The following is a 62796-nucleotide window of genomic DNA, read 5'->3' on the forward strand; positions in this document are numbered from 1 at the left end:
GGCATGGGTTGCAGTTGCGGGGAGTTGTTGCACACACTCCATTATTGCCACACGGTCGAGCGGGACAACTTAATTTCCGACTAGATTTCAATAATAACAACAACGGCAGCAGCAGAAGCAGCAGCAACTCTGCAACTTGCAGAGGCAGCAACATCAGCAATGAATTTTAAAATATTCATAAATGAATGCAAAAAGAGTTTGTCGGGTGCTAATGGGATAAGGTGGGGTTCTCTCTGGTAGAGTTCCCCCCGGTTCCCCAATGCCCCCCTCCGTCGCACTTATTGAGGTTGAAGGTTTACATGGCGGGCGGTGTGCTGATGTTGCTGCTGGAGTTGCACTAATTGCTGGCGGGCAAAGTGGGTGAAATCAATGGCAACTGGCGGAGGCAACAAAGCCATCGCATCCATCGCATCCATCGCATGCAAAACGCTCTAGTTCCTCGCACAGTCCACTTTTCGCCCACCTTTCTCTCGCTTTCTCCGGCTTTTCACCCGCTTTTCCCGTAATGTTGCTGTTGTCGCTGTCAGTTGTAATCAACGTTCAAGTCACACCCCATCCACTCGCCAGCAACTATCGAGCTTAAACTAATAGGTCTTATAAAATATCAATTAATAAATTTAATAATTTATGCAACCAATGCGCATTTCGTGTTACAAAATTCTTGTTTAACTAGTGTGAATATTTTTAGTAATTTATGTTTACAACTTTGCCAGTGTGGTGCTATTTTGTTGACCCCCGCTGTTTGGCCATCTGCGGCAATTAGAAAATGTTAGCGACTTAGAAATGCGTGGCGCCTGGCTAAATGGACGTTAATGGCCAGCTGCTGGCAACCAACTAATAGCAAAATGGCAAATACAACGGCAACATTGGCGGCAATAATAAAATTATCGCCGAAAGGGGAAAAGGAGCCCGGCTCCCTTTATGAATTGCTCATACGCCCAGGTGGACACGGAAAACGGAAACTGCCACGTGGACAGGGGGAGGGTTTAATGGCGGAAGGGCGGAGGGAAGTGCGGAAGGAAGGGAGGTAGGGAGGTAGGGAGGCGTGGTGCGCGGTAGGCACATTAAAATGAAATTGCAAATTAAACATCAAAGTCACTTGGCGGACAGAGAGCAGGGAGTGTACTAGTATAGTGAAATGAGTTCATAATCGGATTTGACGACTTGTGAAATGGTCTTAAATGCGTCAGTGTTCAGTGGCGTTCAGTCCGATGGAATTATAATCATTAGAGCAACGGTCGAGCAAAAAACAAAAAACAAAAAACAAGGGTCGCGATAGTTACCCGACTAACAGATACCCCGTACGCAGCTGGTGTCAGCATTTGTCTGGCATTTCGATAGAAGTTGGGACAAGAACACTAATAAAATGTAAATAAATTACACAAAAATTCCAAATATGTGGATTTTGATTGTATTTATTTGATGCTATTTCTAGTTTCCTAGGCAAAGGATTCTCCAGCGGACAACAGCTTAATCGCATTTCAGCTGCTTCCGATGCCACCGCCAATAAACATTGAAAACAGGCGTCGACAACTTGCATTTGGGCAATCTGGCTAAAATATCCACCTAGCGAAGCGGATTCTTCAAAACTCGGAAAACTGAAAACGGGAAAACTGAACCCGGGAAAAGTGAACATGGGAAAAGTGAAAAGTGGCTGGGGGAAAACGGAACGGAGTCTGACGCTGTCAGCTCCTCGGTGGTGGTCACAGTGCCCAAAGGAGGAATACATAGTGCCTGCCACCCGTAACTCCCAAAACTGTTGGCTCTGCGGCTTTTGCCGGCGGTTGACTGACGCGTATGCGTTATTAAATCTGCATGTGTGTGCGTGTGCGTACTCGCATCCTCGCATATGCATGTGTATGTGTGTCTCTATGCCGTGTTTTGCGCCAGTGTGCGTGTGTGCTGACAGCAATTTGCGTATCAATATGGGCACATAATGCTTCGAAAATGATTTCCAAAATTTGCATTTAAATTAAAAATTATATTTGCAACACAAACAGATGGACGAACGGACGGACAGACGGACAGACGGACGGAGGCCATGAGGCGTAGGCATTTCATTCAGGCGCTAGCTGCTGCTGCTACAACGCTCCTCACCGCAAAAACGTCAAAAAATGCAAATTTAGCAAATTTTAACAAAAATTGTTGCTTTTAGTTGTTTCAACGCTGCTGCCGATAGAAATGCGTTGTGCATACGCAACGTGTGCCGCCACAAAATGGACGTGCACACCCACACACACACACCTACACGCACTCACACACACGCATACGCACACTCACTGGAACACACATACACATGCAGTTGACAGCATCCGCTGGCCAAAATTTGCGGCTTTCGTAGCTTCTGTTTTTGATTAGGCAACCAACAACACGACAATACCAAACACACACGGTCTCATATGTGGCAGGAATTTTAGGTGCCAAGGGATACTATCTATATGCTCAACTCGTAGGAATCACAGGGGATACCCAATGAGTTCCTTTACACAAGGTTTGGTAAGTAGTACGAACAATGAATGTATCCCCAGAACGTAAGATATAGAATAAACTTATAGTACAGTACTTAAAAAGGAATCCTATGAGATTAAGTGCCATATAAGTCGTAGTATCTGCAGTATCTTGCGGATGAGCCCCCTAAATGGAGTTCATTAACTTGATTTTCGAGCGTTTGTATGGCCATATCCTTTCTTACCCCCTCCCCCCTTAACTTAACCCCCTTTCCGCTTTGGGGAAAACACTCACACTCATGCGAGGCCTTTGCATTCCGATATTCCGACGGCGGGACGCAATTCCTCAGTTTGCAATGGCGGGCATTTGTAATGTGCGACAATGCGACGATGCAGCGATAGGAAAACAATGGGAGCAGAGGCCAAAAGGAATCCAGAGGCCACAGCAATCCATGAGCAACTTGGGCTGCTGCACTGGGCGAAAGAAGTGGTTCCTCTAGCATTTAATGAATTAAACATGAAGTTGCCTCAAATAGTCATTCCTAAGTTAAATGAATATATATGTTTGCAACCTTGCATTATTTTCATTTGGGTTTGCAAATATAAATATGCAAATATTGCACGATTTCTTCTAACAGTGTAGCAGCAGCAGGGGTTTGAGTTCGAGTTGGCATTGATGTTGCTCTTGTGGGTTTAAATGGGAGTGGGTGGATGGGTGGATGGGTGGATGGGGGGTTTTCGTTGGACTCGAAGTGCTAGTGCCGGTGTGTGTCAAAACAAATTTCATTTCACATTCAATTAAATTAATTTTAACACCATTTGCAGTCGGGCAGCTGGCAGGGCAGCAGGACGATAGTCGGAGGAGGAAGTGCGAGGGACGAAGGACGAAGGACTCGACAGGACGCGCCAAGGGGTGAGCTGACCCCGCCGAAGATGCCAATGCCGATGCCGATGCCAATGACGACACAGCAGGATATTCAGGACTCACCGCTTGGCGCTGAGGAGCCAGGCCACAGGACGCAGTACACAGGACACAGGACACAGGACTCGGGACCCACGACCCACGACTCAGTAACCAGTGCCCAGTGGCCAGGAGCAAACACTCTGGGCCGAGAAGACCGCATGCCTTTGCCACGTTTTCCACATTTCTCCACTTTGCCGTTAATGGTTTTATCTTTTCCTTACTTTCCCCCCCCCAAACTCAACCAACCTGCATGTTCACCCCCTTAGATCGATCGAGAGAAAGCGAAGGCCCAGCAAACGAATTCGAACAGCGAGTTAATATAATTACAGAAATAAAGTCTGGAATTTTAATTAAAACACAACTTCATTTACAGCCGCAGACGACAGGAGGCCCATTCGAGTCGAGTAACGTCGAGTTCGGTTCAGTTTGAGTTCGTTTCAGTTCAGTTCAGTTCAGTTCTGGTTTAGGTCTGGTTTAGTTCTGGTTTGGTTCAGTGCAGGCACTACGATGCTATGATATGGGAGTGGGATATTAGGGACAGCAGGACGATAGGCGCCAGGACACCAACCAGAGCTCTCCAGGCTCCAAGGGCTCCAGTACTCTATGGTTCGTACACCTCTGACCTCATTTCTCATGGCTCAGTTATCAAGACACTCTAGCCTTAAAGAAGGTTGTATAAAACTATAGATTTTATAGTACTATAGCTATATTAACTTTACAATTACAATTTAGAAGGTTGTATACAACTATAGATTATTTAGTACTATAGCTATATTTCATCTACAATTACTATTTTTTGAGTCTGTTGAAATCTTTGATTAAATTCAATTATTAAATGGCTTAGTAGGGATAATATTCAGCTAAGCTCACATCGAAATATATATCCCATTTTATACAGTTATTGCTCTACTACTGAGTACCTCAAAGTCGAGGCCCTCGAGCAATCTTAATAGTTTATGGCGCGCAAATGGAGAATTGAGAATGCAGAATGGAGAAGGGGCAGCCGCATTTCAATTATGTTTTTACGGCTTAGAGTTAATTGAAAAGCAATTCGTACGCAAACAGCAATCGGCGGACAGTCGATTTTCCGGAGTGAAAATGAAAATGAAAATGAGTGGCCGACCGGGATCTTTTGGCCGCTTAAAAATTCATAGACAAATAACGCACAATAATATGTGTGCTTCGCCTATATAAATACGTGAACGAGTACACGAATACGAGTATATGTGCCAAAATGGTTTCTGTTTTTGTTTTTGTTTTTGTTTTTGTTTCTGGTTTTACTTGATGCTCGCTATTGACTTTGGCGATTTCAATTAAAGCACGTAATTGATTAACATTGAAGCGGGAATAAAAATGGAAATTATATTTACTTTTTATTATTGTCCACCCACCCAATCTCAGCCATAGTTTCGTTTGCCATAAGTTTCACTGGCAACGCATACACTTCCCTTTCAATTTATTTGCTTGCATCTCTAAAATGCTAGATATACTCGTATTGTTAGTGTGTAAACATTACTAATTTGAATGCTTTTTGACCCTGGCTTTCCTGCACTTAAGCCTATTTATTTGTGGAAAACATGTTGAAAAGAATACATAAAGTGTATTTAGTGCTTCGATTTATAGAAAGGCCTTTGTGTCAGATTCGATTTGTGTGTTGTCGAAACTTTAAATAACATTTTGCCATAAAGGAAAGGGAGCTGAATAAATTTTCCAATTGCGTTGATTTGTTATATTTGCTGTCGTTTCATTAATATGCGATAAGCATTATTGTTTCTGGGCAAATGGCACAGCGCATACAAGACTGTGCAACACATCGATGATTATTGCGGCATAATTGTTGCAAAACTTGAACTCTTTGACCAGTCCATCGGACAATCAGCCAAGGAATAAAGGATCCTGTCCTCATTTCCACACACACACACACACACATCTACACACCCTTCATCCGGACTTAACCCCACGCCTGCCACACGCCTCGTTTTCGACCCCTGGCTCGGATTTGCATAATAAATGAGACACAAAAGCCAAGCGGCTACTGTCACATGGCCAATGGGGGAAACTGGCCATGTGCCATCTATAATGATGATAATAATGATGCAAATGCACACACACACACACACTGCATACACACACACACCTCCAAAACAGGTGTAAAAGGTGTGGGGGCAATTGAAGTGAGAGTTGACTTGGACACGAATGCAAATGGGCGGCATATGCCAAAAGAGCACTGAGCGAAACCGGAGCCAACATGCTGGGTGTGTTTTTAAAACAGGGGGAAATTGTTGAAATTCGTCATATAAAATAGAGTGTTCCTAACTTTTAGACATCGTAGTAAGTGATTTTAGACTAGTGAGTTTGGCCCAACCTTTTCTCCAAGTGCAACAGCAGATGATGAGCTGTTGGAGGGGGTGGGAAGGGGGTTGAAAGCAGGGAGCGGGACAAATTGCAGGGGCAAAATGCAGGAGCAAAACAATATGCAAATTTTGTTGCATACTTTTCGGAGGCAGCGTGAAAATCATTGCAGCTAAGCAGACAGAAGGCCCCTCACCACCGCAATTTCGATCCAAAAACCCCAGACCAGAAAGTCAGACAGACAGACTACTCCAGTCAGCACAATCAAACGAAAACACAAATAGAGCGGGACGGGTTGTGAAGCAAGATAGAGATAGAGCCAACAGAGAGAGAGAGAGAGAGAGAGGGGAAAATAATGCCTTTCCGGTATCCAATAAACCGACTGCACTTGGACAGCCCGGATTTCCGCCTGAATCATTGATGAGCTATTAAAGTCATTTATATTTTGCTGTTTGTTGTTCATCCAACAACTTCAGCGCCATCTCTTCCCATCTCTATCGGCCCTGCTAATGGGCTCTCTTTCTCGCCACTGCCATCTCTCTCTCTCTCTCTCTCTTCATCTCTTTCACTTGCATTTGCCGGCTGGCTATACATAAACTTTTGTCACGTTTGTTCTCGGCACGTTGGCAAGTTAGTTCATTCGCTCGTTCGTTCATTCGTTCGATCGGCAAGAGGATAACTTTCATATTCATTAATACTCATTTGCACCCGGAGAAGCAATCGCTTCAACGGATATTGAACTGCAGCCACGACAACTGCACAGGGGTCAACTGCATCTACGTACTTATTTTATATAACCTAAAGAAGATATTAAAGATACCAGAAGTAACAAGTGCGCAGCATCACTATTTATTTGGTTGGGAAATTTAAACAGTTTTGCCACCTTTCTCATTATGTCAATACAATTATTCAGTTTCGAGATCTAGACGTCTCCTAAATGGCTCCAATTTAATGGCTCCATTTTAATGAGTCGCAAAACTTTGGGCGGAAAAGAAAACAGAGAAAGCCAAACAATTCAGTGGCGATTTCAATCCCCTGATTTTCCGAATGTGTTGCCATTGTAACTACAAGTTGCAGGAGGCCGGAAAAATGAGGGAGGGAGGTGTGTGGAAATGTAGGTTGGAAGTGGAAGTGGCAATTTCCACGACAACAACAGTTACACAGGCACAGTAAAGCCACGAGACTACGACGACGTTGATGGAAATGAAAAGATAATTTACCCGCATGTTTCAACATCATGGCCGGCCACGCCCACCCAAAATCCGCACGCCCAGACGGAGTATCTAGCTTTGAGTTTGCATCTGAATCGGAGTCGGATTGCAGCGCATCGCTTACTGAATCTGTATCTGAATCTGAATCTGAATCTGAATCCGAAGCCGAGTACACATCCAGGCGATAGGAACAGAAGCTTCTACCGCCATCAACATCATCATCATCATCATCTGCCCATCATCGTAATCATCCAAATCGTCTTCATCATGGCAGCCAATCCTCATTATGATCACCATCATCATCGAAATACCGATGGTGGTGGCCACTAATGCTAATGCCTGACTATCTGTCTATCCATCAGGCGGCCATGTTATGATGTAAATGCCCGGCTGCCAGCTCATCCTCTGCTTAACGCCGCTACACTGAAAGTAATACACACAAAGACTATAATAGATATCAAATTTTTGCAAAAACTCGTTTTCCTAATTTTACCTTCAAAAATATTAAGTTTTCTGAGAAGAACAAAAGGAAAAAATCGTCCAAATATGGAATGTTATACCTCGTACAAAGTAATTTCTGATATCTTCGCTGAACTAATAATCATAATAATAAAATAGAATAATAAAATAAAAAAAGAAAATGATAAAAATATGAATTTTATGTTAAAGGAAATAATGAATAATACTAAATACTAAATAATACTAAATATTAAATAATAATAAATACTAAATAATAATAAATACTAAATACTAAATAATACTAAATACTTAATACTAAATAATACCAAAATATTAGTGCCCTCCTCTGCGCTTCTCAAAAGTCCTACATAAGCAAACCACTTTTTCGATGTTTTTCAAAAAAAAAATACTAAATGTGAGTGAGTGGTGCAGTGATTTTTTGTGGCAGCAGAGGATATCAACAATGTGATCTCGACCTACTGGAGGAAGTGCCTGAGCTAGCTATTTACCAGGAGATACCACCAGCTCTCAGCTCCGACGTGGAAAGAGCTTGAGGAAAGGGTGAGTACCTGGGGAGAAATCGAGAGGGACGCTTAACTTTCTCACTTTTGGCTACTACTAAAAAGAAGAATTATATATTCATATAGTTAAAAATGGGAAGCCAATATTACAAATTTTAGCAAATGATAGCAAATAATATATTATTAAAAAAAGAAATGTCTACTTCGTGTTGTTTCCTGAGTGGAAAATGGCAGCAAATTAAATGTTTTCTTCACATTTTTCTTAATTTTTGGTGATGATTTTTAAATATTGGCCGAAAATCATTTTTCTTGTTTTTGCGACTATAAATATCAATATTTTGATCAGAACATTCGAAATATAGGTCCGAATATGGAATGTCATACCTCGTTGAGTTCGTAATTAAATTTCCAATCAAACTGTGTTTTCAGAAAAAATCCTTTTTTTTTCACATTTTTTGCAAATTTTGATGATGCAAAAACCCCTTGCAAAAAATGCGAAAATTTTACCAAAAATGAATTTTCTTAATATCTACCTTATAATGATATGGGTAGTTAGCACTGGCAATTAGCTTTACTAAACACATTTTCCCAAAGCTGTTTGACTATTTTTTGCCTAGTTTTGATTAATTACACCCCAGAGACTTGTATGTTCCGGCCAGGAATTTGCATCTAATTTTTCTCACTGCACTGATGATGATAATGGACCCGGCTGCAACCTCAATCCCGCTTCATTCCAGTTCAAATATGTCGCTTCCGTCTTGTCATTGGGTTTGCAGGCTGTAAGGCCGTAGGGCTGCTCCCGAACTGAAATTTGCGAGCAGGATATATGTACACACTCGTATACTGTGGGTGTATTACGGGGCGATATGGCGGACATGTCGGGAAGGTTGTATTGGGGAGTGGAAGTTGGAGATGGCACACGCACGGCCACAAATTTATTGTTCTTAAACATCTGAGAGCCCGGCTACGGGGGCTACTGGATACTGGCTACTGGCGCTCCTGCTATATTTGAATGCCAAGTTGCCAGTTGTCACAATGTGAGTGATATATAGCCAAAATGTCAAATGTCAGCGAAAGACATTATTACTGGCTAGTTGATCCGTCCTCGTCGCCACCACTGGCCGCCCTCCACACCGAGTTCCTGAGCTCCTCACTTGTGCATTTGTGTCTCCGTCTACGGATGCCGCCGTCTGCCAGGATAATCGATACGCACAAGTACACACACGCACACACACACACACACACACACACTCACATACGCTACTAACAGGATGGCACATTAAAGGATTGGAAGGGATAGCCAGGCATTTGGTTGAATCGCTGTTAAAGCGCAGAGCATAGAAGCGATCAACGGTGCGGATACTTAATATCGCGTAGGGCTGACAAACTATTCGCGCTTTAAGAAACTATTATTAAATGGCAGGCAGACAGCTTTGCTTTGATTCAATATGGGTTTAATTCAAGTTTTCTCTCTCTCTGAAAAATAGTCACCTTCTTAATTAAAGTCATTATTTGTCATTAAATTTAAACTACTAGATCAGTCACAGTATTCTTTGACACACTTATACCTTACTTACCTTTAGGAGCTATATTTTGATTGAATTGGACGCAAAAGCAAGCCCGGGTAGCACCAAACCCTAGCACCATGGAACGATTGCGCTCCTCCCAGAGCCGCGAAGTGCGCATCGGCAACTACAAGGTGGTGCGCAAGATCGGCTGCGGATCCTTTGGCGATATCTACCTGGGCATCTACATCCACAGCGGCGAGCGGGTGGCCATCAAGGTGGAGAGCAGCAAGGTGCGCCATCCGCAGCTGAACTACGAGAGGCGAATCTATCGCGCGTTAAGGGCCGCACCTGGATTGCCAAGGATTCGGTATTTCCACAAGGAGCAGCACTACCAGGCGATGGTGATGGATCTGCTGGGTCCATCGCTGGAGCGACTCTTTCAGTTCTGCGAGCGCGCCTTCACCATCAAGACCGTACTGCTGCTGGCCGAACAGATGCTGCGCCGGGTGGAGTACGTCCATAATCGGGGATTCCTGCATCGCGACATCAAGCCGGACAACTTCCTGATGGGCCTGGGCACCATGTCCAAGCAGGTGTACCTCATCGATTTCGGGCTGTCCAAGAAGTACCTGGACATAACCACCGGTGTGCATATACCATATCGCGAGGAGCGCTCCCTCACGGGCACCGCCCGTTACGCCTCCATTGGCGCCCATGCGGGCGTCGAATCCGCCCGCAGGGATGACATGGTGGCCGTTGGCTATGTGCTCATGTACTTCAATCGGGGCTCGCTGCCGTGGCAGGACCTGAAGGCGTCCACCAAGCAGCAGAAGTACGAGCGCATACACGAGAAGAAGATCTCGGTGAGCATTGAGGTCCTTTGCGAGGGATTTCCCTGCGAGTTCACCATGTACCTGAACTACTGCCGCGGCATGGGCTTCTACGATAAGCCCGACTACGATTTCATCTGCCGCATGTTCAGGATGCTGCGGAATGGACTCAATCTGCGGCCGGGTCTCATCTACGACTGGGACATGCTGATGATGAAGTTCCACAATACGCAGAAGAATCCTGGCATCGGAATGCGTGTATTTCCGCCCAAACAGAAGGAAGACGACGGCATCAGCGGCCAGCCGGTCATCAAGGATGAGAAGTGCAACTTCTGGCCATGAGAAATCTAGCTTCAAATTGTTTAAAATGTATAAATCGATAGCTGCACTAAATTGATAGGTTCTAAGCCTGAAACGAGTATTACAGGAATATGCTCGCTTAAATAGCACATTTATAAATTGCATGTGTGAATAATGAATTGCAGAAGTATAACGAAAAGTAAACTAAAGCAGTGAAATATAAATTGCGAGCACTTGTATGAAATTTAAGCAACCAATTTGCCCAAGTCCAACGTTTAAGCAAAGCCAAAGCTGCACTTGCTTTGATTACCAGATATGCATTTAAGCTGCGCCTTTATACCTTTATACCTTAAATATTTGAATATTTGCTTTCATAAGCAACGTTTAATTGGTGCAAAAATGAATATTTGTATTTTTAGTGCCATCTGCAACTGGAGCAACGAATGTCTTCGCCTCGTCCTAATCCCCAAAACATTGCAATTCCTTGCTTCCCTGCCCTCCATATGCATTCCCATGTAAATCGAATCGATGGGCTTCTTTTTTGCCCACACAAACTATCAACTGTTGCCCTTTGTTTACGCACCGACACAGGAAACAGTGGCAACAGTGGAAACAGTGGACACAGTGATTTGAGGAGTGGACGACACACAGATGGATAGCCAGCAAGTAAAAACGGAATCCCATTTTTGCTTCGACTCCGCAAACAGATGGTTCATACATATATACATACATACATTCATATGTACATACATACATACATACCACCCACGGCTAATAAAAGTGGTTCGGATTTTCCAATTCGAAAGAGGCGACAACGATGGGCCACGCCCACTGGCCAAAGATGGACCATGGAGGATGGTCGATGGTGGGAGATGAGTGGGTGAGTGAGTGAGTGGGTGGGTGGGTGGCATCCCGGCAAATAGAGCAATTTAAATTGGAACGTGATTATGCAAACGTTTGCACAGCTTAACTCAAGTGCCGCTCCGTGCCGCTCGGCCAGTTGGCCAGTTGCTGCTGCTCACACATGGCTAAGAGTGGTGCCGAGTGGCCAAGAGTGGTGCAGCCATCTACAGGCGGGGTTTGGAAACCCAACTCCCCCCCCCCCCAAAAAAAAAAGAGGAAACCATCCAGCGGCTGCATTACAAGTCTTAAATCAATTTTTAAGCCCAGCCGGCCAACGCACAAAAATCCATCTAAGTGCAGCATGTCTGGCTTACGCGCCAACCACTTAGGCTCCCAACATCACCGAAAGACACCAAGGGACACCGAAGGACACAAAAAGGACACCCAGGATATTGACCAGCAGGAACATCGTTTCCTCCGAAGACTAACAAATTAGCAAGTGCGGCATTGACCATTAACAAGAACTAGCTTTAAATTACTACCATTTGGTTAGTCAGCTATAACAATGCTTTCAAACTCACTGCAAACCAGTGATTATATTTAAGAAATATAGCAAAAAATAAATTAGTTTCCTAAGGCTGATGCATCCACTCCATCCAGCGTCTTAGGCGGCCATTTCCGCGCCGCGCCAGAAACTCGAGGATAAATATCCCAGTGGCCACGAGAAGCACCAGTGCGTGGATGCGGTACGCCCCGTTCATTATTCTCCTGGTGATCTTGGGCAGCAGTATGGGATCATTAGAAGCCAATTGCTGTTTGCCCTCGTACTGCATATACCGCCTCTCGATGTGGGCCATCACACCGGCGCTCAGCAGCTGTTTGATCTTGCGATCGACGGCTGGCCGCAGGAAGTATCGACGGGGAAAGTAGATGACCAGGTGGTACATGTAGATGGGCTGGCGCACAAAGGTCAGACAGCTGATGTTCCGGTGCTGGTGGTTCCAAAATGCCAGGTTGCTGATCAGCGAGATGGTGGTCAACCTCTCGCCCGGAGCCGCGCGCTGAACCCGCTCGAATCGGGCCGCAAAATCCAAAGGCTGACGGTTGGTGAGTTCCAACGGATAGAAGTCATGATAACCATTCGCCACCATGGTGTAGTTATCCCGGATCAAGCCACTCAGATCCTCCGGCAGCGGACGATGGCGCGAGAGGCGGAGTACATCGAAGAGTCGCGCCTGATAGGCACAACGCAGCACCAGGGTGAGCAGCATCCAGCTGGCGACCAAGTAGCGCAGGAATCCCCTGGCCGGCAGCCGTGGCTCCGGTATCGGATTGCCCACAATCACCACAAAGAGATTCTCCATGGGATGCCTCAAGCCCAAGCGGGATCTCAGCGCACAGGTGCTGAGCACGGCCAGCAGCAGGATGGCGATGATGACGCCCCACACTTTGCCGCGAAACGGCAGGATCAGCGGTCCAAAGCGGCCCAAATACCGATCCCTGCGCACCACCATCACAAAGTGGCTCTGGTGGTACACGGTGGACTTGGAGAACAGCGATCGCCTCTTATCCGAGCCACTCAATCCACCAATGGCTATGGACACCACGCCATCTGCCAGCTGCAAGTGACTTCATATACACTGACAGAAACTGATATATACTCTGTATACAAATTACCTGCTTGAAGCAGCCGGTAACGTTGCCCTCGCCGAAGATCTGGCTGGGTTCCTGGGGCATATACAGCTGGATGCGAAACCGCAGCACCTTGGCCAGCAGCTGCAGCAGATCCCAGTCGATGCCGGACAGATCCTCAGCCGGAATGGACTCATTGCCGCGTGGAGCTGGCTGATCCCTGTACCGCTTGTAGATCAAGTGCGGCGGCAGGTGGGTGGCGCTCACGTTGATCGGACAATCGCCCAAGTGGCCATTCCGCACCGGATACAAGTCCTTCATATGCCGTTGCGGCTCGCCGGTGATCCTGTCGAAGTGATTGATTTGCCGCACCGTAATGCCCGGTCTGCACTTGCCCTTGAAGAGCTTGTAGCTGTAGGTGGCCACCGTGCCGTCCTCCAGTTGCGCCAGCACCACCACATTGACGAACTGCATCTGCAGATTATAGCGCACAATCGATTCAACGGTCTGCTTAACAAACCGGCGACTCTGGATCTCCGACACCACCACGATGCAGAAGAACTCGCGCTCCAGCAGCTCGTCGGGAAAGCTTAAGCCCTGACCCCTGGAAATGCAATATAATATTTGGATTACTCAGAAATATAATATATATATTAAAGGCCCGAAGTTCGTTGTGTCTCACCTGAAAGTGGTGTGGTTGTTGGCCACCAGCAGTGTGTACTCCCAGGTGATCTCCTCCGCAGTGCCCTTGTGCAGCAGCACACTGAGTTCCGGCGCCAGGCTGGCCAGGATCTGGTCGACCAGCTGTCGCTGTCGATGGGTCAACTCCTCGGAACACTCCACACAGCTCTGGCGAACGACCAGCGTGTTGATCCGGTCAGCAATGTAGTTCCTGGTCAGATAACTTGAGGCATTCGCCAGGCGTCTGGTGTCGAGCTCCAGCTGCGGATTGCCCATCTGCGAGAGGAGCAGCCGTCGACCAGTGTCCTGTGCCCGCACCCAGGACCACATCCTAGCCGGAAACCCCAGCAGAAGGCAGCCACAGGATAGCCACAGCCACAGGATAGCGAGGCGCATGTTTGAATAACCGTTGGTGCAAAACAACGACAGGACTTTGGTCACTTTGGTCGCTGATGTCCAGGACGACGCGGTGCTAAATTAATTGGCGATAGCACTTGGCTGATATGATTAATTAATTGCAAAGACTCCCATATTGATTGACCATGTCCTTGCTAGAGTGAGAAAAATGTTGTTCTTTATGTGGAGGTATGTGGTATTAGCACAATAAAAAAACCAATAATCAACATTCGGGGTTTACAAATAAATCAGAAATATCAAAACATCATATAACTAAAGCTCAGGAAATTAGTCCTTTATCTTCTGATGTTTTTACTTGGCTCTTGCATGTTTATTACTTATATATAATTAGGCAATTTTCTGTTTAAATTCCCAGCATTTTATTAGATATAATACGATTCAAGAAGCCCAAGACCATGATGTCCTTTCCAGATAGCGTTCTCTCCAGCAAACTGCGAGCATCTGAGGCGCCAGGGACAGAAGCAGAAATTCACGACCAATTGGACGGGCTTTAAATTGAGTCAAGGCCACCCACTTGGCACCACCCGCTCGGCACCACCTCCAACCACTCCCAAACACCCCCAACCACCCCCTTCTACCATCTTGGCCATCAGTCATGAGCCATGAGCCGTGAGCCGTGCGCCGTGGCCAAAAGCGAAAGGCTGGGGCAGTGGCAATACAGAGCGCACTTCTTGGTAATTTAAGAAGCATTGCCGAGGCCACGACTTGACCAGAATGTGGTTCGGGGTCGGGGATCGGGAGTCGGGAGTCGGCCCTTTGGGTTCACTAGATGTTATTTTACAAGGACACGCGCACAATTTATAATAACGTCGTCTTCGTCTCGGGCTTTTCTTCGTCGTCTTCGTCTTTGGCTTTCTACTCCGAAAGATGCTTTTCCTTGGCCAAAAGGAAAACGCACCCACACACACACATACCCACGCACACTCACGGACTAAGTAAACCAAGCTTTGGGTGTCTGTGTGTGTGTGTGTGTGTTTGCAAACGAGAAAAATGAAGCGAAACAATTCCAAGTAAGCAAACAAAACTGATGGAAGATAATCTACTTGAAGCATACTTTAAGGCGTATCTAATGGTCCTTTTAATGTTTAAACACGCTTTCGTTCTCGACCAGCCACCACCCACTTCCGCCCACATCCACCCACCCTCCCTCCGCCCCTCGTAAATGCTTCTCGGTCAAACCAATGTCCCATGTTTATTTTATCCACATCATCAGCGCTCAAGTCTCCGGAGCAGGGTCCGAATCTGCGGCTGGCTTTTTCTCACAGTAGCCGGCCAATGTCACGTTCAGAGCGCCACCCACCTCCTCTTCCACCTCCTCCTCCTCCACCTTCCTTCTGGAAGGACACTGCCAGAAATTGGGACCAAGTCCTGTGTCATATACATTTTAATCATTAGTCTGCACGAACTAAGCGATTGTCAATCATCAAATTATTATTATTAGCTATAGGAAAAAAAATATTTTTTTACAGCCAAAATGTAGTAAAATATAAATGATCGCAAAATAAATATTCATTTCAATTAATAAATTAATTTAAGTATGTTGAACAAAGCTGGTCGTTATGTTTTGATATAACCATTAAATATTTAATATTTATTTAGAAAAGTCTCCTTGAAGAAGGAATCACCTTTGGATCCTTTAGCTGAATGCGTCTTAAATGAATATTAAGCACTACATGTTTTTGATTTTTTGATAAAAAATATTCCGTTTTTTTTCGATAGCAAGGAAAATATTTGTCCAAAAGTGGAATGCCATACCTCGTTGAATTCGTAATAAAATTCCCTATCGATCCATGTACATACATAGAAATGCTAATTTGTTGCCATTTTTCGCAAATTTTGATGATGGTACCCCTTATCGAAAATGCAAAAAATTTCAATTTTTTTTTTCGAAAATCTAATAAGTTGTGATAGACATAGTTAGCTATGTTTATTAGCAGCACAAAACAGTCTTTATTTTAGCTGTGCGTCCATTTATGGCCAAGTTATGGCGAAAACGCCGATTAAAAAAATTATTTTTATACAAAATTATTTTTTCGATTTTCAACATTACATACATATAAAGCTAATTTCCCTCAGTGCAGTTTTGTGATTCTTTCAGCCTGTCGTTGGCCGTCGCCTCGTCTGCGGCTTCTTTTCTGTGTTTATTTTATCATCATAATTTCGCATTTCCGCTTTTATGAATTTTTAATTTGAACAGTCGGGGAAATCCGCATGGCTAATGTCTAATGTCTAATGGAGGCGGACTGCGGATAAGTCGCTGATCTCAAGCAGCTAAAAGGAGCTGCCATTTTCGATTGCCAATTCGTGATTTACCATATAACAACTTTGAGTAACAATATACTTGGCACTTTAAACACAAGTGGATGTGGAAGTAAAAATGCATTAATTTCTGCTGCGATATTGTATTAATATGCATTTAACTAGTCATGCAGCACGCATCATTTACAGGCCAGCGATATCAGTATCCTTGCCGTGCTCCACTTTTAAAGTGCCCCTTCTCCAAAAAACAAGAAAAGGAAAAACATCGCTGGTGGCAAGACATATCCATGTTGCCACATGCCCCAAACCACCAATGTCTTTGCCTCCAGTTTTTCGGCTTTTGCCTGCCGAGTCGTGGAGAGAGTCCTTGGTCCTTTTGCGGAAAACGATTACGCACTAAGCCTATAACTTATGTTGATGTTTTCTTTTCGTCTTAACATTTGCAAATTTGTCATTTTTTTCCTTTGTGCAACTCGGGCTGAGCCTTGGCTTTATCTCACCAATATTTTGCCAGAGTCTGTCCGTTTGCTTGTGGCTTTTTCCTATTTTTTTCTCTTTGCCTCAGTATCCGGAGCACCCGCACCATCTTAAGTAGTCCTGGTCGCCGGCAGTTTTAAGTACTGTTTGCTTATTCCAGGAGCGTTATCTAGGCTCCACCACCACCACCACCACCACCACCTCCATCGTCCAAGATCCCTGTGTATCATATTAAACTAATCCTAAATGGTTTCTTCACGGTACATTTGCTGGCACTTGTTAGGCACTCGGAACGACAAGCCGCAATCTGCCTTCACAATATGCACCTGCATATTGTTGGCATTCTGCCGGCTACACACACACACACACACACACACATATTTGTCAGTAGGATGAAACCCAAGTACAAACAGGAAAAGCCCATGGAGAATCCAATGGAAAACTGGGGCGAGCCAAGCAGCTCGCATGCCAGCTGGGAACATTGGTAAAGTCAAATGCGATTAGGGACTTTCTTTATTTTCTCCAGGGGACAGCGGCAATTGAGGCGGCTACTCTCCCCACCAAGATCCACTGACTCTGGATTATCCGAACCCATGGGCTTTTGCATTTTCGCCAGGTGAATAACTTAAACATACTGGGAATGCAAAGCCCAAGAAAAATGTAAATGAAGTGCACAATTAGAAAAATATTGCTAATAATTGACAATAAATCCTTCAATTGCAAATAAATTGTGCAGCAATTGAGAAATGCGGCTAACTCAGTTCAACTTTGGAAAGTGTAAACACAGTGCGGGTAATTCAATTAACCAAAACCTCAATCAATCAGCCAAAACTTTGCCAAACCAATGGCCATCCCAGTCCGAGTATCGAAGCATTGATTAATGGCTTCGCATTCAGTGTAAAATTCAATGCCGCTAATTGTGCAACAAATTAGAAATCTACGAAAATAATCACTACACATCGCCCACACCCCACACTCAACGGCTTTCAAGTGCTAATGATCCGATCTGCAAACCTCAAACTCTCGATGGCTTTTGCCATCGGACTTAGCTTGCTCTGCGTATTATAATGGTAGTAAAATCAATGGAATACATACATATGTATGTACTATCATACATTCATACTCATGTCCCCTTCAATACAAAAACTCCTGTCCCAATACCGCTCATTTATGAAGTTATGCGCTAATAAATAGTCCACAATGGAGTATAAATTGGCAGTTTCAACCGAAAAGTGAGGATTTCTGTATTTTCGGTTCGGTTGGAAGCCAAAAGTGCATGTGTGTGTGTGTGTGTGTGTGTGTGTGTGTGAGTGTGTGTGTGTGTGTGTGTGTGTATGTGATTGCATGTAGAAGCTGCCGCAAAATGATAATAATTACGTGCATTATGTTTAATGCAAGCGATGAACAAACTGAATAAATTGGGGACGGGATCCAGGTCAGGGATAGGGGTAAGAGGGGAAAGGGGGTGAAGGAGGGGAAAGGGGTGAGGGGTGAGGGGTGAGGGGATAAAGAGCCACACGGATTTTGCGAGGGGTCGATGAGGGTCCATTGATTTCAGCTTTTAATTTGAGGCCATTGTTCTAAGGCGAGTACACTGAGAACACAGCGCAAGCTGAATGAAAACTTGCCAAGCAAATGAATAAAACTATTAGTTACTTAAATATAGTTATACATTGTAGATTTATACCAAATCATTTTTAATTAATGGACTAAAAGTAGCTGTGGAATGTATGAATGTGTGTTACAGACTCGTCCATCTTAGCCACTTTAAAAAGAAGCCATATTAAAATAAAATAAAATAATAAAAATATTTATTTACATTGATTACTTAGTGCAGTGCACCGCCATACGTGTTTGCTGCCGTTTACATGTGTGTGTGTGTGTGTGAGTGTGTGTGTGCGTGAGGGGGTTAAATGCGAGTGCATGTAAATGTTGGCGCCGTGGCCAAACAATAGCCGCTAGTTAGTTTGCTGGCCAGTTGATTTTCATTTTCATTTTCATTTTTTGCAACTATTACGGCCCGATCTTTAACCCCTCTCTCTCTCTCTTTTCGTTCCGTCTCGCTTTTTTGTGTGTTGCATTAATTAAAACACAATCAACGCAAAATTATGCATGCCGCTGCCTCATCGTTGGACACAATTATTTATTGAAGGCATTCAAATAAATAACAATGCCCCCCTCCCCCCCGAAAATGCTCGTGCATGGATTTTTAGCAGTTGATTAGCTACCAAAAAATTACCAAAATTATGCGAAAATTGGGAAGCCCTCAACGGGTTTAGTCATGCGGTGTAATTGAGAATGCAGAAAGTGTGAATATTCGGCCAAATGGGATTATTAAATTATAAGTGAAGTGATAGTTGAATTTTGCTGATATCTATGGATATTTATTTATTATGGACTTTGTGTAAATAGCTTACAGAAAGTTGGCTATACCATTTCGAAATGATGTTGTACTTGGTCACATCTTGTACTATTGAGAGCTTTGCAAAACGCCCTCTAGCGAACTGTGAGCAAATCACGATTTTCGGCACAACAGGTGGCGCTGTTGCTGGCTAAGGACACCTTTTAAGGATATGGGATTTTTATTAAAAGGAAATAATTAGGGATCAATAATGCACGCTATTTATACAATGTTTTAAGCCTGATTATTTAACTTTTCTTTTTCGTTTGCAGTAATGAATGCAGTGAAAATAAATAATTCCCACGTAGTAATCTCTCTTAAAATGGCTCGAAATAAAAATTGATTTCAGATAATGAAGCACATAGTGTAACATTATAAATAAGAATACATTTTCAAAGCCTAGCAATGAGCACCTAAAATGCAAGTATCTATAATCTCCATATGTAGTTATAAAGCATGTAGCACAACGTTGATGACAGCAGAATCGGTGGCAATCTGTAAATATAAATGCATTTAAGCTCGTATTTGCAACTAAGCTGTAAGTGCCTTCGAACTCCACAGAAATGCACCGAAATGCACTGAAATGCCACGGAGCTGCAATAGCGGTAATGACAGTAACACGAAATCAGTTAAGACAGGATAGCAACAATACTAATTACAGAGGCATCGGCGTTGCACTGCGAGAAAGTATTGGCCACAACCATACATACATTTTTGCCAATTGTTAACAATACCTTAAGTACTAGTACTCTTTGAGTATATACATACATTTAATGAGGTTCATTAATTGCAAGTGAACTCGACACAGCATTTATTCATATCATTTCATCATTCCTTCTGTAGAGAAATGCCACCAAACAAGAGATTTAATTGCAGATATCGAAAATCAAAGCATTGCAGTGTTTTGTGGGTGGGGACAGTGGAGAGGAGGGTGGGGCATGGGATATTGAAGCAAACTGTAAATCGTATTAAAATAATTACATTTAATGGCAGCCGATCTCTCTGGCCGAAACTCATTTGTTTTTATTAACGCCACATGTAATTGCAACCGATGCAGTTGCACATTGCACATTGCGAATTGCGAATTGCACATTGCGAATTGCATGTCGCACGTGTCCAGCCATATGGAAATCCCCCGGGAGGTCGGCGATTGGATTTGGTTAAAGGCCGGGTTCGAATAGTTAACGATTATTTAACCAGAAGGAATTAACCTCATTTTCATGGTTTCATAATTAATCCAATTTGTTCAACATATAAATTTCGCAGTCTCGCACTGTTTCCTCATTTTGTTCACTTCTTTTTTTGTTGGCCTCCTCTTGCTCCTCCTCCTCCTCCTCCTCCTCCTCCTCTTCCTCTCACCGATCATAATTGGAAATTTATTATCCACCGCGGAGTTGTCGACAGGAGAGTTTTGCTGTAATCAATATGCAATTGTGCTGCCATCTCCCTCTATCTCTGTCCCTTTCTCCCTCTCTCTCTCTGTCTATTAGGTTATGCCCTCTCTTTCTGCGGCCACGTGGCGTATACGCAATGCGGACAATCAGCAACAGAAACAGGAACAAGAACAACTTAATACGCTGCCACAAACAAGGGCAATTATGAAACGCAAGCACTTATGCCCATGAGATTGGGTGGCTGAGAGGGCGGAGGGGTGGAGGGTGGTTGCTTTTACTCGGTGGTCAATTGGGGGTGGGAAAACCTTAGGAAAATCCCAGCCTGGAAAAGTACCATGTTGGCAAAAGTAGGCTTGAGGGATATTTTCAGACTGAAAGATATTGAGTCCTAAAAGCTTTCGAATTCGCTGGGCGATGTTTTTCGAAACGCTTCTTTCGAAAACAAATTTCTGTTGACAAACGCTTTCGTAATTTTAGTTAACATTTACTATTTTGTATTTAACATTATTTGGCATTAACATTTGTATTTAACATTATGTTTGATGACTGTTATTGCTGTTTTACTAACATTACATTATACAATATGTATGCTTGTCTTAAATTTCATTAAATTTATGTGCATGCAACATTTTTTTGATATGTACATATATATATATATATATACATATATTTATTAAAATATATTCTTGCATTAAATCGCAGAGCTAAAATTCTAGATCGAAACCATTCAATTTGGAATACATTTTTTAAGTAATCAATTTCGTAGAAAAGCATTCAAAATACTTGTATTTGCATTGTCAACTGATTTATTTTTCAAATTTGCTTTACCTTACAATTTTTGCCTGTCACTTGTTACTCAATTGAATTTGCTTAAACATACCCAACAGGCAACAATAATCTACTTAATGTCGATAGAAGTTAGCATTGCCAAGTTAATTGAATCAGCACATCAAAATACCTTACCAATTAACTCATGAAGTATTTGAAGTGAATTAAATTCCATTCCACATGAGATTAGCAACAAGTATGAAGAACTCCGAATAAAAATTGCAGCAAAGAACAGATTAGCTGAGACACAATCCCTGAGGAGGTATAAGAGTTGTATAAGAGACAGAATGTATAACAAATATTTACAGAGCTGAAGCGGTCAACAGAGCGCATGACTCCAGGATTAACAACGCGAAAGAGCGATGTGCAATTTTAGGAAAGGACCTCTTTATATTAGTATCACTGCGCTTAGCCGAGTTTCACACCCACGCATAATTATTGAAAATATCAAAGAACAGCACCGGAAATCTCTTTCTTTTCCACTGCGCAGAATCCGAGAGAATTTGAGAAATCGCTGTTAAAAAAAAAAAAAAGAAACACTGCTTAACAGCAGGATGTGCCGGATTTTATTTTGGACTGGGGTATTTTGGCTGAAACATCAGCTGAATTTTGAGTCGCAGCAAAACACATTTAACCCTTTCGTTCTGTCCACATCCTCGAGGCACTCGAATAAATCTCAATTACCTGTGGCAACAAATCACTGGCTGTGCTAATGTATGTAAAACACAATAAAAAGAATTTACGATTTTGGATTTTCGAAAAGCTTAGCGTGAAGTATTTGTTTTCATTTTAACAAAAGATGGAAAAAGATGGGAAAACAAATGCACAGCAAATCAATGAATAAAGATTTTGAAAATGTGCTTACCAAATACTTTTTATAAATTTTAAAAATTTCTTTTTAACATTGAAGCATTCAAAAAAATCCCATTTGGTATTTGAAAATTTTATAAGATCTGCTGTAAGCTCCGAAACTCATGCTTAAAAACAATGCATTAAAGCAAACATTTAATAATTTTAATTACCCAACACCCGAATCGAATTCGTTACATTGCATAGGCATTAAGTAGGAGACCGGCAATTTCCGTGCTCTTGTTTTCTTAATTGGCGTGAATCCACAGACAATAAATCAACCTGAGTAGCAGCTATCTTATAGCCGGAACATCAACTATATTGTTCGCATTTTTTGTTTGTTGTTCGACGTGGGAGGGGAACTTTGTTTTTGTGTCGCATACAGTCCGAGGCTTCCGGTTCCAATGTCTTCATTTTGCAGTCATCACGTTTCAGCCCGCTTCCTTTTCCTCTTTTCCACTTGGCCTTTTTACCCCAAACCCAAACCCAAACTCAAACCCAAACCCGCACCCGAAACTCAAACGCTGGTCCACACCCCGTTTTTACCCCGCCCATGGCACATTTTCGCCTTTTAATTTCGCACTTGGGTCATTTTGTTGTTTGGTGTGGATTATAAGACCACTTCATATTCATGCAACTAACAACCGACCGAGCCGGCACAAAAAAAAAGAAAATAAAAAAAAACCCAAACCGCCCAGAAAGCCGAAAGCCAGACATTTTCTACTTGGAAAATGGGGGATGGGGGGATGGGGGGATGTAGGCATAAAAACCAGCTGCCTTTTGTATTTAGCCACAAAAAAGGAGGGCTGGTAGAGCAAAAGAATGAGGGGTCGAAGGCGAAGAACAACGGCAGCAACAATAAACATTCCCAGCGACTGGCTGGCCAAGTGCAAGCTGACCGAAATGAAAGGCCAAAAGGTTTTTCGCCGGGCCAAGGGGCAAAAACAGTCAACGGGTAGCCAAACGAGACTAAAAAGACTAAAAAGTCCAGGCCAAAATGGACTTGGCCCAGGGAAAACTCTATTTTCACACCGCAACAAAATGCTGAGAAAATATTGAACACTAGTCCATGATTTATAGACTTTTCATACATCCTGATTTCTTAAGAATTTTAATCTGCAATAAATCGATTGCTATATATTTTCACTTGTGTTATTTTCAACATATTTAAGCCTTCTACTCTTCAAATTTTGCATTTTCAAGTGCAGTTTCGTAGTCAGGCATTTTGGAATTTTTAATTAAATTACTGTAAGTTAACACTCATTAAATTCGTTTCGGGATCGACAACATACAATTTAGCTGCCATTAAGTACAAGTGGATTGCTGATAATTATCTTTATGATTCAAATTAAAACCGAAACTGTGTTGATTTCTTTCCATGCACAACACTTCAATGTCTTCCATTCGTCGCTGGGACAATATGATGGAGTAATAAAAGGGAAAAACGGGAAAAAGGCACACGGAAAGCACAGAAAAACAGAAAGAAGCTCTCCACAAAAGTAACAACTTAATTTCAACTGCCTTTTTCCACAGCCTGCAGTCTGGTTACTCTTTTAAATTCATACTGGCCTCATTGAAAAATTGAAACGAAGTTCATCAATCAGAGAAGCAAAAATAGATGTAACTACCACATGATTGCAGCTTTTCACAAAGTTCAGGACTTTTCGATGCATGTTTTCTTTGAAATGATTTCTGTAAGCGTTTCGTTGTAATAACATCACATTTCCTGTTCCAATTTAGCGGTTTTGGAGCTAAAAGGTAACCATTAATGAACTTCTGGGAACCGAAATCGGTTGACGAGTTAATAATGCAGATTATTAATTTAAATTGCAGAGCAAAACCCCAATACATAAGAAGAAAAATCTAATTAGACCAGAATGCACTACTGATAATAAGCTGAAAGCACTGGTTCACCGAGCTCATTTCCCTTAAGCCCCATTTAGAACTATCATCAGGTGTCTCTTTGTTAGTTACCCTTGAACCCAGCCCCGCCCCTTTCCCACCAACGCCCACTTAAGCCGTATAATACCAATTTAGAAGCCCCGCGAGGGGAAGGCAACTCAAGCCGCCAAGGCAAGCGCCTTAAATAATGGGCAAAAAAGTTGCTTGGTTTTCTCTGTTTCGCGTTCGTTTTGTGTGCCACTTTTATTTATATGTTGATATAAATACACTGCGCCAATTGCAAGTGGCTTACTAATTTTACAACAAAAGCATTTCACTGTAAAGCATTTATTTGGGAAGGAACATTTGAACATTTACTTCCTTGCATGCAGAACTTTAAAAAATATTGCAGAAGAAAATCGGAATTGCGTATCCGTAAGCATTTGTTTCAGTGCACATATAATAAATTCCTTTCTTTTTGGCATTGCTAAATGTCTGCAAAAAAGGGGGAAAAAAACTGGGGTCATAGTTCACAGCTGTTCATTCGTTGGGCCTTTTTTGCAGCCACTTGTTTTGTGACCCGTCCAGTTTTTCCGTTCCACTTCCGCTTCTGTTTCGTTTTCGCCGTTCCCTTTCTTATATTTTTAGCCATTTCTTATATTTTGTTGCGACTTCCTGCTTTTCTTTTCGGCGTTATTGTTGTTGATAATTTGTTGACCATCACATTTTCCGCACATTTTGCGTTCACATTTTATTGCGAACTTGGAACTTCTTTATTTGGCTTCTGACTGTCTCCTGTCCCTTTCTTCTTGGCCATTGCCATCTCTTTCCGTTGGCCTGCTGCCTGTCCCTGTCCCTGTCGCACGCACTTCATGCATTATTTAACTATTCGCTGTCCTCCATTCTCTGCTGTATTTGGTCCTGTTTTGTTTTGTTTTGTTTTGTTTTAATTAAAAGTGCTGACCGGCAAAGAGCTGTACCTAATTTTTTCCCGCGCGTTTTCCGTTCTGTGGGCTTTTAGTGCGAACCCTACTACCCATTTTCCCGTTTTCTCGCTTTCCCATTTTCCGACACCGACACCGACCGCATTTCTTCACCCCCCGATTTTCCACTACTCGAGGCATGTCTGTGCATTAATGTGGCTTATAATCAAGATCTGCCAACAAAAAGCGTAGCAAAGTGGAGTCGAGTCAAGTGGAATGGAATAAAAAGTTGTTCGTCCTGCTTTTTGGCCACATCAAAGGCAAGGCCACTCCCCAGCTCCTGTTCTCGAGAAGCTCAATGGACCCCAAACTCATACCCTATAGTTCCATACCCCATACCCCTTACCACTTACCCCTCCTTAATCATCGATTGTGGTCGCATTTTGCTGTTTGTGTTGTGTTGCTCGCCATTTCGGTCTGCTGAAACTTTCATCATCCGCTTAGCTCCGTTTGTGGTTTTGATATATTCCCGATATGTATCCCCGATATGAGCACTATATAGAAGTAAACGATATATTCCCGATATGAGCACTATATAGAAGTAAATGATATATTCCGGATATGAGCACTATATAGAAGTAAATGATGTATCCCCGATATGAGCACTATATAAAAGTAATTGATATCTATATAGGGAGTACCCATGGCAAGATTGAGAAAAAATACTCACTTGTTATAAAAAAGTATTCATTCATGAAACAAAATGTACAGCTTTGAATAGTAATTGTGAATTGTTTGAAAAATTCAGAATATATATATTACAAATATATTAAGTTATAAATTCAATAATTTCGCAATTGATTTATTTCAAAGTATCTATCCATCCAATGCCTTGACCCGCTGACCCGATTCGCCAACTTTCGTCGACTCATTTGAATATAGCCTGATTTGTCCGATTTTCCAGCGTTGAGTTGAATAAGAAGAGGAGGGAAAATTTAAAAGGGGGGCGATGAAAATGAAAGGGGTAGACAAGAAATGGATAAGGGATGGCTGGGAAAATTAACGACACGGCGCGGTTTTCATTTGTTTTCTAATTTAAATTTATGTTTATGAGTTATGGCTGAGCCACGGGCCCCGCCCCCTTTTGTTTAACGCCCACTCATAATTATGAGCTTCTAGTCTGGGCTTCTAGGCTCTTTGAGGCTATGCTCGCTGGCAGGCTATTAATTTTTCAGCACTTCGTTTCGCGGTCTCGGATTAGCTTACAGTTACAGTCCATTTCGAAGGCGTCGAGTTGCGGGGAAAGTTTCGAGTAATTGGATGAACATTGGCCAACAGGCGAATGAGTTATGTGACCGGCAATTGACAGATGGGCTGGTCGATTCCATGAATTTATCCCACTTCATGAGTTGTAGTTGGAGTCCAGGCATTCAAATGAATACTGGGTTGCATAGGAAGCGTTTCGTACTTTTAGCTAACATTTCTAACTCATTCTTTTTTTAAAATACAATTTCTGGCTTATTGCATGAAGTTCTTTGTTCTCATGCTATTTTTCCTATGAATTTCATATCGCGTATTACAAACATCCCTGCCAAAAGTAACCTCCAAAAGTGACTTCCAAAGGTCTGCTGCTCACTTTTGTACCAACAAACCATCCAATATCTCGATATTCGAACTTTGCTGATGCGGCACTTGTCTGATTTGGCCCAAATGAGTCCTAAAATTCGCGAGGATTCTGCGGGGGCTCCAGGGGGATAGTTGGCCACGAAACAGAGCTGAGGTTAAGGCCACGCCCCCATTTGCCGGCCCTCCGGGGAGGGGGAAAAATGTCATTTATTATTAAAATCACTTTCGTTGCAATGAGGATTCCAAATGTCCTATCGTTCCGTTTGTTTTTATTGGTGTGCGTGTGTCGCAGCCCCCTATCACTCAGCCCGTCTCTTTCTAAGCCCGCATGTGTCGTCTCTTTCGTGGCTGATGTTTGTCCAAAATCCTGACGAGAATTGTCTTGAACTAGTCCAGTTCCATGTGTAATGTCCTTTGCTCCCGGCAGCTTCCCTTTCGCCATTCGCCATTCGCCTTTCTAGAAACCTCGCTCTTCTCGAATTGTGATGCCAAGCTGGCTATTTTGTAGCTTACACTTTTTTAATTAGTTTTTAACTTAGTTAAGAAGAAAGATGACAGGAGAACCAAAGACATTCAAAAACTTGTGTCTTAAGCAATTTTATTAAAATATTACTGGCATACTTTAAACATCTTTAAAAGTGCCTGCAGCATGCCTGTAGTTCTTCTATTAATCTTGTTAATTGGTAAATTATTTTTAGAAATTAGTTATTCTCAACGTTGGAGTTACTTCACTTCACTTTCGCAATCAAAGTGCCAGCACTGTCGTATCATTTTCAGCGGTGCACACTCCACACTCCCCACTCGTCCTTTGCAAACCCAACCCAACCACCCACCTTGGAGTCCCTTGTTGTTGTCGGGTTAACAAGTGTCATATGTGGTTGCTGGATGTATCTCCATCTGTCTGACTGTGGTAATGGCACATCCACTGCTACGTATTTGGCCGGGCCAGGACTCCTCTGCTCCTCCACTGCCTGCAACATCCTTCGATGTTGAGCCGGTAAGGAGCACCTGTCTCAGGTCGTGGCATCATCCTTGGATTTAACTCAAGTGTGCTTTGGAGATTTTGTAGCCGCTTTAAAACGTTATGCACCGCAGGACGACTCCACTCCACTCCACTCCACGGCAAATTCCCATCTCCATCTCCATCTCCATTCCCATTGCCATATCCTTTTTGGGTTGTTTGTTTTTGTGTTGTTTTGGGCTGCGCAAAATGTCAACGAAAGTGCAAATAAAATCTAATGGCGAAATCATTGCAAAAGTTACGAATACAGACGTGCTCCTGCCTCCTGTGCCTGTGTGCGTGAGTATCTCTCTCTCTCTCTCTCTCTCTCTCTCTCTTTCTATATCCTTGCGTATGGCTAGGTGAGCTATGTTTGCACACGTGTGTGTGAGTGTGTGTGTGTGTGTGTTTGTTGGTAAGTCCTTAATGGGCTTGTCATTTGGTTTGTCGCACCCGCGTGAATTTGTTTTTATTCCAACATTGCATTTTATGAGTCGGTCGGCATTTTTGGCAAACGCATTTCGCATTTCGCATTTCCCATTTTCCCACTTCCCACAACCTTTTCCAAAAACCAAATGAAAACAAAAAAATGCCAGCCACGCATTCCAGCGCTTTAATGACACCAAAGTCGAGGCAACCATTTTGCCATCATCGCAAAAATCTCGTTAGGGATATTAGTCTGCAGTCAAAAGACGCAAAACCTTGAAAGAGCACAAACTTGGCCTTAACTTTTAAACGATTTCGGTTTGGCTTTGACTCGCTCCCAGCCAAAATATCCTGTCGCATTCGAGAGTTACATCGCAGTAGTTTTGCGTCAACTTTGCCACTATTTAGGTATTTTAAATCAGTTTTGTAGCACTCGGTATGCCTTTGGTCTCAAGAATTATTTATATTTTTAGCTAAGAAACATATTTTTTTTATTAAATTCCTTCTCCTAGGGAAAATACCGATTTCAACTTTGCTCAAACTCGTTGCCTTCCACACAAAATAATGATGTTTCTTAGCCGATTTGATTTGGCCTAAGCCAATTCCTAATCCTCTTTCGCACTCGCACTTGATTCAATTTCAAAATATTTTCCTGGCGCCAAACGGAAGGAGGCCAAGTGAAAGGGGAAAGGGGAAAGGGGAAACGGGAGAGGGGAAAGTGGTAAGGTGAAATGGAAAAGGGAAAACGGAAGGGAAATGGGCAGGGAAAACAGGATGATGGGAATTCGCAGGATGCTGGGCACTAAAGGTGCTCAAATATTTATGCCCCTTGTGGTGGATAACCGAAGAAAATACAATGAAACTAAATAAGAATATTGCGATACACAATAACAGACTCCCGCAGCCCAATTCGCTGAATAAAACATAGACACCGTAAAAAAATGCTATTTCATTTAAGTTATTTTTAAACATTACATATTTGTTTAAATACAACTCCTTACAAAACTGTTTATGCTGTTAGTACTTAGTTGTTAATAAGTACTACCTTATTTTCTATCTAAAGTTGGCTTCTTTACATCCCACTTTTTGCAGATTGTATCCAAGTTATTTACCAAATGTGCTTGAAATAAAAGTGTTTTTTTTTCGGTGTAAGAAGTGGCGTTCCTCCTGCATAATCATAGTTGGGTTGGGCTCGACTACCGGGCCTCGCAATGAATTTCTGAATTTAGGCGCTGCTCTTCTTTTTGAAATCCCTGCCCTAACGATCCATATCTTCGCATATGAGTTGTGCACAATTACACACATTTTTCCTCCTGCATTCACATTCACATTCGCATGAGTCTGTGTGTCTTCCTGCATCTGTGCGCGAAAAGGGGCGGGGCTGAAGTGGGCGGCATCAAATATTTATGGACGTGCCAGGGGAAGCCGCCAAGCAATCGCTTCATATTCAATATTCAGTTGTTACGCGCGGCAAGTGCAGCCAATTGCCAATTCGCCATTCCAATAAGCCAAAACCAAATGAGCAGCAGCCAAACAATGGCCAAGTCCCTATATATGTACATATATCCATCCGGATATGCCACTCTCTACGAGTATTCGAGTATGTTTGGGCCACGGGCCAAAGGCGTTTTGGAGACGAGCAGATTCGCGTTCAGATGGAATCGTTTGGGATGGTTTTGGGGTCGATGGGATGGATGGTGGGATGTTGGGATATTGGGATGATGCTGCCTCCGAAGCAATTATCCCGGCCAACACAATAAAATCCACATATTGAGCGCTGGCCCAGTCAAATATAATTCCGCTTGGAGTCGTTGGACTTGCAGATGGAGTCTTGGCACTGGCCTTTAACCGGATTAAGGTAATGAGAGTATATTTCATATTTTTAGGGACTAATTTGCCCATCAAATACCCGACACTGTGTACCTGTGAATGCATACTATTGTGGATTATATTATCTTTTATAAGTAAATACATTTCTTATTTACTTCTTCTCAAAGAAAAAGATCATCTTAATAAAGGGGGAATAATACAATATATATTACTACTTTCATAATTAGCTGCATGCTATCAATATTTATGTAACTTATAGTGGATTATTTCTAGCCAAGTAATTTTTTGCGATTTAGCCCAATTGTTTGTGAGGTAGCGAGGATTAAGCCGCCATGTCGGCGAAAATAATGGCGTCGGCTTTATCCTATTTATCCCCATTCCTAATGACCCGCAAGTGCACGAGTACGAGTATCTGTATCTGTATCTGTATATGTATCTGTATCTGCATATGTAAATGCAATCAAATTCGCAACGGTCATTTGGCCAGCCAGCCAATCTAATGGGCGGCGGGGGCGGTGGGCGTGTCATTTATGTATTCATAAAGCAGCAAACGTCGCTGCATCTGAATGATGTTAACCTCATAAATAAATAATTGTTAAGCACAAATGTGTGTAGCTTCACTGGCAGCAGCAGAAGCAGCAGACAAATTACCAACGGTTCAAAATGTTGCCAAAAAATAAAGCGAAATAAAAAATACAAAAATTAAAACAAGAACGCGGTGTACGGATATCAAGCTCCACATATTTACAGCCAAATGTATTTTTCTGTGTATTACAGGTATTACAAGTTGCACTAAAGCAGCCACAGTGACAACTCAACTAATTCGGTCTTAGACAACATAGTGGAAAGTAGTTCTTTCGCAATTTATTAAAGCCTCTTACTTTGATATTTAGCTCCCAAGTGGAGCATATTCATTGCACTTGATTGCATGCCACCGAACACAAAGGACATCGTAATTGAGCAGCCATGAAGACAGTCCAAATCGAGCTGCATCCAAAACCGCCTGTCACGGCTCATCAAGCTTTTAAAGGCGCAAAGGACGAAAAGGACGATAAGGACTATGAGGACGATAAGGAATAGGTTCCACCCTAATGGACGCCCAAGTGGCAATGTGAATGCGAGTGTGTCTTGCAGATGTGGCGAAAGTAACTCAAAAGGATCCTAAAGAGTATCCAGCAAGGATATCCAGCAAGGATATCCAGCAAGGAGCCGAAATTCCCGGCCAGTAGACATGCGAAATGTCAGTAGTATATCATTTTTTAGTGAAGTGCAACCGCAGCAGCCGCAAAGGGGCGGCCGAAGGGAGGGGGGCGTGGCCTAGACCCAGACCCCCAGACAAACACACACATGTACTCGTTGGCAGACTCAGACACAGACACACACGCAAATACAGATACAGATACAGATACCTATACAAATACAGAAGCTGGCCCAAAAACGCCCGCACTTGAATTAAACATCTTTCACATTTCGCAATTGTACGTTGAATCCTGCTTCCATATGCACCCACACACACACACACACACACACACACACACGTCCTGCATGTGTGTGCGAGTGTAGATATGTGTGTGTTAAACCAATTTGTCTGACTGCCTGCAGATGTGTTTGTGAGTCGGCTGTAGTTCTTGTTTTTGTGTCTCTCAACGAAAGGAGATCGAAATGTTTGCAAATTAACTAAGTACAAGATCTAAATTGTAATGTTTTAAATTATCATGTCTGTTACAAATTTAGGTTTTAAAGGAAAAATCTGAAAAAAAAAGCATTTGAATGAAGTATATATAAGCAGATATATTTTAAGACTTCTTTAAAAACAGAGACCTAGAAAACTTGTATATTTTTCCTTGATTATTACAACTCGCAAAAATATGCATTAAATATTCTGTAACTTTTCGATCTCCTCGCTGCATTTTCAGCCAAAAACTAAAGCTGTTTCGTGGGCGGGGTGGGGAATTTAATGCGAGCAGCTGCTGCCTTTTTCCTTCGCTTTTCCTGCTCAAACTCTTGCCGCTCTTTTTGGCCATCTTTTTGATATTAACGCTGGCTGCGACGTCGACTGCGACTGCGACTGCGACTGCAACTGCGACGCCTTCTTGGTCGTCGTCGCCTTCATAAGAAATTCATAAGTATTTCCGCTTGCCTGATTTTTGATTCGGTAATTAAAATGCAACTGAGATTGCGCTGCTCCACGTGTGTTAGCTGCTTTTTGGGCGAAAAACCTCCACACTCGTACACTTCTACATACATATGTACATACATACATATATAGTACTTGTGCAGCCAACAAACATTTTTCTCATATGGGAGACGTGGAAAACTTGACGCTGTTTTTGCCTAGTTGAGGTTGCATAAATCTGGAGATTGCTTATATTTTCTCGCTGGCTTATTCTTGTGGTGCCACTACATCACTATATTAGTTGCATGCGGCAACTGAAACAAACACATCTAATTTCAGCTTGCAGTTGACTTCTTTGCGGCTTTCATGTAGCTCTACTTAAAAATAAATGTAAAAAATAATGTAAGTTCAAGTTAGTAATATTAAGCACAGGAAATATAATATTTGTTTTAAGATTTCAAACTTTATTGTACTTTCTAAGACAGGATTCATTTGTGACATTATTTTTTAAAGAATTTTTTGGAATTTATACCTTTTTTAATAACTCTAATCATTGTACATCACTTGTACAGCACATCAGATTGTTGTCGGGAGTGTTTTTGCCAACTCACATATTAATATATATATACATATATATATGTGGGGGATATACTACCTCACTATAGATGGGGAAAGGAAAAGCGTGGAGCTGCGGAAACTGTTATTCCAGGTGCTCCCTGGGCCCGACAGCTGATTGCTTTGGCATTGCAAGTAGTCGAGCTTTGATTACTCGAACGGTTTCTAAGCACCAAAAGGGGAGCCACACCACTCACCACCCACCACCCATCACCCACCCATCTCGTCCTCAAACAGCCCATCCTTTTACAAGCAGTCAGTCCCCTCATCATTCCGTTTGGTTCCATTCTGGGGCAATGCAACAGTGGCAAAACGCATTATCTGCTTCAGCTGTCAAGTGGAAAGTGGCAAGTGGAAAGCGGCAAGTGGCGGGGTGGAGTTTGGCTGGTTGGAATCGGGTAGAAAATCGGGGGAAAATCGGAGGAAAATCGGAGGAAAATCGGGGAAAAGTGCGGGGGGAAATGCGGCAAGTGGAGAGCGCAAAGCGAAGCTAAAGAAATATATTTTGCAATTTCATTTACAAAAGTTTATCTTGGAGTGCGCGTTTTGCGCCAGGAAACGGACTGCGACTGCGAATGCGACTGCGACCAGGTGGAACCAGGTGGAGGAGGCCCAGATTCAGATGGAGGACCACGGCCAGGATCGGGAACAGGACGAGGCGCAGGACGAAAAAGATCAAGCCATCAAATGTCAAACTCAAGAGGTCGAGGCTGGAAATGCCCTTACTTTGAGTGTGGGAATATCAAACAATTACTGTTTTAAATTCAAGAATAACAATGGTAGCTTTAGAATATTAAGATTATTTTAAAAGAAATACTTTTAAACAATTTAAAACAAGCAAAAACACAATTATAAATAAGTTTAATTATATCCCAGTATTTTAGAGCACGAAATTGTTGTCAACGGTAGTTAAACGTGAAAGAAATGTAAATCAACGACCATTTTCTCAATTATACATTTTAAATCAACATGTTTTTTGATGAATATATTCTATATTGGCCTTTTTAAATCAATATTTTAACATTTAATGCTCCCAATCCGATGAAAGAAAAGGAGGGTGACTCCTTCGAAGGGCAAAAGCAGGCGAATAAAAGAAAAACTAATGGCATCAAAGAGGAAAATCAAATATTGCTCAAGTGCCAGTGGCAGCCGCACCCACAAGCAACCGCAACAACAACGACAACACCAACAACACCAACAACAACCACAACAAGAACAACAACAAGCCGATTATCGTGGAAAACCGTGTAAGAAAACATGCAGATGGTCCAAAGGAAAGTTTTTGGCCAACGATAGACCGCAATGCTGCCAGAGCCAGAGACTTCAGATTCGAGAGATGAGATTCGAGGCAGTTGTGGGCGCAGAAGTGGGCGCTAAAGTGGGCGGGGCAGTCAAGCAAACAGGGAACAAGTTTATATGATTTTGATGAATTTCCGTGGCAACGGGGCCGAAATGAAAGCGCGACTCGATAAGTAGCAGTTAAGATTTCGCTGCTCTTCTCAATATCCGCATGGTCAAAAGGGAGGCGAGACACACTCCCCCACTCCCCCACTCTGTTTTTCACCCAATTTCCCCCGGCTTACCTTTGAGTTTTAATATCAGGGAAAAGATGATGGGGAAAATGGGTAAGGGCAAGACAAGACCCCCTTCAGTGCCACTCTGCCACTGGAAAGTAATTTCCTGCAATTTAAACTAAAGAAAAATAAGGAAGCGTCTTTGATTTCCGCGTGAAGTGATGTGGGTGGTGGTGGTGCGATGAAATGCCCAAGTTCTGGGCAGAACTTACTATCTGGAATTAAGGTTGATTCAATTTATTACGAGCGCTGCAATTTGAAATGCCAGCATATTTGCTATTTCGCGTCTGTCGCATAAATCGAATGAATGCCATAAAACAAATTAATCGAATGCTCAGCTATGGAGTGCTTATAGTACTTATCATTCAGAAGTGTTTATGGATTCAAAACGCTTGCTCACCTTTATCAGTATGGTTGTTAGTATAAATAAACGACTTAAATATAATCCAGTGGCTAAAACCATCGAAATGATTTTCTCTTTCTTTTCTTTTTGCAAATTTTAAGCCAGTGGCAATGCCAAAAGGCTAACCTATCTGTAGCTGCTGTTGCTGCTATTTCTTGCCATTTTTTGTTGTGTCAAATGGCAGACACTCCTCCTCCATTTGGTTTGGGGAAACCAAATGAAATGCCTGAGGGCAGTAAATTTAAGCGCCCGGCAGGAGTTGCTCCTTGTTGCCAGTTGCCAGTTGAAAGTTGAAAGTTGAGGAGCCGAGCCAGTTTGGCCAGCGGAAACGGCAATGGAACGCGGTTTTGGCCACGTGGCGAGCGGAGTATTTACCGCCATGTGCATAGTTTGCAAGTCTGCGCGGCGACACCTGCAGGAATGGTCACCCCAAGCTGGGCGTCCAGCCCGGATCCGGATACTCCACTGCTCCACTGCTGCACAACCCCAACACAAACCAATACCCATCCAGATGCATGGGCAGACTGGAGAGCAGACATGGCCACTAACAACATCAAAAAGTGCCAAGTGCCAAGTGTTTGCGTTGGTCGCCAAAACGCGGCCCTACAAATTGTTTCTCCTCTCCACCTCCCCTATCATACCCTGTCAACACAACAGCTTTCGGGGCATATTAGTCCTAGGAAATATATGAAACATACAAGTTTTTGCAAAAGCATGCAATAAGAATACATCTAAAATGTGTTACTTGTATGGCGTCGAAATGTATTTAGAAAGATTTAGACAGTTTATAGCAGTTTCAGATAGTTTATGCAGCATGATGATAGAAAAGAAGGAATGGGTATTTAATGGTCGAGTTCCCCTCGTAAATTGTTCGTGTTTTTAACCGTGTGACATTTTTCTTTTTTATTTACGGAAGGGGAGTGTTCAGCGCTAATGTGGACTGGTCCAAGTTTCCTTCATCCTGTTACTCGACTTTTTTCCGTTGGCTTGTTTTGTTTTGTTCACTTGTTGGCTACTCTTTTATGCACATCGATTTTCGCTCAGTGCTTTTTATTTGCCATTCTACGGAGAAAGGGGGAAGGGAGGGGGAGGGGGTAGAAAGGTGGTAGAAAGGTGGAACCGTACATCGGAGTTGTTTGTTTGGCACTGTTTGTTTATGTGCCGTAACTGCTTGGTGAGAAAAAGGTGGACGAGAAGGGCGGAAAGGAGAGAAAGGGCGTGGAAAATGTTAAAAAAAAAAGAAAGGCGACGAGCAAATTTGGGGGCGTGGTTGGGGAAGAGGCGTGAAAACGCGGCACGAGGACAGAACTTTTTAAAGCGACATTTAACGATGCTCTCAAGTCGAGCACAACACTTTCCAGTACCGAGTGAGTGCCCCACGAGTGCATTCATTCACCCACCCACACTCAAACTGGAAATCATGAGTCCAGCGAGTAATCACTTGGCAGCCCAAGCAATTAAAGAGTATCCTTGGTTGCATAAAACAAACATATGCAGTTTAAAAACACTACCATTGACTAAAGTTATTGCTTTCTGTTTATTTTCTCTTTGCAACATTTCAGTATTGCATATTGTGAAAGAAAAAACATAAATAAATGACAGATTAAAGTACTATTTATACGACTTAGATCGGTGGTATCGCTTTTGAAGACTTTAGTTACTTTTAATAATTTAATAATCATGAATATGCCAGCCAGCTGAGTAAGTGAAGCCCAAACCCAGCAAAAAACTACAGCTGCATTGTCAGTTAATAAAACTATTTTAGCCGGGCCAACAAAGTTTTGCCGAGTAAGGCAACCTTTTTGACACTGACGCTTTTGGCAAGTGGCGGATGGTTGGCCAACACTTCAAGTACGGCGACAAATCGTGCAACAAAGTCAAATGCACTTCACGATGCCAGTGGAAAACTAAAGGAAAAGCTGTGGAAAATTGCCAGCAGCGAGTGGGAGTGGGGTTGTGAATGTGAATGTGGATGTGTACAATGTGCATACATGTGTACACTGTACAGTATACTGTACATGTGATGATTCATTTTGCAATATTGCATATTGTGCGTCGCACTTAAATTCAATTAAGCTACAAAGGCAGTTACACAACACAAGGCAGCCATCGCACACACGAGAACCAGGGACCACAAGCGTCCAATAACCCATCAGCTGTCGCGTCAGAAAAACCCTGGGCTACCCAGAGCTCCAACTCCCACCCAGAATCATCATTGGCAGTAACCAGTGCCGCCCAGAAACACCCATTGCCACCCAGAAACACCCACAATCACATTCACTGTGGAAACGGTGACTGGACTTTATAGCATTGCCCTTCGTGCACTCACTCATTCACTCATTCATTGATTCATGCACCAATTCGCCCAGCCATTCAAGCCGACACTCATTCAATCATTTCTGTCGAGTCCTCGACGATATCGCTTTAGTTTCGAGTTCGAAAGGTTCAAGATGTCACTGTAATTTGTAGCGAACATTTATTCCACCAAATGGTTCAACGGAAAATATATATATTATCTTTTTAGTTTCTCAGTAGCAGTGGTATTGGTAATATTATTCATACCTTACTAAGTTTCAAAAATAATTGAAATTACATTTTACTCTTTAAAAGTATATCAATTAAATGCCCAACTGGCATACGTGTGGTATGAGTAATTTTTTTAAAACACTTCGAGCTATAGATAGATAAAGAGTTCAGCATTTGCTTACATTTCCTTATTAATCAATGTAAAATTCATTATTAAAAACAGTGTCCATTTGTTTATGCGCCATTTAAGCTTGAATCGCCTTACCAGGATTCCCATTTTTCCTACCTTGTTTGCTGTTGGCGAGGCTAAAACTAGTGTCAACGTGGGATGTGGCATTGGCTAGCCTTGTGGGTGTGGCAGCTCTCTAATTTCATTTACACGCTTTTCAGCGCTTCCCAGCGCTCCAATCGAGCTCCATTTAAATGTTTGCCTAGGTGCCCCATCCATCCACATCACTTTCCAGCCACCCATTCACTCATTCACTCGTTCGCCCACTCATTCGCCCATCCACTCACACAGATACTCACACAGATACTCAGAGGTAAGTAAGTGGAACTTCCGGAGCTATAGTAGTAGTATAATGCCTGCTTCGCATACATCCTTGGGTGCTTTTGCTATTGAGCTCGAGTTTGCTTTTGCGTTTGCATCTCGCAGATGCCTCGCTGCCATGTAGAACTAATTCCATTAAAGCCAGCTCTAACTTGATTTTCAATTGACTCCTCATTTGCAGTGGTGCGTTGAGTTGAGGTGGTTGTAGTCGCTGGAAGTCGGTGGGTGTGCGGATTTGGTGGGTTTGCTGGATTGCTGGGTTGGTGGGTTGGTGGGTTGGTGGGTCGGTGGGTCAGAACGCGCTGTCAGCAATCAACATGTTCAATTGAGCATATCCTGCCGGCTGCAGGACACTGTCATACTGCCGTACTATACCAGAGAAATGTGATTACCCGACGCTATTTTCCACATACATCCGTCCAGAGGCTTAGTTCTCAATTATTCAAGGGGGTTTAAAGCTATTTGTCTAAGAAATCACACCTCAAGAGTTTAACATTTTAAACTGTTTACTTACCAGTTAAAAAGCTGCTATAAAGAAATATTCAGATTTAAAAGATATTTTTATATTTTATTTTAGTCAAACTATATTCCATATGGTATAGGTACCTTTCAACATTTTTTTGTAGCTCATTTTAAAAATATACTTTTTGGCCACGGCTTGCGCCACTGTCACTGGAAAGAGACGGGTGATCGGGCAGAGAAAGAGACGGCAAGCAGGCAAGAACACAACAGGAAGAAGGTCCAGCGAGCGCCTTTTACATTTCATTGGATTTTATGCGTTTCACTTTATGCTGATGTTTTTATTATTAAATTTTCTTGAATTTTCATTTACATTTTCTGGCTTTCTTAGCGTCATGCTCTATCTCCATCCATCTCGCTCGCTCCACTGTCTCTGTCTCTGTCTCTGTCTCTGTTTGGTCGTTAGTGTTGTCGCCGATGCTGATGACTCCTCTTCATTTTCACACTTTTCATTCAATTTATTGCATTTTGCAAATTGAGTGTCGCTTTCCTTAGATCTATTCTCCCTCCTGCTTCGTCCTGGCCACATCATCCAGTGCTGTTTTCTCACTTTCCTAATTTTCCAAAAGAGAAAAATGCGAAGGAAGTGAGCAAAGAAGAAGCCAATTTGATTAAAGAATGCTTAAGAACGTAGAGTACAAAAAAGTGTAGGTAATACATTTAGGTTGCACAAATGCAGACAGCCAATCCAAAAAAAAAGAACAAATTAATTACATGTTCTTTGAACTAAAATACGACACCTTTGTTTATGCTGGGTTTTGATTTACGCTTTCTTGATCTCCCATTTTTCCCATTTTGTTAGCTTATATTTCCGATTCTCTATATATTTCCCTTTTTTCCGCTCCCATCATGGCCACAAACTGAATGCGCACATTCTGCGTGCCCCTTTGAGTGAATGCATCCACTTGATTCGCGGTTAGCATAATGACCCTACCACTTTTGATCAAATCATGGGGTCGAGTGGACTTCTTAATATCGTAGGGACTTCCGGTATAGGATATCGTACTACCACCAGGCGAATTGCTAGCCTTTGGCCACAAAGTCAGGTTTACTTTCAGGGGAAAACAATCGGCGATTGTGGTGGCTGCCCAAATGAATGTTAGTCGCTGATTCGATTGGCATGATGCACCCAGAATTTCACTCAGTTGCCATTGTCTACTCATTATGGTGAGGGACAGATCAACTTGATGCTTGGAATATTGGGAAAGCAAATCTTGCAATTGTATCACAGCATGGCATTTGGCATTCCATCCGGTTACCTTCAAATCCAATTCAAAACTGAATGCCTTATTCAATGGCAAGTACTTCACTAGCCAAGCCTTGTGTTGCAGTGTCAGATGAAAAGCGATGTTATACTTATAGAGTGCTTTTTGGCAATTTGGTTGCGGGCAAATGCCCAGAAATTGTGACTTCTCCAGACGGACAAATGGAAAAGGTAATGCCACTCTGCAATAAAGATGTTCATCAAAATCTTCCGGAAGTTCAATGATTTCAGTTTGCTGTTCACTGGCATTTGAGCGAGGATGGAGAACTCGCCGAACTAGGGATATTCCATTATGGACTGATCCACATTTGGGTTCCGATGTCAGCCACTCCAAATGTCGTCGTTTCGTCAGAAACTGACACCCAAATGCTAAATACTTCTGCTGCCGATCGAGGTACTTATATTTCTTGTTAACATCAGCTATTCGTGCTTCTCTTTCTTCTGTGCTATATAATCGTATATCCTTATTGGATTCTGGATCCACGGACTTCTTAACTTTATAGGGACAACCCATTAGCAAACGCATTTCTTCGACGGCATAGGCGTCCAAATTACTAGCCTCAATCTCTTGAATGGGATTAGGTTTCTGTGGCTCACAGATTTTGGCAGAACATTCCAAATACGGTTTGCCATTTTCACTTTTGCCACATGTTGGTAATAGAGTAAGTGCAGGAGATCTATTGAGTTGAATACAGGATCGTATGTCGTCGTCACTTTCTGCCTCTTCTGCAGGTTCAACTTTATAATTCATGCGAGTTGTGTTTTCTCCGGAATATCCTGGATGACTTTCTCTTGTATATTCCATGGAACTACTTCTAGTCAGGGGTAAATTAAGGGACTCTATAGGTGAATCAAGCGAATGAGATCGATCACTTTCCCCGTCGGTCCAATAGCTTTCGGTTTTTCTCAGCCAAGTAATGTCACTATTCTTACTAATCGCATCATGTTTGGGCGTTTCCATCTCAGTTCTTTTGGCGAATCTCAGGTCCACGTGGATCACGAAGGTTACACGGCCGCACAAACCACATTGAAGCCTCTGTGCCACATCGCATTTCATACATTGATAGTGCTCCTGTAAGCAAACACAAACGTGGAACTTGCGCAGCCTGGAAAACGGCGTTACAGTTGGCTTACGGCACATCACACACTTCATAATGGCTTCAAGGATATCGAAGAAAATGTATATGTTTGTTGTGTTATTTGCTTGTAGATGTCAGTTGTTGAACGGCTTGTCGATTGAGAGCAGTGCAAATGGCTCACACACTCTATTCACAACATCTTTCCCAATTGAGCAGCCTTTGGAATAAAGTTCAGCGATCGTGAGACCTAAATCACTAGGGCCTTGTGCGTTGGCTGGCAACATGAAAGCCAAACAAAATTGAAGTAAGAAATCTGGACTCGAAATCGCCACAATGTCCAGCGATCAGTTGAATTCCCAACCGGAAACGGAAGCGCAAACGGAGGCGGCAGTGGAAGCGGCAGCGGAAACGGAAGTGGATGGTGAGTCCGAAGTGCGCTCGTTAGCCAGTGTGGCCAGCTCCGTGGAAGAGACCCAGGCACCCAGCACCAGTCACAGTCACAGTCACAGTCCTGCGGGCAAATCCACCGAGGCACCACTCACCGGCTGTGTGGTGCGAATTAAGCGCGAACTGCAGGACATTCGGAAACATCCGCCGCCGAATTGCACCGCCGATTTGCATCACGGGGATCTTCTTCGCTGGACGGCAGGCGTGAATGGGCCAGCTGGCTCCGTTTACGAAGGCGGTCACTTCCGGTTGGATATACGATTTCCGGCCAGCTATCCCTTCCGGCCGCCACGCATCCGGTTCACCACGCGGATTTACCACTGCAACGTGGACAGTCGCGGCGCCATTTGCCTCGATGTCCTCGGCGAACGATGGTCGCCGGTGATGAATGTGGCCAAGGTGGGTTTGATTCTACTATCCAATCTATCTTACCAATTATGAATTTTTCATTTTTGATTAGGTTCTACTTTCCATTTACGTGCTGATGAGTGAGTGCAATCCAGACGATCCACTAGTCATGTGCATTGCCGATCAGTACAAAACAAATCGCAGGGAGCACGACAAGATTGCCAGGAACTGGACGAAGCTGTTCGCGATGACCAAAGTGCAGGACAAGAAAGGAGAAAAGGATGCGGATCAGCGTAATGAGCAACATCAGGAACAGAAGCCAATGCCAAGCCAGCCAGCAGATTAGCAATCACAAGAGCAGCCAGACATATTAAACACAATACTCCTAAATGCAAATAGAAAATAAACATAGAAAATTGCAGTTATGAAATGAGGCATATGTATATTAAGTTAAGTAATTTAATCGCTGAGATACAAAACTTATATGCTTACGATCTTGAAAATGAGTGCCCGTTGAGTACAAACTGAAATAAATATAAATATGAGGTATTTCAAGCCGTTGTCACACTTTCTTCCCTTACCTTTAATGGCGTTTTTAAAGGGCGCCCGCAAATGTAAGCCAGTTGAGAGCTGCTTCTGCCCTTTGACCCCTGTACACAAATGCCTCCTCAAGGCAAGCAGTTTTCAAAATACTCCCAGCGTAATGTGCCAGCATGCTCAGCTCCTGCCCAGCTCCTGCCCAGGCTGCTCCTTCTGCTCCTTCTGGTCGTTGTGGTCGTCCTCCTGCCCCCAGAAATGCTGACTGTGTCAGATAGTCCAACGCGGTCCTTTGGCCGCTCATGTCTATGAATATTCATGAGCTGCCAAAAAATGAACGTTGGAAAAACATCCACGGCCCAATGGACGTGGGGAACGTGGGTGGGTTGCTTTTGGTTAGCTTTGAAAAATGAATTGGAACGCGAAGTGTTTAAGGATGCCAACACCACCACCACCACCACCACCACGCCCACACCGAATCCCACCAAGATGGCGATGCAGGCCATCAGCGATACACGGGACACGTTCTCAAAGGACCACGACCAAAAAAAAGGATTGCCGCACATCGGGGTCACCTCAATTGAGTGCGAGGAACTACGAGTATTCAAGCCGACAATCTTTAATGCCCATATGGCCCTAAACACAAGGAGAGTGAGACAAACACAATTAACGACCTGCGAGCAGAAGGAACACCTTTGGCTTAAGAAAAGATTGAAGAAATATCAAGAAAACAATTTCTTGAAAAAAAAGAAGATTTTTTTATCAAATTTTAACCATAACTCGGCTAAAAATGGTCAGAAAGCTAAAACTTTGTTAAAATAATTTTTGGCCAAATTTTCGCATTTTTTGTAAGGGGTACCATCATCAAAATTTGCAAAAAATTGGAATGACATAGAAATTTTTTTTGAAAACACAGTTCGATTGGAAATTTAATTACGAACTCAACGAGGTATGGCATTCCATATTTGGACCATTATTTCCAATGTTCTGATCAAAATACTGATAATTATTTACGCAAAAAAACAGAAAAACGATTTTCGCCAAAATTTCAATATTTACGATTGGTATTTTCTGTATAACTTGGCTAAAAATGGTCAGAAAGCGAAAAGAATTACAGTTTTGTACTACTAATTACCAAAACTAACCAACCAAGTCACTTTTTGATCGACTTTGACAAAATAATTTTTGGCCATATTTTCGCATTTTTTGTAAGGGAAAATCATCAAAATTTGCAAAAAATGTGAAAAAAATAGAATTTTTTTTTGAAAACACGGTTCGATGGGAAATTTAATTACGAACTCAACGAGGTATGACATTCCATATTTGGACCATTATTTCGAGTGCTGTGATAAAAATACTGATATTTATTTACGCAAAAAAACAGAAAAACGACTTTCGCCAAAAATGTAATATTTACGATTTGTATTTTCTGTATAACGATAACGAAAAACAATTTTCGCCAAAAATGTAATATTTACGATTTGTATTTTCTGCATAACTCGGCTAAACATGATCGGAAAGCTAAACGAATTGCAGTTTTTTACTTCTAATATACATATATATTTACTTAATTTATTAATTTACTATTAATAAAATAATTTAATATTTACTGAGGATTTTTCCCTCATAATTTGGCTATAAATGTTTATATATATATCGGCAAAATTGTAATGAAGGCGCCAATTCGGTTGGTTGAGGCTACAAGTGACAATATTGATACTGTCATATAGCGGAAATGCCAGAACGCACAGCAATTTCATGAATCCAGGGTGATAAACGTATAACCCAAGTGACAGGAGACCACCACCTCCACCTCCTCCACCTCCAGCTCCTGCTCCTCCTCCAGCCAGCAATGAAAATCCCTTGGATACCGAGAGTCTGGCCAACAATGTCATCAAAGTGCCGAGTGCCTTTCCAATAAAACCGCCCATTGCCTGTCTGCCGCTTGTCTGTCCCTTTTGCCCCCCGACAAGTCAAACGTTAATGAACTTAAAGAAATTAATTAAAGTGCCAGGACAGTCAGCCACCCACCACCCACAACCCACCACCACCCACCGCACCCACATATGTTGCACATACAATACAACATACATACATGCATACAAACGTAGAGAGTAGCACATAAAGAGCTCGCAGCTTAACGCCTGTTCCGATTCCCGTTTATTGGAATCGACATCCGGGCAGGACGTCAAAGTCCTTGGCCATTCGCATCGCATCGGTTTGGATAGGATAGGATAGCATAGGATAGGATCGGATCGGATGGCTTTCTTCCCGGGGAAAATGCAATAAAAGCAAGTTGCTCGCACTGAGACACAACTTGACCGTTAAAAATGAAGTCAGCCAGGCAGATGGCAGTTTCCACTGTCGCCAGCGAAGCCCACTAAACGAACGACGAACAGATGCCCTTCCTTTTGGCTCATTTACTTAAATAATGCATATTAATGAGCTCTATGTTTTGATGGAATGCATGGAATTGTATATAGACCAACATCATATTGAACTCAATTGTTCTAGTTTAAACTTGATTTAAACTCAATTGTTGCAGTTCAAACTTTAAGGCTGCACAAATTGATTTGGCATTTTTAAAAACATATTAATCCACTGCATTTTTGCTAATACTGCGATTTTCTTTGCCAAACACAAAAGTTCTATGATAAACATTTTATTTTGAAACGTTTTAGTAGCAGAAATGAGGGAAATTCAATTAAAGACAACTTTTTTTCTTTGCAGCTGCAAGTGGGGCAAACCACACAAGTGATGACTTCCTTCATGCTGCCTGCACCTGTTCTCATTAACCCCCGTGGGCCCCGCCATTCCGCACTCGACCCACTTAACCCTCAACCGCCAAATGTGTCAAGCGCCGCAGGCGTCGCTGCATTCGCACCCGTGCTAATCCCACAGAGTCGCCCGATTCCAATTGGCAATTGGCAGTTGGCGATTGCCGGCAAACAGGAAAATAGCTTCGACAATCCGTCATAGCTTCGAATGTGGATTCGGATGGGTTTTGGGCATATGGGATATGGGATGTGGGATGTGGGAAGTGGGCTGTGGGATGACCCCGACTTGGGTCGATAATCGCATTGCATAATGGGTGTCCTGCAAGTGGGCGGTTAATTAGGACGAGGAGTAGTTGGTGTCCCCTGCCCAATGATGCCACATGCGCGAACTGTGTTCTCATTGCAATCGAATTCTCATTTGCTGCACATTTCCATGGCGGGCTAATTCGTGATGGCTAATGGTCCAAAGGCGATTTGAGTTTACATGCAAATTGCTATCTACAGGAGCTTCTTAACCAAACGATCGGACTACAAACTTGTGATTTTCCTATTTACATTCATTTGGAGCATGAAATTATTTCTCGTGGAAACATAACACACAACTTTTGAATTAGCTTGAACAAAATATTATTTAAATACCTAACGTATTTTTTTGAAATTGTAATGAAATACTCAGGATAAGCGTATGTTACTATCAGATCTATAAAGTCTTATTTTATTTATTTAGTGTTACTTTGTTGGTACCTAAGAGATGAGATGAGTACTCGGCATGAGTACGCGTAAATGAATAAACTCAGCCATTCACCTTGCAGTTAATATACCCCATTGTCGTGTGTCACATGGCAATAAATATTGCCGCATGTTAAATGTTTCACTCCCCATCCCGATGACTATGTATGTGATGCTCCTGACTGCCCAAACTGGAGGATTCAAGGACTGAAGGCTTGGGGGATTCAGGGGATTCAGGGGATATGGCGGCATCCAACAGGCAACAGGGCGATGGCCACTCGCCGATATTGCACAAAATTAACAAATGAGCCCGACAAGCGTTCGGCTGATGGCTGATGGCTGATGAGTTTCGATGCCCACGCCCACACACTGGAATTGCCTCGGAAAAGCCAACCGAACCGAGAGGCCCGCCCCCGAAAAAGGGCGGGAAAGCCCCTTCTCGATTTCTGGGGCAGTTTCAGTTTCCATTGCCGGAGGACCGTAGTCGATTGAATTCCGTGTCAAACGGTTTCTGCACTCTCAGCTTTTATTGAATTCCATTACAGATTCATGTCCATCAGTGGAGTAACGTCATCATAAGGGCCACATGGCCGCATGGCCAGGCTGTTTGCCTTTTTGGGGCAATATAATGAACACCCAGCGATTGCTGTCATTAATGTTAATGGCAAATTGTTTTAGAGCACCGACTTCTGCCGGTGACAGTGTCTCACTGAGCCAGGACGAGGCCCGCATCCTGTTTGCCAATCAAGAGACACACACACAGAGAGAGTAGTTTGTCAAAAGTGCGACTACAAAAGCACTCCGCTGCTTATCGCACCAGACAGACTTTTCCGACGGTCGGAAAAGTCCGCAGTCCATAGGGAAAATGGGAAAAAGGGGAAAAAGGGGGTAGGGAAAATTATGATTATGCCGGCGGAACGTCCAAAGGTTTACGTATCGGCCGGACAATTATTTTGGCCAGCCATCCTACAGTTTTGGCCATTTAAAAATTACCAAGCATCGGAAGCCAATTAGCTTTTGGGTAGCGCACACTGAAAAAAATGCAGAAATAAAAAAAATATATATTCAGCAATTTTGCTTACTTTGTCAATATTAATTTGATAATATTATTTTTCCAAAGAAAATAATATGGATACAAATAATTAATTAGCAGACTTTTTCAAATGTAAAATTAGTTTCTTTTTTTTGGATGAAGCCATAGAAGCTTTGAAGTAAAAAATGGTAATGGGCTCTATCAACTTGGTTACAATTTGTGTATGGGATGTATACATATATCCGAGGAACCCTTTTTGGACGCCGGAAGAGAAGGGAACTGTCTGCTCAATTGAAATTGCCGACTGGCAAGGGCTTCCACATCAAAATCACAACATAGTGCATTCAAATCTGGACTGTGTAGATGAATTTCATGGCATTCGCACAATGAGAATTCAACCTCAACAAAGGAAAATTAATTTCGTCAACCGAGTGCAGCTGAAGAATTTTCCAGGGCTTCATCAGGTTGGATTGGGAATGGGATTGGGATTGGGAATGGGTGTGAGGTGTAGGTTGTGGGTTGTGGGGTGTGGAGTATAGGGAGTTGGCTAACCTGGCATCGAAACTAAGGCTTTACGGACTCAATTAATTTGTGAGAATTTTCCAAGCAACTCAGACGAAGAACTTGAAGCTTGTGGTGCAATTGGAGCGACATCGGATTGAGTTTTGGCATTGCTCTTCATTTGGCGGTCTTCGCTCGGATTTTTGGCTTGCTTGAAATTTAATTAAGCCGTGCCGCAGGCTGAAAATGAGACGAAGAGATGAGTGCGGCAAGGGGAGGAGGAGGGGGAGGGGGAGGGGTTGGAAAAGCCTTTCGAAAGTTGCCGTCTAAATATTATTTTACACGATGCTTTAACGGCAACTTTTGCATGCCTCATAATAATAATAATCGTCATAATGCCGCCAGGCAACAACTGTTTCATTAAAAGAAAAATAAACCAGCAGGAAAATCGCAGCAAAATCTGAATGGGGGAAAATGCAGTTTGGCGGGCAGGGGGATGGGGTTGCGGGTGGGAGGGTAGGAAAATGCGGGGCAAAGGCGGTGGCAGATTGCATCGTATGTTGTTTTATGCGTATGATATTTTGCCAAGCCAAAGTTATGAGTTCTATAAGGAAGCTGGCAAAAGGCAAAGGCAGCCAGCCCCAAGAAAAAATGGGGAATCTTTTCTCAGCTTTTTTTTTCCACTTCCTTTTTATTTTTTTTAATTTTTTTGGTGGGGCGCAGGGGTAGTTGGTGGTGGGCTGCACTTGCTCTTTTAGTTAAATGTTTGAAAAGAAAAATTAAAAACTTTTTACAGCGCACACAACATGCGCGGCTGCTGCTCCTTCTTTTGCGCTGCCATAATATCCTGTAAGCGGGGCCAAAATGCAAGTGGAAAAAGTTAAGCGGCCAGAGAGGGGGGCGGGGGGCGTGGCAAGAAGATTACGTCGCACTAGCCTTTCAGTAAGCCCCAGCAACGTGGAAAAGCGTCTTAATCCCGAGTAAGAACAACCGCAGGCGGTGACACCCACATGCAACATGCAACTTGCAACTTGCAGCATGCCACATGTCAGATATGGCCTGCTGCAACAGCGAAAACTTGCTCATCCCACAAGAGCAGCCGCCTTTGCCATTTAATGGGGACAGGAAAATTATAAAAAATTAATACAAAGATTACTTCAAATATTGACCAATTCTTTAATAAGAAGGCATATAAATATTATTAATAATTAACTTTACGCACAATTATCTATTGGTGGTCATAAAAAATATATAAATATATGTATGCAACTTGCTCCAATCAATCATAAAGTAAAACCTTGTTTTCCTGTGCAAATGCAACGTGAATATTTCCCAGGCATTCAGTGTAATGGATATTCACTTACCCCAAGAAGTTGTTTGCCCCCTTTCAATACCCCCAAGAACATTCCCTGATCCTTCCGATGAGTTGGTTTTAAGAGCACTTAGTGGCTGCTTTAAGGACACCTTGTCTCCCCCCTTTTTGGCTTAAACAATTTCGGGCTTTTCCTGCTCCCCAGCAAAGACACCGAAAGAAAGCACAAAATTAGAAAAAAAAGAAACGCTTGTAGCAACTTTTTTTCATATGTATGCGCTGTTTTTTTCTACTTTTTTCCATTTTTTTTTTTTACAATTTTTACATTTTTTTGTTGACTTGGCTGGCTGGCTGGGATGTCTTGTCTGTCTTCTTTTTTTTTATTTTTCTTTTTGTAGCCCACTCCCCCTATTTCCTGTGCCACTTTCCACTTGCCGCTCTCGTAACTTTTGCTAGTGCGGCGACATCTGCCAATGTTTTGAACATTGCAACACACACGCTAGAGGACAAACTCCTTGGCAAAATAATGAAAAAGTAACTCAAAGTCGTATTTGTATTTTCTTCAGCTTTTCTGTCTCTGTCTCTGTCTCTGTTTCTGTCTCTGTTTCTGTCTCTGTCGCACGCTTCCGTCCGCTTTGTCCCCTTCTGTTTTCTGTTTTCAGTTTTCTGTTTTTGGTATTGGAATATCTCAAAGTCGAACTCTTCCATCATGGAGGTTAAAGGCAAGTCAGCCTCTTTTGGAAATTGGTGCGAGTAATTGGTTTGTTAGAACAAAACTTATGGCACACACATGCACACAGGCGCACCCTCAAAGTTGTTTCTGTCACTGGACATGGGCAAAGTTTTCCCGGCAACTCACCTGGCACGAGATGAACAAACGGACGGACAGACGGACAGACGGACGGACAGACAGACTAGCGGACAGACGAGCGGACAGACGAGCGGACAGACGAGCGGACAGACGAGCGGACAGACAACCTAATAATAATCTGCATGCCAAGCTGAGAAACTTAAAAACATGTCACAGACTTTTCGGTTTACAGATTTTCGCAGACTGCACACACAACTTTGCCTTGGCACACTGTAAGAAAATAATGCGAATATTTTTTAACAGTTAAAAAGGTAAGTAAATAACGAAAATAATTTCAATTTCTGCCAACATTGAAGAAAGCCAGTTCAATAAACATCATTTATATGATGAGTAATGAGTACAAGATGGGATATCCTTTTTGTTATCAGTGTAGGGGTAGAGGTCCCGATCTAAGTCCTGGTCTGAGTCCCTACTTGAATACGGGTCGTGGGACAGCCCATGGCGAGGAGTCGAGATTCAGATACACGTCTAACATGTCAGTGACACACACGAAGTAGCTGCAGTTTTGGTGCCGCCGGAGGTCAAAGGGGAACGGTGGCGCGCACAAAGGTTAAAAAGCAATTTTTCGAAATGTCAGCATACAAAATTTCATTACAAATTTGTTGCCTTCGCTTTTTTGTTTTGTTTTTTGCACTGCCCTCTTCGTTTGTTCTTTGAATTGGCCTGGGTTAACCGTAGGGCATGTTTATCAGGAGACTATTCTGTGGAAAACATTTGTGGAAGAAGGACAAAATTAATTGCAAGAATAGAAGAATAAGCATAATTTCTTTGGTATGAGTGTTGAATAACGCAAACTGAAACAAACCCAGTGTTTAGTTACGCTCCTTAACTCAACTCCGCCGAATACTTGTGATACAAGCTCTTAAAGACGTTTCTTCTCCCCAAAAAGAAAAAAAAACTAACATAATTTATGATTATTAATAACAATAATAGGAAATATGCATATATGCAAAGTGCCCAAACGACCGCACACAGAAACCCACGCACAAGTGGGCAAACAGTCACGGACACGAAGGGAAAATCGACGTTTAAAAAGGATTTGCCTTGCTAAACATTTTGAGATGCCTTAAGCTATTCAAAAATTACATCACTCGAGTAAATACGAGCGAGACACTCGAAGGGAAAATTGTGCAGGATATATACATATATGTGTATGCGTATGCGTATGCGTTGCGAGCTCTGAGCTCACGAGTTTCCGAGTCCTGAAAGTCCTGAGATGCACGATTAATGGCAACGAGAAATGTAATGTAGCGAATATGCGAGAGTTGCCGTCCTGATTTCAAAATGGGGATCCGCAAGGGGATGGAGGGGAAGGGAAGGGAAGGATGGAGGGGAAGTGGAAAAGGGCAAGCCAGGCAAACGGAAAACAGGGAAAGCAAAACAAAAGGCGGCGCTGGAAAAACAACGTCAAGCGGTTCAATGCTCGACCGCTGGCGTTCGCCTGATTTAACCATGCATTGGGTCAGAACTCAGGACTCGAAATTGAGGACTAAGGACTGAGGACTGAGGACTGAGAACTGTGGACTATGGACTATGGACTATGGACTGAGAACTGAGAGCTGAGGACTCGGCCGCAGACAGAGGACCTCGTCGTGGTGCTCGACATCATCGAGAAATGAAAACAACTCAAGCGAAAATACAATCATATTTTTATTGCCGGCTGGTTGGCTGCATTTCGAGGCGAGCCCAAGGAAGCGGACACATTGCCGAATGGCGAAAAAGGGTCGGGTGGCATGGTGGCATATCAAGGACCTCCGGCAAGGAGCGGGCGGGTCATTCGCTCCACAAGGCGAAAAATTGGTCATCTCTCTGGTCATTCGAAATCTCTTATCAAAGGAAACCACAGGAAAACACTAGAATGCTCACATAACATTCAAAATGTGCCACAATATATTGAAAGAGTTCGATAGGTCAACATTATAATAATAAACATTATAATTATAAAACTCTTTTAAATACTAGCTGCATACACTTCAATTGGCAAGTAAGGAGATTAGTCATCATTTTAATAAATATTATGCTCTATCATCCGATTAAGTGATATTTTTGCGCAGTGCAGCAATTGTCGTTTGCTCGCTCGTTTAGTCGATTATTCTTGGAGGCGTTTTTCTTAATAGCAACTCAGAGAAATACAAAAACCAAAAAAATAAAACAACAAGTGGTGAAACAATAACAATGGGAAGAGCAATAACAGTCAGGACTCAAGGGGTGGACGGGTGGCTGGGGGGGTTGGGTCACCAAGTGAAATGAATTAAAACTGAATCAAAACATCTGGACACACGACCGAAAGACAACAGACGAAAAACTGAAGGATTGCCAACGAAAAAAAGGGAAAAAGAAACCAAGGGCGGGCAGTTTTCATCATTTATTCAAACTGAAGAAGATGAATGAATGGCGTGGATGACTGAGTGATTAAATTGTTAAACGAATCGGCGAACGAGTGGATAATTGAGAGGTTGGAAATCAGTGAGAAAATAAGGACTTCTACTTAAGCGAAATAATTAAGTATGCCAGGGGAAGAAGTAATACAATAAAATATTATTATTCATAATGCAATTCAGGTTGAGCTCTGTCATTTAGAAGTTGTAACATAAATGTGAAAAAGGAAAACATAAATAAAACAATGTCTGCAGAATGCGTTCTATGTATTTGGCTAACAAATCAAGTATTCAATTATACCAGAATATTTGAGCCACCGCTTCATTAAGTGAAGCAATTCCCACTGAGCACCTGGCAACTCCCTTTATCAACTCCCCTGATTCGATGAGTTCACTTTGAGTTATTTGCGAATTGATTTCCGCCCACTGCAACCCACTGCAACTCATTGCAGCCCACTACAGAAATGGCCCCCAGGTCCCCAAAAGAAGCCACTTACCTATCTCTGGGAATGGAACTATCAATGCGGCTGGCCGCACTTCAGCTACATCAGCTACATCAGCTCCAATCCTAGTCCTGTCTCCGGGAAAACCTGAAGAAAAGCCGAAGGAGGAAAAGCGGGTGCAAGGAAAATATGCAAGCCAAGCAATTTGCATTTGCACACCGCAAACGGTGAAGCAAAACTTAAGAACACAGCAGACAAGGACAACAAGTGCTGCAAGGAATATGCTAAATTACGAAAAGACAAAAAACCAAACACGGCGCACGAAAAAAGAATGGCAGAAAGAATAAACTTTGTTAGACTCCCCCCGCTCTCTAAAAAAGTATTCTCGAGAAGTTGCCCAAAGTCGAGTTGAAATCTGGAACCTGCTTCCCAGGCTAACGACACAAACAGCGAACGAGGATCACTTGCGCGACTAACAGATACCTATTAAACAAATTGTTCTATATGTCTGAATTGTATCAATGGAAAGTTGATAACAAGCCTTTTACAAAGCAATAAGTGAACCTAGTCATAGTATACAACGAAGTATTGAAACCAAATATAAACAACATTGTTATTAATACATTCATAATATTGTCCAAACACTTATATTTGCGCACACTTTATCAGCAGTCTTGAACACCATTTGGTTACTTTTACAGGGTACTAAAATCCCTTTTGCAAAGGGAGTCATAAAGGGAATGGGAAGATTGCCTTTCTTTCGGACAGTCCTTCTGCAACACGCAAAAATACTAGATATATATCTTAATTGTTTATCGACGCCATTACATCAATGTCATTTCAATGAAACTAGAAATAAACAAGCATAAGCAGCTTTTGAAACATAGATGTAACCGATAGAATATGAAGACCATTCGAGGACATTGCACTTTCGCTCAGTGCAGACGTCTTGTCAAGCTAGAAGGCAAATAATCAGAGACCTCAGCTCCGAGCATCCTTGTTGTGTGCTGTTATTGAAAATAGTTTTACAATTTATAGAGTACCCCCTGCCACAACACCGCCCCCTGCTCCATTATCCTGCCACGCCCCCCGCCCCCCTTTTCCCTTTGGCCGTGTCTCACCTGGCTTTTGTCTGGGCGGTGGGAGCCCACAGCTCTTTGCATGACAAAGGCTCCTTGCGGTTGCCAGGTCCTTCAGAATGTCAGATTCAACTGTCGGCTCAAAAGTGGGTGGACGAACGAGTGGGGCCACCAAAAGGACCTGATTCCTGCGTCCTCCGTCCTGCGTCCTGGGTCCTGGATCCTGAGTCCACCGTACTTGTCTTCGGCGACGGCATCGCACTCCATCTAAGCTGATTTGTCGGCTTACAGCCATGACACACAACATGGCCATAACCAAAGTTTGGTTATGTGCAAGGAATCCCATCAGGGGATGTTACTATATGTGCCTCGGAGATACCAAATGATCTGCACGTTCATAATGGACAGAAGTGTTGGGCTCTGGGCTTAAATATGCCACATTATTTGCAATATTTACAATTGGAATTGTCTGTGTAACTCGGCTAAAAATGGTCAGAAAGCTAAACAAATTACAGTTTTTTACTCCTAATTACTAACCATCCAATTTTTGTAACATCATAAAATTGGCAAAAATGTTCACAACTATTTTTTTGCTATCGAAAAAAAACGGAATATTTTTTTATTAAAAAAATTGAAAGACATTGAATTGAAAAAATGAAGATATTTCGAATTTCAGATACCAGGCAAACAGAAATGTCAGGAAGTGGCCAACGATCATTGCGATTTTAGTAGCCACCTACTGCTAATTATGATTGCCTGGTGCATAAAGTAATAAAATGTGCCGGGCATTTAATCCGAGTTTTGTTGGGAAAATGGAGATATTTCGAATTTCAGATACCAGGCAAACAGAAATGTCAGGAGGTGACTTTGCAGAATTTAAAATCAAGCAGCCCCCGAAAGTAGGCAACAAAGAAATTCGCGATCCGCTGATCTCATCTCTTCCATCAGCCCAAAAGTATGCAACTAAAAATTCCTCTTCAGCTGGTCAACGTTTTCCGACAGATCCTAAAAGTATGCAACGGAATTGTGGCCGCAGCAAGAATTTCTTCCCAACAAAACTCGGATTAAATGCCCGGTTTTCGGCACATTTCGTTGTTTTATGCACCAGGCAACCATAATTAGCAGTAGGTGGCTACTTAAATCGAAATGATCGTTGGCCACTTCCTGACATTTCTGTTTGCCTGGTATCTGAAACTCGAAATATCTCCATTTTTCGAACAAAACTCGGATTAAAAGTCCGGTTTTTGGGACATTTCGTTGTTCTATGCACCAGGCAATCATAATTAGCAGTAGGTGGCTACTTAAATCGAAATGATCGCTGGCCACTTACTGACATTTCTGTTTGCCTGGTATCTGAAATTCGAAATATCTCCATTTTTCGAACAAAACTCGGATTAAAAGTCCGGTTTTTGGGACATTTCGTTGTTTTATGCACCAGGCAACCATAATTAGCAGTAGGTGGCTACTAAAATCGAAATGATCGTTGGCCACTTCCTGACATTTCTGTTTGCCTGGTATCTGAAATTCGAAATATCTCCATTTTTCGGCTTAAAAGTCCGGTTTTTGGGACATTTCGTTGTTTTATGCACCAGGCAACCATAATTAGCAGTAGGTGGCTACTTAAATCGAAATGATCGTTGGCCACTTCCTGACATTTCTGTTTGCCTGGTATCTGAAACTCGAAATATCTCCATTTTTCGAACAAAACTCGGATTAAAAGTCCGGTTTTTGGGACATTTCGTTGTTTTATGCACCAGGCAACCATAATTAGCAGTAGGTGGCTACTAAAATCGAAATGATCGTTGGCCACTTCCTGACATTTCTGTTTGCCTGGTATCTGAAATTCGAAATATCTCCATTTTTCGGCTTAAAAGTCCGGTTTTTGGGACATTTCGTTGTTTTATGCACCAGGCAACCATAATTAGCAGTAGGTGGCTACTAAAATCGAAATGATCGTTGGCCACTTCCTGACATTTCTGTTTGCCTGGTATCTGAAATTCGAAATATCTCCATTTTTCGGCTTAAAAGTCCGGTTTTTGGGACATTTCGTTGTTTTATGCACCAGGCAACCATAATTAGCAGTAGGTGGCTACTTAAATCGAAATGATCGTTGGCCACTTCCTGACATTTCTGTTTGCCTGGTATCTGAAACTCGAAATATCTCCATTTTTCGGCTTAAAAGTCCGGTTTTTTGGACATTTCATTGTTTTAAGCACCAGGCAACCATAATTAGCAGTAGGTGGCTACTTAAATCGAAATGATCGTTGGCCACTTCCTGACATTTCTGTTTGCCTGGTATCTGAAACTCGAAATATCTCCATTTTTCGAACAAAACTCGGATTAAAAGTCCGGTTTTTGGGACATTTCGTTGTTTTATGCACCAGGCAACCATAATTAGCAGTAGGTGGCTACTTAAATCGAAATGATCGTTGGCCACTTCCTGACATTTCTGTTTGCCTGGTATCTGAAATTCGAAATATCTCCATTTTTCGAACAAAACTCGGATTAAAAGTCCGGTTTTTGGGACATTTCGTTGTTTTATGCACCAGGCAACCATAATTAGCAGTAGGTGGCTACTTAAATCGAAATGATCGTTGGCCACTTCCTGACATTTCTGTTTGCCTGGTATCTGAAATTCGAAATATCTCCATTTTTCGAACAAAACTCGGATTAAAAGTCCGGTTTTTGGGACATTTCGTTGTTTTATGCATCAGGCAACCATAATTAGCAGTAGGTGGCTACTAAAATCGAAATGATCGTTGGCCACCTCCTGACATTTCTGTTTGCCTGGTACCTGAAATCGAGAATCTCCCAATTTCACCTCCAAAACTCGGCTTAAAAGCCCGGTTTTTGGCACATTTCGTTGTTCTATGCACCAGGCAATCATAATTAGCAGTAGGTGGCTACTTAAATCGAAATGATCGTTGGCCACTTCCTGACATTCCTGTTTGCCTGGTAACTGTTTTGTGCTGCTATAAACATAGCTAACTATGTCTATCCCTACTTTTTCGATATTCGAAAAAAAAAAATTTCACAAATTACCGTCATCAAAATTTGCAAAAAATGTGGAAAGAATTGAATTTTTTTTTGAAAACTCAGTTTGATTGGAAAATTTATTACGAACTCAACGAGGTATGATAGATAATCCATACTATTTACATTATTTGAAAAGTTGTGGAAATATAATCGATTATTTTAAGAAACCTGTCATTAATATACATTTTCAGTTGTATAAACTATTTTTAGTTTAGTAAAAAAAACATATGAACATAGTATCTATTTGCACACCAACCCGACAGGAATCATTAATCTAAATTGAGGCAAAGTTCTCCTTTCCTGTCGATCCCAGATTCCAAACTGAAATTAACATAATTTATCGCTTATTGAATCAATCAAAGTTCCAGCTTGTCAACCACCTTTGCCTTCATTTGCTCATTTTCTCAAGTTTCTAAGGAATGAGGGGAAAAATTGAGAGATTGGCCGTTTAAAAAAGCGAGCCACGTAGAAAGATTACATGAATTCGTAATAAAAAACTACTGTCAGCTTGCATCAGGGAAGTTTCCATCATTTCCCCGCCAAGTGCGGAACCGGAAGGAAAATCTTGGGGACTGGGGAGTGCGGATTTGATTTGGGTGTTGGCGTCTACTAAATCCGCTGGGGATATATCCGAGACATACAAACACACATATGTATGTGCAGACATACAGGCATACAGAGTGGATTTCTTTGCTGGAATGTTTTGCTATTTTGCGATTGAGCTGTCCAAATGCGCCTTTTAATGTAATCTCTTACGGATTTGTTTTGACAGGAGTGCCGCACATCCACATCCCACATCCCACATCCACATCCCACTGAATCGCTCACATCCCAAAGTAAAACACCCCGTCTCCACCTTCCCAGTTTTGTGCGAATTTCTTTTCATCCAATGCATATGAAATGGGTGTGGATAAGTCTGGTTATGTTTTCTTGGGACCGAGTGGTTTATGCTTAGGTATACTTTCATCATAAATATTAGATTACTCGAGCGTATGTAATTTATTATATTAGATTTGAAACGGCCAATTCAATTGGGAAATCCCAAAACAAAAACAAAAAAAAAAAACGGATAAATTTTGAACCGTTGTTATAATAAATGTATAACTCCATCGACCGGAAATGAACAATAAAAATGTTATGTTTAAGCTAGTCTTATTAATATTATTTTTAATGAACAATTCATTTTAGATTTATTGATGGATAACATTATTTAACATATAATTATTCATCTAGGCAATATATTGTGGCTCTAAAATTGAGCAAAAGTATTATTGCAATTAATCAAAAATTAATTTTGTCAATTATTTTTGGCCCGAGGCAAGTGCAATAAGATTGAACTGTCTGGCGAGATTGCAAAGTTCGTTTTTATAGTGTCACATAAAATAAACAAGTTGATTGTGGACCCCGGGGAGCTAATTTCCAAATCATAATACCATATCCCATCGCCGCTTGTTGGGTTAACTACGATATGTAAATGCTGCGAATGATGGGTATGCCGGGGATGCTGGGTATGCCATCCAGTGGAGGCGCTGATGCAGATGTGTGTGATGTGTTTGATGTGTGTGATGTGTGTGTTTTCTGAGCTGCAGATTGCGAGAGGAACTGCTGGGCTGGCAATCCGATTTACATATTACTAAAGGGAAAGTCTGCTTTGAATAAACTTCCCTCACTTAACCGCCCAGTCTACCAACTACCAACTACCCACTACCCACTTTTTCCCAGTGTACATGTGTGTGTGTGCATTTTTTAAATTTGCAAACATGAGCATGTAAATTTGCAATGAATAAATTAACCAGAGTCAAACTGCTCCTTCCCCATCCTCCAGCTTTTTTGAGCAGCGTTCCTGTGACGCTTCTCAACACTTTCGCTATTTATTAAAATATAAATTGACTTTGCCAACTCACGCCCCCATCGAACACACACATATGCATTTTTGGGGGCGGAAAATGCGAAGGGCCTGCGAACATGAATTATTTTTATGCGGAAATCAAAGTAACAGCTTTCGTGGAGAAATAAATAATATTTATAATATATTATTCAATTTGTAATAATTTTTATAATATTTATTTATTGACTACAATCCTCTAGTAGCCAAGTGTGAGTAAACTTGGCTTTTAATCTTATCAATAAAAAATGTGCAGCCCAGCTAGCAGCTTTATTTTCTGTTTTAATCACTTTTTATTAAGCGCTGTCCTTGAGCGGGGAGTGGGTGGGTGAGTGGGTGGCAGGGTGCCTCGCTGGGTGGGTGGGGTGTTAACAAAGTGTTTGCCAAAGGCCCGGCAAAAGGAAAACAATCGCGTGGCCAAGAGACAGGCAGGCCGGCTCGGGCAGCCTGACAACGAGCGGCAACTCTTTTCTTACCCCTTAGTCGAAGAGTAAGAGGGTATACTAGACTCGTTGAATTGTGTGGGCAGGCGGAACAAAGAATATGTATTCTTGTTTGCCAATTACTATCGATATGATAGTTCGCACTCTCACAAGCTAAGTAACGGGTATCAGATAGTCGAGCAACTCCTCTATAACGTCTTGTGTTATTTATTATTTTTGCAACATCAACAATAACAGGATCCCGCAGATGAGACTACACGGAAAGTGCAAAAGAGTTATAAAAATAAGCAGTTACAGATTTCTTATATATAATAATATAATTATATAAATAATTTAATTATATAAATAAAATGGAAATTTTCTTACATATATTTAGGAAAATGCTACACAAAAAGAATTTGTTTTAAATATAAAAATATATAAACTCTACTATAAATATTTCTCAAAAGTGCTTCTCAATTTTCATGATTACTTTTTCGCTCTGTGCACTGAAAAAAATCTGTAGGATGCGGACAGACGCAGAAGATATGGCAGCAGTAGGGGCCAGACTCAGACTCAGAGTCAGAGCTGGATTTGGATTTGGATTCGAGATTGGGATGGGAAAACGTCAACGGCAGTCGCGGCGACAACGATACGACAACTTCAGGACGAATTCTGGGAGGGAAAACTTCGTCTGCCACCCCCTAAACTCCGCCCACCACAACAACAACAGCGAGAAGCAGCAGCAGCAGCAAGAAAGAGAAAAAAAGAACACAACGAGCCGAGAAAACTCAATTAAACTTTTGTAATTACAGCTAAAACGGAAGAAGATATTTATCCAGTATAATTGCATTGAAGGCAAATGAAAGAAAAGGAAAGCCAGAAAAACAACAAGAGCGACACACACACACACACACACACACACACACACACACACACACACACACACTGGGTGGAAAAAAAGAATAAAGCAAAAACCAGAGCGAAAGAAAGCTGGGAAAATAAATAAATAAAGGATGCTAGGAGACAAGAAATGGGCGACAGGAAAAGCAGATGCCACTTGGATCCGCAGTCCGCAGGATTCGAAAGTCCAGATGCGGATACTAGAAGAGATTCCATGTTTGTAGATTCGAGTGCACAATCAATTGTTTCGACCCTGAAAGATCAACAAGTTTGAGTCGGAAAAACTGGAAAAACCGAACTACCACCGATTTGATTTCGCTTAGCCCCTAAGCTAAATATTATTAATCCAGTTTAACACTTCATTGCAACACTAATAGATATGTACAAGGCTCATGTGATCTTAAATATTTTATTAGCCATTTTAAAACCGTAAAATACCCAACAACTGACAGGGTGAAGTTGATGATAACTGATTTGTTTTTGGCCTGACTGCATTTATCATTTTCGATGGCAAAATGTTTTCAATTGTCCGTGTCGTCGATTGTCCGTCTCGTCTGTTTGTCAGTTGATGAAGACATTAATTTGATGCAAATCGCGTCAACTGAACACAATCGAAGTGCTAATTGCGCTTCTTTCAATGGACAATCCGACACCGATGTGCGCCGCCCACTTCTGCCGCCCTCCGTCCTCTCCTTCCACCTTTAACAATTTTCCCAGCAATTTCCCAATCCTATTTTCCCACCTTCTTGGCCTCGCTCCACAATGAACGCTAACAAACAGCAGCCAATCGCCGCCCCACATCCTGACATCCAAGCTGGCGATGATGATTGTGATGATGATGCTGACGGAGATGGGCATGCGGATGCGGATGCGAATGATGATGGGGATGATGATGATGATGATGATGATGAGGTGGCCGGGTCAGGTGAACTGCAGATGCAACTCCAGCTCCAAGGACTCCGAACTCCGAACTCCGGACTCCGGACCCTGGACACTCATTCCCCAGCAGTCCAATCACTTCACTTCATTATGTATGCGCGACACAGACAATGGGCCACTGATGGACGTGCTGCAATTGCACTGCCACTAGTGGCTAGTAGCTCCAACTAGTGGCTAGTTGCTCCTGCTACTGCCACAGCCACTGCTACTGCCACTGCCACAGCCACTGGCCACCGCAAACATAGACGTTCCATTTTCAGCCACTTTGGCACTGCTCAAAATAAATAATCGCCACAGAACATCCACTTACAAATGAATATAGTATAGAATGGTAAAAGCAAAGCACATGATTTTGTTTATCATCAAATATAAGCACTTTCCACTTGTAAGTTTAAGTTGATAGAACAATTAACAAGATTGAAATAGACATGATTATTTTTAAGTTAATTATAAGCAAATATATAAGTATGAGATCTATATTATATTATTACCCATATCATGAATATCAAACTACCAATGGTACATCATCACAGCTTTTGTTACAATGGAAAATGATATTATACTGAATGATTATGAGGACTTTTTGTCAGTACATGCAACTGAATGCATCGCATTCCTGTGAACCTGAGCAGTTGTTGCCACTATGACTTCGACTGAATAAAATGTTTTGAAAATCTGAAACGCTTGTCTATGACCAAGGCGTGTGTATGTGTGTACCTCCCTCCCCCCCCCCCTTGACCATTTCCGGTGGGGGAAACAACACCTTTGCACCACCTGCATGCCGAGCGGAGTCAAATTGCCGAGCATGCGGTGCCAGTTTATCTATTTGCCTGCCTGACCAGCTTGTTAAGTTTCCTCTTCAGCCGACTGACCCCTGCTTTTCACCACGCCTGCACTTTCCACTCCACTTTCCCTGCACTTTCCCCTTTCTCCTGCAAAAGCCGCAAGTGACGGGAAGCAATGCCAAGAGTCCTGTTCCTGAAAAAGAGCGAAACCGCAAGGACGAGAGGCTACTCACACTTTGAAACAGTTTTTAAATTAAAACCAATTCAAATTAAGGAATAAATTGTTTTTTCAAATCCTATATAACATTTGTAGAGTATAAATGTGCTAGTGTTACTTGCACTCTTTTCGCTCTGTGTGAGCTCGTTCCCATCGCCTGCTGAAAATGCAGTTGTTCATCATCAAAAAGACGATGCTCGAAACTTTATGTGCCTCCAACTCACACCAACTCACACCAACTGGTCATTGCTCAGGTTTCAGGGTGTTCCGGATGGCAGTAGCTGCAAATGGCAACTGGCAACTGGCAACTGGCAACTGGCAAATGGCAAACGGCATCATCAAAGTGCCATTGGCAAAGTTATCTGGCCGCTTGTAATTTAATGTGGGCGTTACTATAAAAACTCGACCATTTTGTGCCGCACTGCAGCGTACTCTTCCTACTCTTCTGACTATACGAGTATAGAGTATAGTATACTATACCCATGCCCACTCGCAATTCCACTCCACAAATGCCTGCCTCTTTTTTGGACTCCGCACAGATTGGATTTGCAAACGCAATGTTCGCTTACGCAACATTATTTTAATGTAATTTTTCTATTTATTGCCGGGCACTCCTTTGGGCTGGACCCAAATTGCATTCAAGAACAATTTGGCAAATTATTTCGGTCTCTAGAGACATAGTAATACTTGCAAATTTTCCACACAGTGTACGGTGTCTGCTATCTGAAGTAAATAACCAAATAATAATTGCATAAATATTATTAAAAAAAATAAAAATAAATAGAAATTATACTTTATTAGTGTGATCTTTCAGTTTCGTTGAGTTTCAAGTCTTTGGCTTTGGCGTTTGGAAGCAGAGCCACCCTGCAAACGAGGGCATCATTTATATGCAACATTTTTTACACGCTCGCCGATATTATAGATTTAAGTGCACACATTAAGCGGGTTATACGCAGTGCCCACATTGGAGCCATTATTATGAATACCCGCGGCTCTATTCAATTTTATAAGCTCTTTGCATATAAAACAAAACAATACAGGACCTTCGGCTAAGTGCAATGTGGCTGTATAGCCACGTCAAAATCCATCCATTTGCCCTTTTAATAGATAGGAGTAGAGGGGTTTTCCACGGAAATGTTTTCATAAAAGCCGACAAGCAAAGGGCAACAATTTATGAGGCCTTCATGTCAGTTGGGCTGCTCATTAAATCCCCGTTCGCATTTTCACATCCCATCCGAATTCATTTCCACCCAAGTATGGCCATCAAAGTCGATTACCTAGAAAATGGCCAGCATGGCAATCGATGAAGTTGCATTAGTCCACCAGTTCACGATTCCCATGTGCAGGATTTCTGGATTTCAGGATATCGGGATTTCAGGGTCCAGGGTGTCCAAGGTCCTTCGTTCAAAGTTCAGAGTTCGTTCGAGTTTTCGGTGCCCTGCTGGCACT

General features: G+C 42.3%; 4 protein-coding genes and 1 long non-coding RNA gene across 6 annotated transcripts; 3 read left to right on the plus strand and 2 right to left on the minus strand.

Moving 5' to 3' along the window:
* The first annotated feature begins 9465 nt into the window (after positions 1–9465).
* Positions 9466–10816, plus strand: LOC6524492 (casein kinase I). The gene has a single exon (XM_002100313.4). It carries the CDS (start codon positions 9600–9602, stop codon positions 10632–10634), a length of 1035 nt encoding a protein of 344 aa, XP_002100349.2. The 5' UTR covers positions 9466–9599; the 3' UTR covers positions 10635–10816.
* Positions 10817–11945: 1129 nt separating this feature from the next.
* Positions 11946–14275, minus strand: LOC6524493. Its single transcript, XM_002100314.2, has 3 exons — positions 13750–14275; positions 13113–13671; positions 11946–13054 (listed from the first exon to the last, which is right to left on the minus strand). Exons 1-3 carry the CDS (start codon positions 14142–14144, stop codon positions 12068–12070), a joined length of 1941 nt encoding a protein of 646 aa, XP_002100350.1. The 5' UTR covers positions 14145–14275; the 3' UTR covers positions 11946–12067.
* A 7796-nt stretch (positions 14276–22071) lies between these two features.
* LOC120321463 lies at positions 22072–33758 on the plus strand. The gene is made up of 2 exons (XR_005561084.2): positions 22072–22238; positions 30837–33758. It is a non-coding gene; the product is annotated as an uncharacterized LOC120321463 (long non-coding RNA).
* A 4643-nt stretch (positions 33759–38401) lies between these two features.
* On the minus strand, positions 38402–40841 carry LOC6524494. 2 transcript variants are annotated; one of them, XM_002100315.3, is made up of 2 exons: positions 39103–40834; positions 38402–38916 (listed from the first exon to the last, which is right to left on the minus strand). In XM_002100315.3, exon 1 carries the CDS (start codon positions 40777–40779, stop codon positions 39166–39168), a length of 1614 nt encoding a protein of 537 aa, XP_002100351.1. In that variant the 5' UTR covers positions 40780–40834; the 3' UTR covers positions 38402–38916; positions 39103–39165. The 2 variants fall into 2 exon arrangements, with proteins under 2 accessions (XP_002100351.1, XP_039229912.1); XM_039373978.2 differs by lacking the exon at positions 38402–38916 and having other exon boundaries at positions 38950–40698; positions 40761–40841.
* Positions 40842–40905: 64 nt separating this feature from the next.
* On the plus strand, positions 40906–41930 carry LOC6524495 (ubiquitin-conjugating enzyme E2 4). Its single transcript, XM_002100316.3, has 2 exons — positions 40906–41551; positions 41613–41930. Exons 1-2 carry the CDS (start codon positions 41039–41041, stop codon positions 41844–41846), a joined length of 747 nt encoding a protein of 248 aa, XP_002100352.1. The 5' UTR covers positions 40906–41038; the 3' UTR covers positions 41847–41930.
* The last annotated feature ends 20866 nt before the right edge of the window (positions 41931–62796 follow it).

This window comes from Drosophila yakuba, chromosome X, assembly GCF_016746365.2.
Source record: "Drosophila yakuba strain Tai18E2 chromosome X, Prin_Dyak_Tai18E2_2.1, whole genome shotgun sequence".
In the NCBI taxonomy this organism is placed as follows: domain Eukaryota; kingdom Metazoa; phylum Arthropoda; class Insecta; order Diptera; family Drosophilidae; genus Drosophila; species Drosophila yakuba.

Coding starts and splice junctions, on each gene's coding strand:
- LOC6524493 (XM_002100314.2), bottom strand. CDS start 14,144: ATGCGCCTCGCTATCCTGTGGCTGTGGCTATCCTGTGGCTGCCTTCTG. Junction 13,672..13,749: donor AACAACCACACCACTTTCAG/GTGAGACACAAC, acceptor TTGCATTTCCAG/GGGTCAGGGCTTAAGCTTTC. Junction 13,055..13,112: donor TTACCGGCTGCTTCAAGCAG/GTAATTTGTATA, acceptor AGTCACTTGCAG/CTGGCAGATGGCGTGGTGTC.
- LOC6524492 (XM_002100313.4), top strand. CDS start 9,600: ATGGAACGATTGCGCTCCTCCCAGAGCCGCGAAGTGCGCATCGGCAAC.
- LOC6524494 (XM_002100315.3), bottom strand. CDS start 40,779: ATGAAGTGTGTGATGTGCCGTAAGCCAACTGTAACGCCGTTTTCCAGG.
- LOC6524495 (XM_002100316.3), top strand. CDS start 41,039: ATGTCCAGCGATCAGTTGAATTCCCAACCGGAAACGGAAGCGCAAACG. Junction 41,552..41,612: donor CGGTGATGAATGTGGCCAAG/GTGGGTTTGATT, acceptor ATTTTTGATTAG/GTTCTACTTTCCATTTACGT.